Source organism: Antechinus flavipes, chromosome 4, assembly GCF_016432865.1.
Source record: "Antechinus flavipes isolate AdamAnt ecotype Samford, QLD, Australia chromosome 4, AdamAnt_v2, whole genome shotgun sequence".
In the NCBI taxonomy this organism is placed as follows: domain Eukaryota; kingdom Metazoa; phylum Chordata; class Mammalia; order Dasyuromorphia; family Dasyuridae; genus Antechinus; species Antechinus flavipes.
Window position 1 is genome coordinate 203,447,737 of NC_067401.1, and position 72,089 is coordinate 203,519,825.

Consider the following 72,089-nt stretch of genomic DNA (forward strand, 5'->3'; position numbering starts at 1 on the left):
CCAATTTATCTCATTTCCAGTCTGCAACACCTATGTCAGCAAAGGCTGCCTTGCAACTCCTCCAGATGTTATGATTCACAGCTGTGGAGGCTCTCAGAGAATTGACCTGTCCCTTAACATTTAATCATATATGTTTCTACTCTCCATGGATTTGAAAAGTAATTTCTTCCTGCAATTTGCTTATGATATGGCTTTTATGTCTAATATCCATTGGAGTGTAAGATATGAGGTGTTAATTTAAACTGAATTTCTGCCAGATGACTGTTCAGATTTCCAGCACTTTTTGAGTCCTTCCCTTAAATAACTGGAGTTTGAGGGTTAATAAAATATTGTGCTACTCTGTTTACTTGATTTTGTATAGTATATAACTAATTTGTTCCACTGATAAACTTATCTAGTTTTTAACAAGCACCAAATAATTTTGATGATTATTGATTTATAGTATAGTTTGAGATTTGGTACCATGAGACCCTTTTCCCTCTTTCTCCACTGTCCCCTTTATTACCATTGAAATTCTTGACATTTTCTTCCATCAGATGAATTTTGTAGGTTTTTTTTTCCTGGCTCTATAAAAGATTCCTTTGTCAGTAAGTCAACTAGTCAACAAAATTTAAAAAAAATTTTTTTTAGAAAAAATAATAGCTTTTTACTTTCAAAATACATGCAAAGATAATTTTCAACATTCATCTTTGCAACCATCTGTGTTCCAAATTTTTCTCCCTCCCTTCCCCTCAGCCTCCTCCCCTAGACAACAAACAATATAATGTACATTAAACATGTGTAATACTTCTACCCATATTTCCACATTTATCATGCTGCATGAGAAAAATCAGTTCAAAAAGGGAAAAAATGAAAAAGAAAGAAAAAAGGCAAGCAACAACAACCAAAAAGATTCAAATACTAAATGGTGTTTCACATACAATCCCCACGATTTTCTTTCTGGATGAAGATGGCTCTCTCCTTCACAAATCCATTGAAATTGGCCTGAAACACTTCATTGTTGAAATGATCCAAGTCCATCAGATCGACAAACATTTCTTAAGCACCTAATATGTGTCAGATCTGTATTAAGGACTGGGGATACAAAGAAAGATGGAAGATAGAATCTGATAACTTTTTTCTACTTTATTTTTAAGATTAATTTTAATAGCTTTTCTATCTCAAATACGTGCAAAACTAGTTTTCAACATTCATCTTTGCAAAATCTTGTGTTCCAAATTTTTCTCTCTCCTCCTAACCCCCTCCCACAGACATCAATTAGTCCAATACAGGCTAAACATGTGCAATTCCAAATATATTACCATATTTGTCATGCTACACAAGAAAAATCAGATCAAAAGGTGAAAGAAAGGGAAAAAAACACAAGGGAAAGAACCCCAAGCAACAAAAAACAACAGAAAAAGAGGTGAAAATATTATTCTTTGATCTACATTCCATTTCCATAGTTCTCTCTCTGGATGCAAATAGCTCTTTCTATCTCAAGTCTATTGTAATTGCCTTGAATCAGCATTTTTTTTTTTTTTTTTTTTTTGCTGAGGCAATTGAGATTAAGTTACTTGCCTAGGGTCACACAGCTAGAAAGTATTAAGTGTCTGAAGCCAGATTTGCACTCAGGGCTGGCACTATGCCATCTAGCTGCCCCCCAACCCCAATCATCTCATTGTTGAAAAGATCTAAGCCCATCACAATTGATTATCATATAATCTCTTTTTGTTACTGAGTACAATGTTCTCTTGGTTCTACTCACTTCACTTAGCATCAGCTCATGTAAATCTTTCCAGGCTTTTCTGAAATTAATCTGCTCATCATTTCTTATAGAACAATCCATTACATCCATATACCATAACTTATTCAGCCATTTTACAACTGATGGATATCCACTCAATTTCTAGTTCCTTGCCACTACAAAAAGGGCTGCTACAAACATTTTTGCAAATATAGGTCCTTTTCCCTTTTTTATGATCTCTTTGGGAAACAGACCCAATAGAAATACTGCTGAATCAAAGAGTATGGAGTTTGATAGCCCTTTGGGCATAGTTCCAAATTATTCTCCAGAATGGTTGGACCATTTCACAACTCCAACAATAACACATTAGTGTTAAAATTTTTTCATATCCTGTTGATCATTTATCATTATCTTTTCCTGTAAATCTGAGAGGTGTGAAATGATAGCTCAGAGTTGTCTTAATTTTCATTTCTCTAATCAATAGTGATTTAGAGCATTTTCCCATATGACTAGAAATGGCTTTAATTTCATCATCTGAAAATTGTCTTATATCCCTATATCCCTTGACCATTTATCAATTGGAAAATGTCTTGTCTTATAAATTTGACTCATTTCTCTATAAATTTTAGAAATGAGGCCTTTATCATAAATACGGATTGTAAAAATTGTTTCCCAGTTATTTGCTTTCCTTCTAATCTTGGCTGCCTTACTTTTGTTTGTACAAAACCTTTTTAATTCAGTATAATCAAAACTATCTATTCTGATTTTAATAATGTTTTCCAGTTCTTTTTTGGCCATAAAATTCCTCCCTTCTTTACAGATTTGAAAGGTAAACTACCCCTAGTTTTTTCTAATTTGCTTATTGTATCACCCTTTATGTCTAAATCATGAATCCATTTCAACCTTATCTTGGTATAAAGTGTTAGATGTTGGTCAATGCCTTGTTTCTGCCAGTTTTTCCTGGAATTTTTGTCAAATGAGGATTTCTCATCCCAGAAGCTGGATTCTTTGGATTTATCAAACATTAGATTACTGTAATCATTGATTATTGTTTCTTGTGAATCTAACCCATTCTGCTGATCTGCTACTCTATTTCTTAGCCAGTAATAAATGATTTTGATGACTGCTGTTTTATAACATAGTGCTAGGTCTGGTACAACTAGACCAGTTTTCTTTGTATTTTTTTTCATTAATTCCCTTAAAATTCTTGACCTTTTGTTTTTCCAGATGAATTTTTTTAACATTACTTTGTAAAATTTGATTTCTAGATTTTCTACCCTCTCTCATCCCCCCCACTCATGGAAAAGGTAAGTTGTGTGATATCAATTATACATTTGGAATCATGTAAAACATATTTCTGTATTAGCAATGTTGAAAAAAGACAAGAAAAATAAATTAAGAAAAATCATTACATTTCAATCTGCTTTCAGACTTCATCCATTTTTCTCTGTGGAGATAGATAGCATTTTTTATTTTGACTTTTTTTTAGATTTTCTTGGTCAGAGTAACTAAACTTTTCAGAGTTGATAATCATTACTGTATTACTATTACTGTGTACAATGTTCTCCTGCTTACTTCACCTTGCATCAATTCAGATAAGTCTTCCCAGATTTTTCTGAAACATCATGTTTACACAATAGTATTTATTCCATTACACGATTTGTTCAGTCATTCCTCAATGCTGGATATCTCCTCAATTTCCAATTCCTTGCAATCACAAAAATAATTGTTATAAATATTTTTGTATCCATGGTTCCTTTTGCTTTCAGTTTGAATTCTTTGGGATACAGGCCTAATAGTATTATTGTTGAATCAAATGGTAAGGTCGGTTTGATAGCCCTTTGAGATATAGTCTCAAATTTGTTTATCAGAATGATTGAACCAGTAAACAACTTCATCAACAATGCATTAGTATCCCAATTTTTCCACATTCCCTCCAACATTTGTCATTTTCCTTTTCTATCACTGTTTGCATTTCTCTAGTCAACAGTGATGTAGAGCATTTTTTCACATAATTACAGATAACTTTGATTTCTTTGAAAACTATCTGTTCATATTTTTAATCAACTGAAGAATGACTCTTATTTTGATAAATTTGAATCCGTTCCCTATGTATCTGAGAAATGAAACTTTTATCAGAGAAATTTACTGTAATATTTCCCCCTACTTTCCTTTTAATCTTGGCTGCATTGATTTTGTTTATGCAAAAACTTTTTAATTTAATGTAATTGAAACTATTCATTTTATTTCCCATGATCTTGTCCATCTCTTATTTGGTATACAGTGTGAAATGTTAAACTATATCTATTTTATTCCTATCTGTTTTCCAGTTTTCTTAGAAATTTTTGTCAAATAGTTTTTCTTGCCTCCCAAACCTGGGTCATTAGGTTTACCAAACACTATACTACTACTGTTATATATTATAACTATTCCACTAATATACCACTCAATTTCTTAACCAGTACCAGATAAAACCTGCTCTCAAAGAGCTTAGACTCTAAAGGGAAAACAGCATGCAAACAACTATGTATAAACAAACTATATACAAGATAAATTTGAAAAAATAGGGGAAGGCATTAGAAACAAAGGGACTTAGAAAAGTCTTCTTGTAGAAAGTGAAACCAGGAGGTAGAGATAAAGCAAGCAAGTAGCCTAGACATGGAGAACAGCCAATGAAAATTCCCAGAGGATGAAGATGGAATGTCTGGTTCAAGGAACAATAAGGAGGTAGTCATTAAATCAGAGTTTCACTGAATTGCAAAGTTTATAGGGAGGAACAATGTAAGGTATAAGAATAATGGAAAGATTGGAAGGGACCAGGTTATGAAAGGCAAATATAAGAGTTGATCCTGGAAGTGACAGGGAACCACTGAAGTTTATTGAAAAGTGGGAGTGAAATGATCAGAATTTAGAAAGAAAGATCACTTTTACAGTTGAGTAGAGGATGAATGGGAGTGGGAAGAGACTTGGACAGATTGACAAACCAACCTATTGCAATGAACCAAAATAAGGTGATCAGCGCCAGGATGGTGGCGATATCAGAGTTTAATTGACCCAGAACAGAATTAATAAATTAATTTAGGTACTGTTGTCATTTTTATTATGTTGGCTTGATTTGCTCATGAGTAATTGATATTTCTCCAATTATCTTGTTCTGTGTTCTCTCAGCCATGTCCAACTCTTCATAATCTTATTTTGGGATTATCTTGATAAAAAGTACTAGAGTGGTTTGCCATTTCTTTCTGCAGTTCATTTTATAGATGAGCAAACTGAGGCAAACAGAGTTAAGTGACTTAACTAGATGAGTCTTCCCGATTCCAAACTCAGTGCTCTATCCACTGTGCCACCTAGCTACCTGGGTAGATCTGTCTTTTATAGTTGGATTCATATAATTCCTTGATACATATTGGTGGATACACTCAAATATTTTATAACTTCTATAGTTATTTTGAAAGGAATTTCTCTTTCAATCTCTACCTGCTGGGGTTTGTTGGTGACACACAGGAATGCAGATGATTTATATTGACATTCTACATCCTGCCACTTTTCTGAATTCATTGGTTTTCTGTTTTCTATTGATTCTTTAACTGACACAATTCAATTCAATCCATGAAAATTTTCAAGTATATACTATATGCCAGGCTCTGTTCTAGGAATAGGATATACAAAATAAAAACAAAACTCTCCCTGACCCTCAGGGACTCTTCTTTATGTTGGGATCTAGAAACTAGGTGTGGACACCAAAGTGGACCCAATCAATGTGATTACAGGGTGTGGAGATTTGTCTGAAGGGAACCTCCCATAGAGGAAGGCATGTGCTCTGACATTTTGCAGAGTCAAATTATGAAAGGTGTTAAATGTAGGCTTTAAGAGTTTGCTTAGTGATGGCAACAAATATTTTACCCTGTAGTCAGTGAAGAACCATTGAAGATTTCTGAATAAGTAAGAAATATGGGGAAGATACATTTTGACCACATATGGGGAGGGAAGGAGAGAGAGAAAAGAAAGAAAAAGAGGAATATGATGATGATGAAAAAGAAAAGAGAAAAGAAGAAAAAACAAGTGGGGGAAGACAAAGGAAGGAAAGCAAAGGGAAGGGGAAGGCAGGAATGAAGAGATGACGAAGAATGAATGGGAGGAGAGGATGAGAGAATCTTTGAGGAAGCCAGAATTTGATGGCAGAATATGGATGATAAAGCAGCACAGTAAACTGAGGATGTGGTAGTGGGTCTAATGGTAGTGGAGAGGTGTGAGAATTGAGATGGGGAATCCTCTCTGGTCCCTCACAGGTACAATATGAAAGAATTCCCAGACCCCAAAAAGTCTGAATGACAGAATAGGAAAGTTTATTGTTCACTAAGAAGGGGCTCTCTTAGCAGGAAAATTCTTAATGAGGAATTTGGCAAGAGATGGATTGACAAGCCACAATTATATGGGATAAATATTGGCCAGGTGCTGGGAGCTATCTGGGCTAATCACTAAAGGACCATCAAACAGAGATCTTCAATTGAATAAAATCATTTTGAAGGCTTTTTCCCAGAGTTTGAGAATTTTCTTAAGGGGATCTGGCTACCTCCAAAAGATCTCAGTTTCAATGGGGTGGTGATTTGACCAAGATCTCCAACTGAATGAAGCCACTTAATTTGGGAAGGGCTTGTCTGGGAAGGTATGCTTTTCCTAAGTTTGGGAGTATCCATCCCCCCTCCCCAAAGGTTACATCATTTTTCCCAAAAAAGATCTCAGTTTATATCAGTAAGAAAGATAGAACTAGGAGAGAGCAGTGTAAAGAATAAAAAATAGCCAGGATGAAAGGGTAGTCCAAAATATCAGATACTCCAAAGAGGTCAAGGAGGATGGGGACTGAGAATAGTCAAGTACACAAATGAAATCAATAAGAATTTATTAACTTTTTACTAGGTGCAAGGCATTGTCTGTAGTAAGTTCTGGGATACAAGTCCCAACCAAAACAACAACAACAACAACAAAATCCCATGAATTTACATTTTAATAGGAGACATCCATTCAGTGATTAAGGCTAGGTAACAGTTGAGGCAAAGAATCTCTTTCATCAAGTCCCAAAACAAAAACAAACAAACCAAAACAAAAACAAAAAAAAAAACTCCAACAATCTAAATAAATAAGTTGTCTTGATATCTTGCCACTGGATCCAGATGATTTTGGAGAGGGAAATGAGGCAGGTGACTTTGCACAGTCCTCCCTCACTTAGAATCCAATTCATTTGCATGTTATGGAATCACCTCCCTGATGTCATGGCACTTTTCAAGAACGAAAGATTAACAACAACAACATATTTGTAGAGGTGTACTAGTAAATGTTTAACAACCAGGCTTTCCAGGAGGGAAAATATATGCACAGATGGTTGTGATTTTTTTAGTTTAATTTGCATTATTAACACTTAAGTCTAGGCAATCAACAAATAAATCAAACCATGATTTACAACTCTTGTGGATTTCTGATATGTAAATGCTCACACTGAAAATTAAACTAGGGTTCTGATAGAACTGGCTCCAGCACAGCCATAGTGGTAAGGAAGTAGAGGCAGCAGCGGGCTGTGATATGAATGACTTATAAGAGTTTGATAATAAAATGGAGGAGAAATATCAGATTGAGAAAAGGACAGGATCAAATTGATGAGGTTTGAATCCCCTCAATTCCCAGTGGTGATGAGGTTAGTGGCAATAAGAGAGTTGTTAAAAATCCCCTTTTAATTGGCTGCTGGTTTCAAGTGAAAGAATTTACTTATTTCTGAATTATTAATTGCAAAATGAAAGTTTATTGTTGGATAGAAACCAGTTTGCTAAGAGACTAATTTCTATAGTGGCAAAGTCCTATTGGGGAAATGGAATCTTATGCTGAGAAAATACTTTCTCAGGGACCAGAGTGTTAGCAGCTGAGCAAGCTACTTTAGGCCTTCTGCAAGGAGTTGAGCTGAAGGAAGCCTGATAAATGGGCATCTTGGTGGGGGGCTGGGACAGCCTGAGCTGATCAGACCAGGATTTCTCAATTGAATGAGAATTTAGAATTTCAAAAAGATCTATAGTGATTGATTTGCCCTTGAATAGTACTGCTTTTCTTATCCTGGGAAGAGGGGCCTTCTCTAAACTCCTTGGAGCCTGGGAGAGCCTGATCTCTGAAATCAGAAAGGGGACACAACACAGTTTAGTGATAATCTTAAAGGGAACACAGCTTCAGTAAAGGGAACAGTTTCCCTCCCTCTTAAAAATGAGATGGGTTTTTTGTGTGTTTATTTTTAAGAATAGACTATGCCTGAGCATATTTTTAAGTAGTAATAAAGAACTGATAGCACTTCACTGTTGTGGATTAAGGTAGAGACTTTAAATCTAAGTCCTGTATAAAATATGACAAGTCCCAACACTACATTTCCATGTTCTCCCTAGATAATTACAAGTAATGGTCTTGGAAACATGTTTTTCATTCATTTTGTTTTTCTAATGTGGATGTTAAAATCAATTTCCATTACTCTGAATTTTATTGAGGAGGCTTTGTATTTATCATAGTATCTCCTAGCATTTAAAGCTAGAAAGAAACTTAGAAACCATTTGGTCTAACTACTTCCTTTTACAGAAGAACAAGGGAGACCTTAAGGGGATGAATGATTTGTCCTAGATGACACTGTGACAGAGCTGAGAGTTGAATTTAGCTCTTCTTATACCAAAATGCCTCTGTCACATAACTGTTCAGGAGTTCCATGGAATTAGCATGTTATCTTTGAATAGGAACATTTTCTCATAAACAGATAGATATCCTTTTCAACTTAGTATCTTTTTTTAAAAAATGTGAATTTTCCAAGATTACTCAAAGAGAAGCAAAAGATTTTCGAAAACTCCTTTATTTAGAGCCCTATCTTTTAGAATAGTGGAAACATCCCCTTAGTTCAAAAGCTTAAGGGAAATTAACTTTTGAAATCCATCCAAAGAAAAACATAGATATAGCTTTTTGTGTTATCTTAATTCCTTTGATTTGCTTGTGGACTTATGACAGGAAGCCTCCAGTGTCCCAACAAGGCAATGAATTTAGCATCAGGAGGCCAGAATTCAAATCATAATGCTACCAAGAACTAATGGCATGCTCTTAAGCAAGGCACTTCCCCTCTCTTGACCTAAGTTTCCTCATCTTAAAAAATAAAGGGTTAGAATGATCTCTTTGGGTGCCTTTCTGCTCTAGTAATGGGATGTCCCAAAAGTCTCAGTGCAATTGTTATATTTTTAAAGACTTAAAACTGCATCAAGACTTTTGAAGCTACACTATAGTTCATGATTTATGAAATAGGTAAGTGCAAAAAATTTAAAATGAAAACATATTTTGAGTTTACTACTCTGCACTACTAAAGTTTGGTGCTCTATCATAGGAACACAACATTTTGAGCTTTATCTATCTTTACCATCATAGTATGTATTGGCTTAGCACATCCTTTTCAACACAGTTAAGAGCTATCATTGTTAAACCAGGAGGGTGGAATTTATCTAGGGAAAGAAAGGACTGCAAAAGGATGCCACAGTAGGTGGGGTTTAAATATTCAGGATTGAGGACACAGAGGCACTGATCACTGAGTGGGAGGGAATTAGATTTAGAAAAGGTGAGACACAGAGATGGGAATTATGATCAGGTAAAGGAATTTCATAGTTTTGGGTCATGGAGGTGGTACATGTGAGATCAAGGATATGACTAGCCCTGTGTTGGATCGGGGTGGAGTGATAGTGGACTAGGTACTAGATTTGGAGTCCAGAGACATGAGTTTAAATCTTGGTTCATGTATTGATTAATCTTATGTTCTTGGGCTCTGGATTTTAGTTTCCTTATTAGCAAGATGAAGATATTTTCATCATCTACCTCACAGGAGTTTTGAAGTATAAAACAAAAGAATATATATGAAGAGCTTTAGAAATGTGAGTTACTGTTATGTGACTGACTGGGAAGGGGATCTGGAGAAGCCTTGATAGCCCAAGCACTAAGGAAATAGGGCAAGAGTAGCTGTGTCTTCAATTCTAGAGACATTGTCCTTCCTGAGGTATTCAAGAGAATGAGGGGATAGAAGAGGAGGAAGGAAGGGTCCTCAATATATTAAAAAAATTCTATCTTAGAGGAGGGAGAGAAAGCAAAGGACTAGAATTATTCCCCTCCCTTCGGGTAAAAGCAGTAAGTCATATTTCTACTTCACCTACCATTTTTCATGAGCTATGTCAGGCAAATGCTATATTTGCCCTTTAAAAGAGGTTGAAAGAAACTGAGTGATTTTACTAAATGATGCACATTTAATGGGGGGGGGCAATTCAGAACTTAGGTCTTCTGGTTTGAGGTTCTTTGCCCCTTTCACAACACTACTCTGCCTCCTGTTTCTCCGTATTTAAGGTTCTGATCTGAGTTACCCTCCACCCATCTGCTCTCCCACTTGATAGCAGCTGGAGAGGCCAAAGCACTAAGCCTACAGAGGACCAGAGTTGCAGTCTAACTCTTAGTACCTGTATGACCTTACGCAAATCACCTGGAATAGCTAGCTATTAAGATACCCTTTTAGTTCTAACTTTAGGGTTCTTAATAATCAATATTTGTGTTGGGGATAGACTCAAGTTGAGAATTGCTGGAGGCTGAGCCCTCGGAAACTCTAAAAGCTGCCCTGGAGAAGAAGATGGATGGGGTGGACAGGAAGCTTGACTTTTGGCCTCCTCCTGGCCAGGACTGTGGTCCCCATCATTCCCTAGGGAGCCAGCAGCAGCAGCAGCTGGCATCCAGCTGTAGCAGCCCAGTCACCCGCCTGCCTAAGACAGGAAGCAAGAAAACGATCTACATGCAGGCCAGACACTAGGGTGGGGGTGGGGAAGCAGACTGCTGATGGAGGCTGAGGGCCAGGGCTTTTGGTCTGGAGTATAGCCAAGGCATGTGGGTAGTATGCCAGGATGGGGGCTACTACCACAACCACACTGCCGGGGTGGGAGGTGGGGAGAGGAGCCCAGAATTGGGAGCATTGATTTGAAGAGGGGCGGGGAGACCCTCTAGTTCTCTGGAGCTGTTTACTCCAGAGACAAGGCAGCTGCAGCCTGGCAGCCTTTCTAGGGGAACAAGGAACTCCTGGTTTTGTGGAAGAAGTCTGGACTGAGACTCAGGAGATTGACTTAAATCTTAACTCTGTCATTAAGTTTGTGTGACTTTGGTCAAGTTACTTAGTGTCTCTTTCCTCAATAAAATGTAGAGACCAGACTTAGGTTTCTTTTAGTTCTATGGGGCTTTGACTTTTGCTCTTAGGGTTCCCAGAAATATTTCCACTGCCAATCTGGTTCTCTGGAGTCATCTATAGCCTCAAACTAATTGTCTCAAGATAATTTTATCCTTAGTATTCTTATTTGGCTTCAGCCAAATTTTATTGATTTCTATTGTTGCTATATTGCCTTCATATCCAAAGTTATCACTTCCCCTTCCCTATTTGGAGAACCAACTATTGTGTGTGTATTAATACAAGCTAGGAAGTATTAAGTGGCTGAGTTCAAATTTGAATTCAGGTCCTCCTGATTTTAGGGCTGGTAATCTATCCACTGTGCCACTTAGCTGCCCCTAAATTGTTTTTTAAAAGAAATATTTTACTTAAAGATCAGAACTAAACAACACAGTGACTGACTTTTATGGATGTGGGCTCACCCATGGACTCACACTTCTCTATTTCTTTTTTGATATTAATTTGGTCATGATGACTAGAGAATGTTAAGTTAGTATTATTATTTGCAGAGGACAAATCTCACCTTATTAAAATCCACCTGTTACTTTTTATATTTAGTTCCTTTCTTTCTATGATAGTTTTTTAGAAACATGAAGAAGGCCTCGGAGAATCCACAGATGAAGTGGCAGGATTAAGAGAGAAGAGACTATATGACCAACTAGTTTGTAGCCTATGTTAAAACATGAAGAAAAAATATATTACTTTTAGGGGCATAAACCCCTCTTGTATGGAGGAGTAAAGGGAAACTGAGGCTCAGAATAAGGCAGTGATCTTTCCAGGGTTACCTGGTGAATGAATGACAGAGCTTAAGAGGATACCTTATGATATATTGTCTCTTAGTCCAGGATTCTGAAGAAAAATGATTCTCCTCCCTATCATAAGTTGACTTGTCAAAAGTCAACAGGACCTCTAAAGCTTTCCCAACTGTAGGATTTCATTCAACAAGAATTTATTGAACATCTACTATGCTCAGGGTGCCATTCCAAGAATAAAGAAGTATAAGATATAGTCCCTATCTATAATTAGGTGCTATTTAAGGTCATTTGCAGTCCTGACTTCTGTGATCTTACAGCCTAACTTCTTTCCATGTCTGGTGAATTTATACCCATTTGGTGTGTGTGGTGGGGATATTGGTCTGTTATTTGGACACCAGAGTGCCTCCTGCCTTGTCTGCTTCCACCAACTGTATCAGCTCTTCTTTCCTAGAATTGAAGTTAGGAAAAATACAAGAACAGAGTAAAGGGTCAGTGGGGAATGGGACCAAGGAGTCCAGGTATCTTCTGGCAGAATTGTTGATAATGTATGACTGACAGATTGGTAGTCTTGGCCATCCATCCCAATCGAACTAATCACATGGATCTGTAGGAAGTCAAAAGTTGGATAAAAGGAGAATAGGATGGTTAAAAAAAAGATCCTCCTTCCAGTGACTGTCCTCTGTCTTTCCTTAAATAATCTTGTACTTATACTGGGTTGTATGGGGTGTCCAGAGAAGACTAGCATCTCTGGTGTGAAAGCTTGCCAAGTCCTTTTCATCCATATTTGGTGTTCAACTTTCACCTCTGGCTCCAAGAAGTTATGGCATGAGCAGAGATCATATCCTAGTAAAGGCTAAACTAGGTTAAGGGTAACCAATCAAATTTCAATAGTGAGCGAGGAGATTGTCTAATCCAAGCATAGGAAAACTTGCCCTAATGGAACAGGCAGATGAGGACAATTTGTTCTAATGGCTGTGAATGTGGCTAAAGCAGGTGCTAGAGCTTGGTTAGGCATTGGAGATGCCAAGGTCATCCACTGCATCCTGGGCCACTATCAGTCATCTAGATTCTTGTCTTGCCACTGGACTTCAATGACTGGAAGAGAGAATGAGACTGACCACTTCTTGAATCTCTGCTTCACTTAAATCCAATTCATAAAAGAGTCAAAACATCTCATGATATCGCCTGTCTGTCCTCTTCAAAAACAAAGGAGAGGAGCAGCTAGTTGGCGCAGTGGATAGAGCACCATCCCTGAAGTTAGGTGGACCTGAGTTCAAATTTGACCTCAGACACTTAACACTTCCTAGCTGTGTGAACCTGAACAAGTCATTTAACTCCAATTGCCTCAGCAAAAAGAAAGAGAGAGAGAGGAGAGAAGAAAAAGAAGAAGAAGAAGAAGAAGAAGAAGAAGAAGAAGAAGAAGAAGAAGAAGAAGAAGAAGAAGAAGAAGAAGAAGAAAGAGAAAGAGAGAGAAACAATGACATATTATAATAAATTATTTCTGTGTTGGTTATATATATTCACTCCCACCCCACCCTCCACCCGAACACACACTAGAATATTCCTAGAATATAATATTTTGAAGACAAAGATATTTTCAACACAGTGCTCAGTAAATCTTTGTTGAACTGAATTGAATTAAAGACCTGAAGACTCTTGTCTAGTCAACAAGTAAAAAAGGCTGTGAGAAAAGACTAGGCAGCAACCCTAACTAATACACATTTTCACACACATCCTTGGGGCAGAATGATGCTTTGTAGTCAGCTTCACCTTTGGACTGAAAGAACACCAGGCTAGGAGGTAATAGGTCAATTCTCTTGGCTTGGGTCAGAATGTAACTTCCACAGGACACTTCCTCAGCCTGAATTTCAAGTTCTTCCCTTGTAAAAATAAGAGTAGGTAGGTGGGGCTGGATTAGATTTTGAGTTCTTAAACTTTTTCCTGTCATGGACCCCTTTGACAAGTTGGTTAAATCCATGAATTCCTTCTCAGAATAATGTTTTTACATCATTTATCAACACATTAAAAAAGAAGTTCCAGTTAAGAACCCCTGAACTAGATAATTTTTAACCTTCATTCCAAACCTGAAAGTCATATTTTAGCTAGATTTCATAGAGAGAATGATTGTTGGAAGGAAGAGAAGAGATAAAGCCAAACCTCATGGAACCTTACTCATAGCCCTGAAGTCAACAAAACTGGGAGGGTTCAAGTCCTGATGGAGTCGGGAGAGCAGAAAAATGTCAGTCCTGGGTTTATAAGAAAGAATTGTAGAATATTTTAATTGAAAAGGACCCCATAATCATTTATCCAAAGACTTTTATTTTACACATCCAAGAAGGCGAAGTTACTTGCCTAAGATTAAAAATCTATTAAGTGACTAGGAGAAAGGACATCCCTGCTAAGGGAAATGACAGGAGAAAGACACCCTTAAGGAAGAGGAGGGGTGTGTGTGTGTGTGTGTGTGTGTGATGGAGAGGAAACCAAGACTTTCTGAAGGATTCAGCCAGAGAGTTTTCTGGAGAGGGGAGGGGCAGAGGGCACAGCACATGTGTCCCAGGTAAGCCGGCAGGAATGCGCTAGCTGCAGAGCCCGGCGCGGCTGGGCCTCCCAGGTGACTCAGACACTGCCAGGAAGCCCAAGATCCGCCCCCTTTTCCCAGTTTCTCTCCAGTCAGAGCAGCCTTCTCTTGCCGGCCGGCCGGGTCCTAGGGCGCGGGGTCAGGGGCCACGCTTGCCCCGGGCCGCCCACAGCCCAGGCACTGCCTGGTCTCGGGGAGGACTCCCCTTCTTCCCTGTTCCCCGGATTCCTTCCCGCTTTGCCCTCAAGACACTGGAGCCATCCAGGCCATTTCGCTGGGGCCGCGTCCCTCCGGACAGACTGGGAAAGAGCCCCAGGCGGTGACACAGCTGCCAACGGAACGGCTGCAGAAGATTTTCAAGCGCCGTAAGTATCCAGGCTCCCCCAGTGATCCTGGGAGGGAGAAACTCAGCCGGACACGAGCATGAGTCAGGGGCAGTCCCAGGGAGAAACTCCAGAATTCTTGCGCCCAGCCCCGGCGGCCGAGTCTAACTAGAACTCTCCAGAGTTAGGTTAATGGTGAGGGATTCTAGGCGTCTACTCAGTAGTAATTAAGTACGCTCGGTAGTCTCGAAGTCTGGGGGAGTAGGCTACTGTAATTAAGTACATGAGGTGCTGGGCTGAAGGAAGACCTGATTCCACCCCTCCCCCAACCCCCTGTGGGTTGAATGCTCCAGACGGTCACCCCATAGCGACGGGACGCCTCCGTCTATCAACCAACCCAGCAGGAATAGCTTCCTCGGTCCCAGAATGGGGAGTGCCCCTGTCCTCCACACACACTCCTCCCAGGAGGTGCGAACTGTCACACTGACCCAGAGTCAGTTCTCTTCTCAAATTAACCCAGACTTACGGGGCACCGATGCTCCTCTTTGCCACCTCACCAAACACCCTTCTCCCCTCCTCCCCCTCCCCACCCAAGGCTCCCCCGGAGGGGATTGGTCGAGCTCACAATTCCAGATGTGCTCTACCACTGGCCCGTTTTTTGAGCTAATTCCCTTCATTCCAAAAAGATCCCTCTTACTCTTCTCCTATCCCTAATCTAGGATTCTGATCCCCTCCTCCCCACCTTCCCCATTCAAAGTCCCTCTCCCACTCCTCCTACAACCTGGTCTTCAGAAAAACTCTGCGACGTTTAACCAGACTAAACTACTGGGTCTCTCTCTACTTCTCCCTCATGCCCCCTCCCTTTTTAAGAAACATTTCGTTGCTGATTCCATTGGTGACTGACCCAAGTATCAATGTAGTATACATTCCCCCCCCCTCCAACTCCTCCAATCCGTGTGTATTGCGGGATCCCCATTTAGAAGCCTTGGAGGGAAAGGGGTGTGTGAGAGTATTTGAGTGTTAAGGATTGGTGAGAGAGGAGAGAGTGAGGGCCACATTGAAGAATTTCCCTCTGTTTTGATGAAGCTTTGCAGTCCAACTCCATTATTGCTACCGCCAGCCCCTTTCTCCTCTCCCCTTCCCCTCTACTCGCCCTCAATGCCAAGCCTCTGAGCATCCTTTCCAGGGTTGGAAGGGGATTCGAGTACGGTGTTTCAGGGAACAGATTTCAAACACTTAAACCTGCAATATCTTAAATTTCCCTTCCTGCCCCCCATTACATGGTCAAGATCGTCTAGCAGCCTGAATAACCTGGACAAATGCCAGAGAGAATCTTTAGGTCGTTTTCTCTCCCCCCCCCTTCATTATTCCTACCCCTCTCTCTTTTCATTTCTCTCTCCCAACTTTTTCTTTTGCAAACCTTTTGGGTGAGGAAAGGGGAAGCGACCAGCCCCCTCCTCCATCCGGGCTCAGCTCCCAGACTCGGTGGTGGACTGGTGTGTGTTGGAGTGGAGGGAGAGAAGGAAGGGGGGCGGAGGCCCCTCTCTCCGCAGCGCGGAGGAAACGGACCTAGTGGAGCTTCCTGTGGGAGCCCGGGGCACCGCCGGGCCGCGGCCGGCCCAGCGCACAGACGTGTCCGGTCCTAGTCCCGTGGAAGAGGGTGGAGGGAGGGGGGGCCGAACCGGGGCCCTGGAGGGAAATCGTCCCAGGAAAGCCAACAAGGCAAGTAGGGGAATGGACCCTAGAAAGAGATGTAAGGGGTAGGGGGAAGAGGAGAGAAGGGTAGAGAAGAGGGAGAAGGAAAGAGGAGAAGAAGGGAAGAGACAGACAGACGAGAGAGACAAGGGGAAGAGAGAGAGAAAGAGAGAGAAAGAGAGAGAGAGAGAGAGAGAGAGAGAGAGAGAGAGAGAGAGAGAGAGGAGAGAGAGAGAGAGAGAGAGAGAGAATAAAGTGGGATAAGACGAAGCGGGCAGAAAGGAGAGAGGAGAAAGCATTGAGAAAAGGAGGTGAAATTAGAAAGGTGAGAGAAAAGAAAGAAGTGAGAAGAGGAGAAGGGAGGAAGGGGAAGAGGGAAGAGGGGAAGGAGTGAAAGTGGACCAGAAAAAAGACTGCCCAAACGCCTGGGAGGGAAGTAGAGTTGGGGGGCCCATGGCCAGGACGCCCTCAGTCGACATTGGTCCTTTGAGATAACCACATAGAGCTTCATGAAGTCTAGTAAGTTTGCCACTGACTCAGGGGCCACAGGGAAAAGGGGGAGGAGGGGATGGCTGTCTGCGAACCGCGTCCCGCCCCTCGGGTATGTCGTGCTCCCCCCACCCAACCCTCGCCTCCTCCTCCTCTCCCGCCCCAAGTGGCTGGTTGGCTCTGTGGGGGTAGCGGGGGTAAAACGAGGGGAGAGCAGGGGTCGGACGGGACGCCCTCTTTCCCCCACCCCCTGCTCCAGCTCGGTCTTCTGCAGGTCCCGGGCAGATGTCCCAGGTGAACGGCTCGCTCTCTCGACACCACGACGCGCCCCATGGAGACCCCAGACTGGGTCGGCCCCCCAGTCCGATCTTGGACTCAGCCTCAGGTAGGTATGAGGAGAGAAGAAGCATGAGAAGAAAATGAAGCGGTGGGGGTGGGGCAGGAATTCAGGATGGGGGGGGGTAGCTCAGGAGGAATGGGTTAGGGTGCGGCTCCTTGGAGACCAGGGTCTGGAGGACCGCGATGGGGCTGAAAGCTCGAGGAGCTTGCGTTTCAGAGCGAGAGGGAAGTGTGGAAGGGGAAAATTAGAAACCTGGCTGGACGGCAAAGGCTCCCTACTGACTGTTCACTTTGCTGGGAAACCGTGAATTCTGCAAGAGGTGACTGGAATCCCGGGAGACTCCCAGGGAGGGCAGGGGTCCGGCAGCACCATGCTCTCTCCATCTCTCCCGCGCTCTCCCGCCCTTCCTCCTCCTCCTCCCAAATGCACACACTCGTCCAAAAGAGAGAGATAAAACCTCTCTTTGTGCCTGTTTCTGCCCGTCTGTCTGTTTGTCTGCCCTCCTGCGTCTCTCGGTTTGTCCCCAAGGTGCCTGTCCAGTGTAAACACCTTGGGGGGTGTGTATGTCTGGGTCTCTGGCTCTCCCTTCCCCTCCCCCGCCACGCTAGAGTCGAGCTATTCCCGAAAACTTTTGTCTGCTCTTGCTGCTTCGCCTCCCCGAAGCAGCCGCCGCCGCCGCCGCCGCGGCAGCAGTTTGCCGCTCCAGGACCCCGCCCCCTCGCCCTCACCCTCACTCTTGCTTCCCTGGCCGCCTGCTGTGTGTCTTCCCTCCCGCCTCCCCCAATCCGGCCCACAACCCACCATTCGCTCACCTCGCTTGCACCTCTCCTCGTCGGCAAACAACCCCTCCCTACCGGTCCTCACTCCTGGCTCTCCGTCTGAACGGATTCTTTGCAAAGTCAGGACATTCCTTGTCCCACAGCCCTTGTGACCTGCTGCCCCACTTCTAAGTGACCCAAGGCACAGGAGGGCAGAAACAAGGAGCAGTCCTCAGTGGGACTTTTTCAACCTGCTCGAAAAAGCACTTTTTGAGTGGAGGATGAAAAAGAGATACAGACCTATTTTTTTCCTACAAAACTTTTATTCCCACTTCCCCCCACCCCACTTTCTATGTAGGAATACTCCTCGTGCCCTTCCTTCCTCTGCACCACTTTAATAAGTCTCTCCTTTTCTTTCTCATCAATAAAATGTCACCTGGGGAACTTGTGATCTGGGATCTAGGCTTGGCAGTGACAGTATTCGGAGATGTGATCTTGGACATACATCTGTTGTCTGGGTTTTCTCATGTGTGAAATGAGGTGGTTTAGGAGAAAGCTTAGTATAGTGGAAAGAGACCTGGATTTATTATCATGAAATCTGAGCTCAAATCTTTTACCTGTGTGATTTTTTAAAAATTGGTTTCCGTTTTTCCATCTATAAAAATGAGGGGGATTGAACTGTCTGATCTTGAAAGTTTCTTCCAGCTGGAAGTGCTGTGATCTTGTGACTTGGTCGTTTCTAGAGTCACTGTTTTGTGATTTTTCTCTTGAGTCTTCAGATCTGAGCCTCTAATATCTGGAGTCAGGTAATCTGGAAGATAAACGTTTGAAGAACTGAACTTTATCAGTCTGAAGAAGAGAAAGAGGAAAAGTATTTTAGTTCTAGGTTCCTAGACTGAGAAGAATTACTACTCAGCAGACTGGCACCAACTGTCCTCTTTTCATCTCTTTTTCCCTTCCCCTCTCCCTTTGGTTCCCTTCTTTCCCCCTTTCCTAGTACCCTATCACTTTCCCTTTTTCCCTTCTTTTACTCTCATGCCCTCCTCCCTTTCCCTCCATCTCTCCATATTCCCCCACCACCCCTTCTTCTATCCCCATTTCTGATATGAACTTCATTCTCTACTTACTTGGTGGCAGGAAGAAGAGGGAGCTGGCTGGCTAGGGGCCAGGGGACCAGAGTTAACCATCCCCAGAGTTAGACCTCCAATTGCAACCTGAAGCACTCAGACCACAGTCCTCCTCTTCATCCCACCTTCTACTTCCCCCATAACCAAATATGCCCCCTCCCCAAGCCCCAGATGGACTCAGACAATGCTGCTTTCATAGCACAAGGGCTGGCTTTGCTGATGCCTGCCCAAGCCTTGGGAGAACGAGCAAGCTGCCCAGGAAGCCCAAACCGCAGGAGGTCCAGCCAAAACCCCACAGACGCCTGAATCCTGGACCAGAATCCCCACGCCCAAGAGGGCTGACAAAACACTGGTCCCAACACTTTGGCTCCCCAGGGTTCACCCCGACCTCACCCCTGAATCATCCAGAAAATCAAAATCCTAAGTCCTCTTTCTCTCCACGCCTTAGAGGCTTTTTTCTTACTTTGAAATCAACTTAGTGCTGTAAGAGCAGTGAGAAGGACTCAGGATCTCCACAACTTTTTTGGGGGGAAAGGTGGCAGGTTTCCATTTCTGGGGTGGGTAATCTCCCCCAATTTTCTCCCCTCTACGTACCCAGAATTCACTCTCTCAAAACTATAGGCCCAGCCCTTGTTAGTCACAATTTGAACTTCAGGCCCATGGACCATACTTTCAAACAATATGTTGACTTTCCTGAATCTGAGAAGCAGTATGGTACAGTAAGAAAAATACTAGTCTAAGACTTAGATTAAATTCAGACCCAGAGAGAACTGGGTACAAACTCCAAGTAGTCATAGGAGGGAGGAAGTAGAGAGGACAGAGAAACTAGAATCATGAGGAACTAACATCCCTTCTACTAGCTGTGACCCAGACCTCCAGATGCAACAGATGGGATGAAAAGGATTTGAGCCTTAAACCTGGGTGGTCCATTAAACAGAGATCATCTTAAGAATTGTCTTAAACCACTATAACTCCTCAGGAGCTGTATCCAAGCAGAAAAATAAGTTATGATGTCAAACTCCAATTATATTTCTCCTGACTCTTTTCAGGATATTAAATCCCTTTTAGGGTTAGCCCACCAGTCAATGGCATAATTCCCTCCCGACTCCTTTTTTGAGGTTAGTTCATTGCTAACACCAATTGGGATCCTAAAATCCTTTTACAATTAGCTTTATAATGCCCACTTGCTATACCTAATTGACATCTCCACTTGGGAACTTGTCTTTCCCTTGTTAATTATTAAAACCCCTTTTATTTGCTAAAAACTTTTATGGAGTTAGCCCACTGTTGGTAGTGTAATAAATCTTTGCCTCTTGATTTGGAGGGGAAAAAACTGTTCATATGGGATGTTTGGGCACCATTGGGGTTTCCCATAAGCTCAAGCTTTCTTGGGGTTATTCCAGATAACATCCAGATACCTCAGTAGGTATTTGTAATCTTCAACTTTAATCTGTTTCTTCACCATTGGAGCTCTTACACCAATTCTACCTTCATTTAATTCTTACAGTAATGCACAGTTCTAGGCACAAAGGTTATTAAAGTCATAGTATCTGCTTTCATGATACTTATAGACCATTGTAGAGCTAGGTCATGTGTATAAATATCTATAAGAAAAAAAAACATGATAAAGGTAATGTTGTGGGGAAAGAATGTAAGCATTTATATGGCAAATATTAAATAGACGGCTCAGAGGATAGAGTTCCCAATCTGAAGTCAGAAAGGTTCATCTTCCTGAGTTTAAATCTGGTCTCAGACAATTACAGGTTGTATGATCCTGAGCAAGTCACTTAACCCTGTTTGACTCAATTTCATCATCTGTAAAATGAAGTAGAAAAGGAATTGGCAAAACACTATAGTATTTTTGCCAAAAAAAAACCCAATTGGGGTTATAAAAAATAAGACATGACTGGAAATGATTGAACAAGAAAACTGAACATCAGGCACTGTGCTAAGCGCTTTACAAATATCACATTATTTGATTCTCATAGCAATCTTTCAAGGTAGGTACTGTTATTTCCATTTTATAATGGAGGAAACTGAAACAGAGAGTGATAAGGGTCTGAGGTTGGATTGGAGTTAGTTCTTCCCAATTCCAGATCCAGCACTCTATCCTAGCTACCTCTAAGTGTATATAGAATTTTTATTTAAAATTTGATATACAATTCAAGGTTCATATGTGGTACAATAGATTCTTACTGACTAGTGATTAGGAAAGAGGGAAGACTTCTGACTGAGGTTTGTGGTTTAGGGATGGGGATGGGGTGCAGGGATAGAACTTCAGACATGGAAAGAAATCTAATAAAAACACAGAGGAAAAAACTGTGGAGTTGTGGGACTAAGGCAGGGAATCATTCAATTCGTCTGGCTAATGTAGATGGAAGAAAGCAGAGGGAGAAAAGGTAAGAGAGCTTCAACTGTGGGCAACTAGATGGATAGAGTGCTAGCTCTGGAGTAAGGAGGAGCTGAGTTCAAATTTGACTACTTACTAGCTGTGTGAGTCTGGCCAAGTGACTTAACCTTTGCATCCATTTCCTCATCTGTAAAAATGAGCTGGAGAAGGAAATGGCAAACCACTCCTGACCTAGGAAGGGTATCAAGAAAGGAAGGAAGTCTTCCCTCCACCAGACTTCTGCTGTCTGATAGTCTTTGAGTACCTACTGTGTGAACAACACGAGGCTAGTGGAGGGGGAGAGGAGATTTAGGGAAACATAATTTCTGCCCGGTATAGTTAAGGATTTTAAGATATAGATATGTCATTGACAAACCAAAGCTATATGAGCGATGCCAAAAAGGTGAGAGAGAAGAATTGTAGATATTGTAAGGGATCATATATTTAGAGGTAGGAATCTTATAAAGGTCATCAAGTCCAACCCTCTTATTTTACAGATGAGGCAGCTGGGGCTCAAAGAGGGGAAATGACTTATCCAAACTCATAGCTACAGTAAGTGTCAGAACTGGACTTCAGAAACACAGGGGTCTGATTCCTAATCCAATTCTTCTTGCTACCAGCACCAAACAATAATAAGCACCAAAGGTGGGATTTGTACCCAAGTCCTCTGACTCTAAATCCAGTTCTCTTTCTACTCTAATACCTTGCCAATAACATCCTAACCTATGTCAGTGGACCACCTCAGCCCAATTAAATTGGTAAAGCTAAACACAATAATTATTGACATTAATAGCAGACATTTTTATATGATGTCCAAGCAGGTAAGTAACATAGTGCTAGACTTGGAATCAAGAAGACTCATCTTCTTGAGTCTCAAATCTGGCCTCAGACACTGACTAGCAGCATGACCCTAGGTAAGTCACTGAACTCTGTTTGCCTCAGTTTCCTCATATGTGAGATGAGTTAGAGTAAGATATAGCAAATCAATTCATTATCTCTGCTGAGAAAACCTTAAATGGGATCACAAAAAGTCAAATCTTACGGAAAGTGACTGAACAACAACCATACTATATAGCGCCCAGCTATTATCTCATATTATCATAACCTCATAAAGAAATCATAGTTGATAATCACAGTGCTTAAAGGTCTGCAGAGACTTCATATATATCATCTTATCTGATAGGCGTGGGTAGACATTATTATCCTTATTTTACAGATGAGGAAAGTGAGGGACAGAGAGAGTTGTGGCTCACAGCTAGTAATCACCTGAGGCAGAATTTTAAACATGACTCTTTCTGACTACAAGGGCTTCATTCTTTTCTTCCCATGATACTGTTTCTTATCATTAGATAAGAAACCTCCTCCCTTTACCCCATTCACCCAGAATGATTCATGTACAATCAGTTACTTTCTCAGAACTTTAGGTCCAAGGCTAAGTCAAGAGCTTCTACCAACACATTCTTATCAACCATCAAAAACTCTTCTAACTTCTTGGGTGGTTGTTTAGAGCTGTTTGAAAGGAACTGCTCTGTCATTGCTTCTTCTGTCATCCCTTCACCTAGCACTGAAAGATACATTTTTCTGTGATTTTCTTTTTGCCCGCTTAAAATTTTATTGATATCTTGTTTTTTCCCTCTGAGGCAAGTGGGGTTTAATGACTTGCCCAGGGTCACACAACTAGAAAGTGTTAATTGTCTGAGATCAGATTTGAACTCAGGTTCTCCTGATTTCAGGATTGGTGCTCTATCCAATGCACCACCTAGCTGCCCCAATATCTTGCATTTTATACCATTTTTATTCCCTTTTAAAATTTTTATTTATTTTTAATTTAAATAACAAAAAAACAAAAAAATTTCCATATACACAGCACAACATAAAAAAAGGATTCAATGTAAGATCATTAATACAATTTACTGTTTTTGAAAAACTATGTAATAAATAATAGATATCATTTTCAAAGCTAACCTGCTTTTCTGTGCTTCCTTCTAAGTTTTCTTTTGTTATCTGCAACGCACTTTTTGTTTTTTTTCTTCCCTTCTCACACTGCCCTACAAAAGGCTACCGATAGACTGTATGTATATATATATACATATATGACCATATTATACATATTTGTTTCTCAGTTTTTTCTCTGGAGGATAGTTTCTTCTTTCATAGGTCTTTGTAATTGATTTGAGTGTTTACAATATTCAGAATGACTTAGTCATTCTAAGTTGTTGTTAGAACAATATTGCTGTTACCGTGTACAATGTTCTCTTGGTTCTGCTCACCTTTGTTTCCAAATATAGCTCTTGTCTTTTCCTCTCTCCAGAGAGTTAACCCTTCAATAAAGAACATGAAAGAGAGGGAAGCAATTCAGTAAAACTAACCAATAACTCAACTTGATCTGTTGTACATGCAACATAAAATACCTATAGTCCTCTACGTTCACAAAGAAGGAAAGGTGCTATAGTTTTTCCTCATTTCTTTTAGTCCACATTATGGTCTCTGAATGACTGTCTGTTGTGACTTTTTCTCCCCTCTAATCACTGTGCTAGTTTATCCTTTTGAAAATAACACAGAAATAAAACTACCTTCCTCCCTTTCTCCTGACCCTGTTACTTGGTGAATTCACAAAATTATTGAGTCTCTGGACTAAAAGGAATTACAATGGTCACTAAAATTCAACCCATAACTAAACTAGAATTTCCTCTGTAGCTTAAATCAGAAGTGGTTATTCAGTTTCTTAGTAGTTAATTGAGACATGTAGGAATTGATAGTTGAAAGCAATTCTTCTGTCAAAATAAAAGCTTTAACAAGATAATAATAATAATAACCATACACAAATAGCATTTGCATAGCATTTTGAGGTTTGAAAAGTGTTTTATAAATACCTCATTTGGGGGCAGCTAGGTGGCTCAATGGATAGAGCACCAGCCCTGAAGTCAGGAGGACTTGGGTTCAAATCCACCCTCAGACACTTATCACTTCCTAACTGTGTGACTCTGGGCAAGTCACTTAACCTCAATTGCCTCAGAAAAAAATATAAATAAATGCAACAACTATATTATTATTCTCATTTTACAGATGAAGTAACCAAGGCTGAGAGAAATTAAGTGATTCATTCAAGATCACTTAGTAGTAGGAATCTGAAGCAGATATGAACTCAGGTCTTTAAATCCTGTGCTCTATCTACTGCACCACCTTGCTGCCTAGAATACCCAGGCCTGGAGTCAGGAAAGTTTATCTTCCTGAATTCAAATCTGATCACAGTGTTTCATCACTACTAGCTGTGTGACTCTGGGTAAATGACTCTGTTTGCCTCAGTTTCCTCATCTGTAAAATGAGCTGGAGAAGAGAATGGCATTATCTTTGCCAAGAAAACCTCAAATGGCATTACAAAGAGTGGAACATGTCTGAAATAACTAAACAATAACATAAAGCTGCCCCTGAATGCAAATAAAGTTTATTGCCAACAGGGCAGGGAACGGGATAGCCCCCAGCCTGGTCATGAAACTAGTCTTAGCTTCTGTGGAAACTTCTCAAGCTTAAAGTGGGGCTCTTTCAATTTAATCAACCAACAAGCACTTAATAGAGGCCAGCTACTGTGCTGAATGTTCAAAGTTCAACCATAAAAGTGAAACAGTCCGTGTTCACAGGGGGCTTTAGTTCTAAATAGAACACATGGGAGACAGTGTGGTGTGATGGCTAGAAACCTGGCTTTGGAGCTGGGAAAACTTGAGTTCAAATGCTGCCACTGAAATGTCTACTGGCTGAATAACTCTTGGCAAGTTCCTTAATTTCTGTTTTCTTCAGTTTTCTCATCTGTAAAATGAGAATGATAATAGCATATACCTCCCAGGATTGTTTTAATGATCAAATGAAATAATATTTGTAAAGCACTTAGCATAAGTCTTAGCACACAGTAAATACTATATAAATGTTATCTATGATTATGATTATTATCGATACAAAGTAATCTTGCTGAGGAGCAGAGCAGCTGGGGGTACTTGGAAAAGCTTCAGGTAGAAGGTAATACCTAAGCTGAGTCTTTTGGAAATCAGAGATTTCAGTGGGTAGAGATGAGAGGTGGAGTCCATTTCAAGCATGGGAAAGAATCAGAGCAAAGTTGTGGAGCTGGGAGATGGGGATTTGCTCAAACTCTTCCAGTGGGTCCCTGTTGAAGATGGTCATTCCTAATAACTCATATCTATATCTGTATCCTACAAATCCTCAAGACCTAGGAAGTCTTATTCCCAAAGCCCATCCCTATCATCCTGCTTTGATCTGGTAGATAGTAGCTATGGGTAACTGAAAAGCCACTCTCTTTTCAACTTTGCCTTGTGTACTCCTTTCTGCTTTAGACCAGCTTTGCTTTTCTCTTTCTCTCTTTGTGCGAGTCTCTGTCTTTCTTCCTCTGTCTCTCTCTCTCTCTCTCTGTTTTCTCTGTGTGTGTGTGTGTGTTTCTTTCTCTCTCTCTCTCTCTCTCTCTCTCTCTCTCTTTCTCTTTCTCTCTCTCTCTTTCCCCTTCCTTCCTCTTTCTCTTCTATCTTTTTCTGTCTTTCTCTTCCCTCTTTCTCTCCTCTTTCTCTCTGTTTCTGTTTTCTCTGTGTTCTCTCTTCCTCTGCCTCTGTTCTTCCTCCTCCTCCTTCTTCTTCTCCTCTATGTGTCTCTCTCCCTCCCTTCCCCCATCTCTTCTCTCTGTCTCTCTCTCTCTCTGTCTCTCTATATCTCTGTCTGTCTGTCTCTCTTTTCTAGACTCATAGACATCAGAATGCCAGCCCCAAAGAGGACTTTGCAGCTCATACAATTTTACTAATGGAGGGCACACCCAGTGAGTCAGTGACAGAGCCAAGACTGAAACCCAGATTTCTTGATTCCTATTCCAGAGCTTTTTCTACTTATATACTACTATCCTCTATTTTAAATCTCTATTAAATCTTCCCTTGTAAGACAGTTAAGTCTTTCCCAATACTTTGTCTGGGTATTAAGATGACCGTGGACTCTCCTAGAGTATGCTAAGAGGATATAGATTCTGGAGTATCCTGTCCTTCAAGGATGAAAAGACTTTGGTTATAGGTTCCATGATGGACTGTGTGTCTATTGTTTGAAGTTCAGTCTAGCCAAGTATGGAAAGACATCACCAGGGTTTTGCCTACTTGGTGATGAATTATTTTGGCCAGAACAACTCATAAAACTGTCCACCAAGCCACAGGGGGCTTTAGATCTTCAGTGGAAGAGAGAAATGAAATGAAACCCAGGATCTTAACAGAATTGCCAATTCTTAGAATTGGAAGGGACCCAAGAGACCACTGAGTTCAAACCATCCCTGGCCAAGAATCCTCTCTATAATGTTTCCCAACAAGTAGCTATTTAGTCTCTGCTTGAAGACTTTTAGTAAGGGGAGATCCTCCCAAAGTGGCCCATCTTACTTTGGGATGGTTTAAATGCTAGGTAGCTCTTCCTGATTAAACTTAAATTGACCCCCTTGCAATTTCTTATCATTGCTCCCAATTCCGTCCTCCAGGACCAAGCAAAACAAATCTAATCCCTTTTTGATGTGATAGTGCTATCTTGAGGCATCTGTGATCATTTTTCCAGTGCCTACTATGTGACCTTAAGCATCTTCTCATGTGAGTTGTACTACATGGTCTTGGCTCAGCTTTGAAAATTATAAATGTGCTACTTCTAAATCTTTTCTGGACTAAGGAAAACTTAACCCAGCTATCTTACTCTGTGATAGGTTTTACTGTTTATTCATTATTATGGTTTCCCTTCTCTGAACATTCTCTAGCTTTACCTATATCCTTCTTAAAATGAAGTCCTCAGCCTTATATAAACTAATGCTAAGTGAAGTGAGTAGAACCAGGAGATCATTGTACATGGTAAGAGTAAGATTACATGATGATCAATTCTGATGAAAGTGGCTCTTTTCTACAATGAGATGATTCAGGCCACTTCCAATGGTTTTGTGATGAAGAAAGCCATCTGAACCCAAAGAAAGGACTGTGGGGATTGAGTGTGGATCACAACATAGTATTTTCATTCTTTTTGTTGTTATTTGCTTGCATTTTGTTTTCTTTCTCTTTTTTCCCCTTTTTAATCTGACTTATCTTGTGCAGCATGATAATTGTAGAAATATGTATATAAGAATTACACATGTTTAACATATATTGGATTACTTGCCATCTAGGGAAGGGTGTGAAGGGAAGGAAGGGAAAAAAATGGAACCCAAGGTTTTGCAGGGGGTGAATATTGAAAATCATCTATGCATATGCTTTGAAAATAAAAAGCTTTAATATAAAAAATGAGGTCCTCAGAACTGAGGACACAATCTTTTAGATGGAGTCTAATTAGACTGGTTCTCTTGGCCACAGAGGCTAAGCTAAGAGCTGGAAGCAATGGCAAGAATTGTAGGGAGATTGATTTAGTCTTGATGTCAGGTATAGTCACCTAACATGTAGAACTATCCCAAAGTAGAATGGGCCTGTTTGGAAGGTAATGAGTCTTTTGCTGGAATTCTTCAAGCAGAGACTAAATAGCTACTTGTTGGGAAACATTATAGAGAGGATTCTTGACCAGGGATGGGTTGAGTTCGACAACCTATTGGGTCCCTTACAGTTTTGAACTTTGGCAATTCTGTCAAGATCCAAGATTTCATTCCCATAGGTACTCTCTCTCACACTGAAGATTTAAAATTCCCTGTGGCTTCATGGAAAGGGTGAAATGTTTTTTGAATCTTTTATTTTTCCCATTATTACATGTAAAAGAAAATTTTAACATTAATTTTTTAAAATGAATTCCAATTTTCTTCCTCCCCTGAAATTTTATATATATATATATATATTACATATATATAATCATATAAAACATTTCCATATTCCATTATGAAAGTCATGTTATGTTATAAAAGAAAACACAAACCAAGAAAAAAAAATCACAAAAAAATAAGGAAAGTGAAAAATAGCATGCTTCAATCTGCATTCAGACTTTATCAGTTCTTTCTCTGGATGTAATAGCATTTTTTATCATGAGTCCTTTGGAATTGTCTTGAATCATTGTATTGCTGAAAATAGCTAATTCATTCATAGTTGATCATTATACAATATATCTGTTATTGTGTACACCATTCTCCTGGTTCTATTCACTTCACTGTGCATTTTTTTTTAATGTTTCTATTATTATTTATCTATTTAGTTTGCTGAGGCAATTAGAGTTAAGTGACTTGCTCAGGGTCACACAGTCAGGAAATATTAAATGTCTGAGGTCAGATTTGAACTCATGTCCTCCTGACTTCAGGGCTAGTGGTCTATCTACTACACTAAAGTTTATATAATAATTTTTAGAGTTTTCTGAAAGTATCTTCCTTGTTTTTTTTATATCATAACAGTATTCTATTGTAATCATATACTACAGATTTTCTAGCTCTTCTCCAAATGATGGACATTCCCTTAATTTCCAATTCTTTCCTAACAGTAAATTTTTAAAATTAAATTTTATTTTATTTTCAGATCTCCATTCTTTTCTTCCCACCACTCCTTCCCATTTTTCCATTGAGAAAGCAAGAAAGTCAAAACTCTTGTTACACACATATATAGTGAAGTATCACTTCCATTCCATATACTTAGATAGAATTTCTAATTCCATTTGAGGTTGATCATGTGAAAGAAGGGCTGATTGGATTCCTACTCAAAGCAGATTATGTGGAGATTAGTAGAGTAAGGGTCTTCTCGATGCTTGGGAATTTATTTTAGGATCACACAGTCACAGATTTAGGACTGGAAGGATCTTGAGAGGTCTAGTTCAGATCCCTCATTTTATAGACGGGGAAGCTAAGGAGCATAGAGCTTAAGTGACTTGTCTAGCATCACAGAGCTAGGACGCATCAGAGGAAGAATTTGAATCCAGGCCTTCTAACTTCAAATCTAGAACTTTACCTATTACTTCTTAACTATATTAGTTATATAATAACTAATTATATAAATTCTTATATAATTTAATATAATAAGGTTATATTAAATAAACCACTTATTAAATCTTACTATGGGTCATTCATTGTGTTAAATATTGGTAGTAGAAATATAAGGAAAAGAAAGCCAGTTCCTTTCCTGAAGGAGCTTACATTCTTTAAAAATATATATATATTTAAATTTTTTTTTATTTTTAGATCTACATTTTCTCCCTCTTGCCTCCTGTCCTCCTCCTTGAGAAAACAAGAAAACCAAAACTCTTTTACAAATATGTATATTCAAGCAAAACAAACTCCCACACTGGCTATGTCCCAAAAATATAAACCTTAGTCTGCACTCTGAGTTCATAACCTGTCAGTCAGGAGATAGGCAGCGTGTTTCATCATGAATCCTCAAGAATTGTGGTTGATCTTGTGTTGATCAGAGTTCCTAAGTCTTTCAAAGTTGTTAGTTTTTATAACGTTGAAGGAACTTATCCTTTCATGGAGAAAGACAGCACATAGAAAGAAGTAGGAAGGGAACGGAGAGCTTCCTACATGGGGTGGGAGGGTCACATGGAAAAATAATCAATCATGTGGTCCCCAAATAGGTGGTCTAAAGAAGAGAGCAAAAGGCTACAGAAGTGGAGGTGAAAGAGTAGTAGACGGCAGGACCAGGTTAGAAGGAGGCAAAACCCTGAGGTATAGAGTACTGGATTTAGGATCATGGGACCTGGGTTTGAATTCTGGCTTTGTTACTTACTACCTGCAAAATCTTGGGCAAGCTGAACCTCAGTTTCCCCATCTAAGGTAGAAGTATATGATCCTGAAGTTCTGGCCTTTTCCTGGGACATAATCTCCTGGGACAGGGAGTGTAGTCCTTCATGTTTCTGTGCTCCCTGGCACCTTGTTTCCCTTCCACCCCTCCCTCTAGACAGCCACTCAAACATCAAAGCATAAAGGTAGTTTTTGTGTTGAATTTGTTTTCTCTACCTTAGCCAGGACTCTTGAAAAACTTGAAATGTGTGGAGCATCATGTGGTGTTTCTCTCTTCTCTACTTGAATAGATCTCTCTTGGACAGAGAGGAAAAAAATATAAACATTTGAAAATGTCTCTCTTTTCTGGCTGTTTTTGTTTTTTAATTTTTTAAAAAAATTCTGTTCCTTCCCAGGCAGACTGACCTTTGACTATCTGGAATCAGGGTAGCAAGGTCCTCTCCCCATTTCTGGCAGCACTCTTGTTTGCTCATCAGTTCTTCCTGGAGGCTTCCCCTTCTACTTCCTATGTCTCAGAGGTGTTAGGGACAGTGTCCCTTTCTGCTCATTGTATCGCTTCCTCAAGCATCAGCCAGCCATCCTTTGCCATTTCTTCTGGAGACCTTCCTCCCCTGGGCATTTCCAAAGTCTGTTTCCATTGTTTTCTCTCCTAAGGCTTCCCTTGGTAGCCTTCAACTCCTTGGCTGACGCCTTCCTGTGAGCAGGAAAAGAATCCAGATTGGGTTTTGGGATATAAACTCAAGATTAGATATTGGGGAAAGAGCGATGGCTTAGCACAGTATCTAGAATATAAAAGTCATTTAATAAATGCTTGTTGATTGACTGAATGACTCTGAAGTCAGAAATCTTGGATATGCCACATATGTGATTTAAAGGAAGTCACTTTAATTCCTTGGGCTTTGGCTTCCTGCTCTGTAAAATGAGAAGACTTGGACGGTTTATTAAAGTCCCTTCCTCTGAATTCCCCATTCTGTGATTCTCAGATCTCATGCCCAAGCCTCTGAATCCAATGATTTTCAGACTGAGGAGATTGTGGGTGAAGAATCATAGAATCACTAGTTTTGATTTGCAAAGTACATTAGAAGCTTGACAGTTCTAATCCTTTTTTAGAGAATACTGAGGGTTCCAGAGAGGTCAAGTAATTTGTTCAAAATCCCCCAGAGCTGGGCTTTAAACATACCCATTCTAACCCAGAACCAATCTTTTGCCCCTACACTGCAGCTCTTTCTCTCTCCAGTCTTGCCTTTCTTCAGACTTTCATTCTTGCCTCATCTCCTTTTGCCATAACAACAAAGGCCATAGTTTCACCCAGATTTGGCAGGTAAGCAGACAACAAGCATTTATTAAGTACTTACTGTTTACCAGACACCATGTCAAGAGTTGGGATACCAATATAAGCAAATAGGACAGTGTCTGTGCTCGGGGAGCTTACATTCTAATGGAGAAAGATGACACAAGCAGGACAGCTGAGTCAGGAGTTACAGATCCATGCCCCACTCTGAAGGGGATTCTAGAATCAGGGAGATCCCATCCTTTTAGAAAGTCTAACACTCCAGTTAGGACTCGGGAGTTCCCTCCCACTCCTGTTCTGCCAGTTTGGTCTTTGCAATTAAAAGAACTTTATTGGCTTGATACCGGTCTCAGCTCAGCTGGAAAAGTCTCTGTCCACCAGACTGTCATTACTCCTCTTTCCCACAATCTCAGATCTTTAATGCTTTCTCAAATTTGGGACTTTTGACAGTAACTACATGGCTGTAAAAAAAAAGCCATTTAATTCTCTGGGACTATTTCTCTTTGCTCCCTCTCTGTGTGTATGAGGAGGGTGGAGAGGAGAGGGAGCAGATGCAGGCTTTGTCTTACTCAGTAGGGTTCCTTTTACTTGCTCTGCTCCACTCTTCAGCTCTGGTGCCCTTCTTGTTCCTTTCCTTGCTAAGGGATGAGCTCTACAGAGACCTGGGAGGGTCCTAGTGGTCATCACACCCAACAGCTAATCCATAGTATGTGCATCTAATGACAAGGCTGTTACCATCTCTGGAGATCTGATCTTCCCGAATCTTTATGAGTCATCTGCAAAACTATAGCCTTTGAGGTGGGATCTAGTCATTCCTCTTCTTGCTTCCTTTCAGACTTAGTCAAAAGGCCTTAAATTCCCTGAATCTTTTTTGCCTCATCTGTAAAATGGGAGTGATCATTTTTGCACTTCTTACCTCTCAGCATTGCTTGTAAAGGATGTGTTTTGCAAAATGTAAAAACATAAATGGAAGCTATTATTTCTAAAGATCCCTTGAAGTTCTATTATTCAATAATTATTTTTCCCTCTTTTATTCTTCCTTACACTCTGACTTCTTTCCTTTTCTTGCTTCCCATCATGGCCTTCTTTTTTCATTCTTTCTTAATACATCTTTATCTTTTTTTTCTCTCTTCCTTCCTTCTCACTACTTGACTGCCTCTTTCTGTTTCTCCCCATTCGTTCTCCCTTTCCCTTTTCTCTTTACCTCTCACCCTTTACTTTCCCTTTCCCCTTTCTCTTTTTTCCTTCCTTTGCCTCTCTCACTTCACTCCCCTTTCCTTCTTTTTCTCCCCTTTTTCTCCCCTTCTCCTTTGCCTTTCTCCTTATTTCCTTTCTCCCTTGTTCTCCCTTTTCTCCCACTCTCTCTGTATCCCTCCCTCTCTTGTTCCCTCCTTTATTCTCCTCCTGCTTCCTCTTTCAGTCTCTCCAGCTCATCTTCTCTGACCCTGTAGTTCTCATGCATTAATTTCAGACTAAATGTAAATAAATCCATTGGATGGCATCCAGTCTAGTCTGCTTTCCAACTCTAGCTGCCCTCCCTCTGCCCTGTGGCAAGGTCTTAGCCCAAGCTTGGCTTTACCACTGCTTCGGCTTTGAGGAAAACCATGGCTTAGAGGACAGAATCATAAGCATATAGGCTAGAAGAATTCACTTTATAGAATAGAAAAAAGGCATCTCCCCTGCTTGATCACAAACACTGTTTTTGGTGGTGACCCTGATACACCTCTCAGACTTTTCTTTCCTTCCTATCTGGCATTCATAAGATCATCAATCTAGAAGAAATCTTTAAGACCATTTAGTTCAATCCCATCATTTTACAGATGAGGAAACTGAGGCTTCGAAAGTTAATCAGTTGTCCATAATTATACAGATAGTAGGTTTGAGAGATGGGATTTGAACCCAGAACCTATGCCTTTTCCACTGTTTCATGATGAATCTCTTGTCCCCTTCCTTCTGGATTTTCTTACCTGTTACTATTTCTTGAACCCCGCCCCCTCAATTCTGTCCAATTATCCTCTTTTCTCTTTCTATTACAAGAAAGGCTTAGATAACTTTTTGGTGACAATAAATAACTGACAAAATTCTCCTCCTCTTCTAGAGAACAGCCTTCATACTTTAGAGATAATCCATCCAAAGATGAAAGGAATGAAAATTCTGTTTCTTTTACCCACCCATACTCCCCCATTCTACAGGCAAGGAGAAGGAAATGAAGCTCCAGGAACAAGGCCCAGAACTAGTGGGCTCCCTCTCAGCCCACAGGGGCCTGTCCAGCTCAGAGGTCCCACCCTTCCTTTCTTTCTTTTTCTCCCCTTCCCTTCCTTTCCTCTTTGTCTTTCTCTCTGCTTCCCTCTTTCTTTCTCCCTTCTCTTCCACTTTCTCTTCCCTCTCTCCTTCTCCTGTGTTCTCTTTTAATGTCTTCCTTCTTCCTCATCCCAACTCTCAAATCTCAGGCTGTCATTGTATTAGTCTGGTGGGTGCACATCAAGCCTGTATCTGCCGTACTCTGAGCTTGAGCACCCTTTACTGGATACTGGAGCCTTCATTCAGGCTAGGGTTACCCCAGGGATCACTGAAAGTCAGGGCCCCCCCTCAGGAGCTCTCCCGGCCCACATAGAAACTACTCTCAGGCAAGGAGCACTATGGCTCAGGAGAATTTGTTCTTTGTTGCTGGGGCAGAGTTTTATTGCCAGGGGCTGGTGGCCTGATCCTGTTTCTCCTCAGTTTCTCCAATTGCCTATTTTACTCTACATTTGGAGGCTAATCAGAGGCGGGTCAGCATAGTGTATAAATCCCATGGCCTGCTGTGTTTTAGTTTTTTATCCCTGACTCAACGTCTGCCTGTCTTGGGCTGTCTTTTAATCCCAGAGTCTTTCTGTCTCACTCCTATGAGTTGTTGGGTCTGTCTGAACTTGTGCTTCAGTGTGTTTTTCCCTTCTCCCATCATAGAAATGGTGAGGGGAGCTCCAGAACTCCCTTTGGGAGTCCTTGTCATTCAGAGGCTTCATGGTGATTTGCTGTGGGGGCTTCAGATTACCCCATTCTATCCTTGCTGTTTGTAGTGACCCTTTGTCCCACTGACTTTACTGGCTTAACATCCCCTGTTCTTCTGGTCTCCTCTCAGAGACCTTTCTCATGCTTAGGGAAGGCGGATATGGAGAATCAGTCCTCTTTCCTCTCTTGCCTTCCAGGCTGGTTCCACTCCAAGAATCTCTACCCCAGCCACTATAATTGTGGGATTGGGGGTGGCTCTGTTTCTCCCACTTCCGCCCACTGTGCAGAGGGTCATTCTCTATAATTATAGGTGGCAGCTCAAGTTCTGCAAGTCCTCTCGTTCTTTGTCTCTCTCTTTTGTCTCACTCCCTTCCTCTTCTAACTCTTGCCATCCCTCTGTCTCTTTTCCCTTTTTTTCTCGTTATGTCTCTTATTCTTTTTTTTTCTTTCTGCACTCTGTGATTTTAACTCTTTCATTCTTGAAGAGGATCAAATACATCAGGAGGATGATTTCTTGACTTGAAAGTGAATTGGATTAAAGTGAGGCAGAACTGTGCAAGGTCATCAACCTCAGTCTTTCCTCCAACATCATAAGAGTCCAGAGGCAGGACATCAGTCAGGACAACTGGCAATGGCTCTGGGTGCCTTGGAAGATCTTGGTCTTTTTAACTTAAGATCTCCCCCAGATCTCACTGTGTCTAAGGCAATACCCATTCAATGATCTGTCTTAGTGTCCATCTGAAAGAATGGGCCACAGGGTCATAGACCTAATGTTGGAACAGACCTAGAATCCCTGAATACTTGCTCCTCCTTCTCCTTTTTTTTTTTCTTTTTTGTTTAATGAGGAGACTGATACCCAGGAAATTAAGTGACTTAAGTGAAAGTTACAACATAGTCTCTGTTTTTCATCTTCTCTCTAACATTCTCAAATGAGATAATATTTGTCAATCACCAAGCACATACCAGATACAACAAATGCTTAATAAATGCTTGTTCCCTTCCTATTCCCTGCCCTTCTCTCTGTTACTTTGTCATTGTATCTCTGTTATTCTCTATCTTTGTCTACTTATGGCCTTTGTTCTTTTCTGTCTCTCTCTTCCTCCTTTCTCTTTCCGTAATGTTGCTATCTCAGACATAGATCAGAATGGGAAGGAATTCTAGGTATCCTCTCAATCAGAGGTACTAAATTCCTTACTTGTGTCCTGGACCTGTTTGGCAGGCTGGTATATAGGTTTACAAAAGAAAATAATCATGATGAGAAATTCATCAAAAATATATATTTTTTTAAAAGTTAAGTTCATGGAACTCAGGTTTAGAAATGCTGTGTGTTTGTACGTCTGTCTTAGAGTCTCTCTGTGTCTCACTGCTTCTTCTGAATTGGTGGGTCTGTCCGATCCTTTATTTCATTTTACAGATGACTAAACAGGGGCTTGGGAGGTCATTTTGTCCTAGCTCACATCCCTAATAAGCAACAGCACTGAATTAGAACCTGGTCTTCCTCACAATCTGGCCAGGGCTCATGCTGTCTCTCTTCCCATTGGCACTCTCCCTTTCGATCTCTGTTTTTTCCTCCTCTTCACTTTGGAACTATCTTTCCTCTTTCTGCTGTATAACTTCAGCCCTTCTCTGGGCCACAGCCCCCACCCCCTCCACATAACACATACAGTGTGGTTTGGGAACATTCTATTTTGAGACTGGCGGGCAGGGAAGGGTTGGCTGCAGAGCCATGGGAAGGATGGGAGCGTGAGGACCCTAAGGCAACCATGGGCAAGGGGGCCTCAAGGGAGACACAAAAATGACCTCCTCTAGGGGCCTCCTGGAAAATATTCCTGAGTGATCTGTTTTCTCCTCAGCCCAAGACGAATCCTCCTCTGCATCTCTCCTGCCTGAACTGGAGGTAGCACCGTCCCCACGCTTTTCAGAGGCAGCCCTGGGAGAGGCCCTCCTAAAGGAAGAAGCTCCCCCTATGCCCCAGGGTAACGGACCAGGGTCTCTCCAGGCCTTGGAAAGCACTGAACCTGCCATCTCTCCAGAAGCTGTGACATGTGAGTCTAGAGGAGGGAGGGATGCAAATGAATTCAGCAAACTTTTATGGGGTAGCTCTGATGAGCATCACAGTGCCAGTCACACTAGAAAAGCTTCAAAGAACTTGAAGATTAGCTGGGGAGATACGTCTCTCCCAACACACATGTAAACAAGTAGTATGCAAAAATATGGACATTTCTGTATGTATGCACACGGTATACAGTGAGCACACATAGTCATACACACGTGCATACATAGTTGGAGCTTCTGAGTGACCCAGACACCTTCTGAGGCACAAATTTCTAAGACTATAAATCGAAGAGCAGATGATAATATTTCTGGTATAGAGAAGCATTCTCTAAATGAATGAAACCACAGGTCCATTCTAAAATATATATTTACAACTCTAGATATCACATAAGATCTTTCCCTTAGTGATTAAACCAGGGGATAAAAGAGCAATGAAACGTGCTTTCCTGTTCAGAGAGAACTAGGGAGAAGGAGAGGGGAAGAGAAGAAATGTTCCTCTCCCTGCAAGATTCTGACCCTCGCTCATGCACCTGAGCAAGGTTGGACACAACCTCTACCTGGGCTGGTGGGTGGAATGCTTGGTTAGCACGCCCAGGGCTGTGTTTGGCATTCTGGAAACAAGGGGAATTTATCACCCTCTCTCTGCTCCTTCTCAGACATGAGCCACGGGCATAAGGGGGAGAGAGGTCAGCTTTCTGGGCACAGGGGCGGGTAGCATGGGGTCCGAGTTAGACAGACGCCCCTTGTGTCCAGTGGGCTGTGCTGTTTGCTCTGTGACTCAGCTCCCTGTCCCCCATCCCCACCTCCACAAGCATAGGCAGCCTCTGTGTCTCCCTCCCACGCCTCACCTCCTCCCACCTCTGGCCACATACACATTTGGTTCCAAGAAAGAGATCTGTGGTGTGGGAGGCCAGGCAGGGGGTATGGGGGAACCCTCAAAGGCCCTGGGTAGTAGCTGCTGCCCCCAGAGTGGATAGGACAGGGGCCTTGAACAGAGCTGAGAACTCCTGATGGTTTGAGTGCTCCTCAGTTTATCTGAGCCAGCCCCCAAAAGAGCAACGGCATGAAGCCTTGTTTCTAGTGGCATTTTCCTCCAGGGTCTCCCAGCCCTTTGTCTTCTAGCTTCCTCTCTCCCAGTTTCTGTTCTGTTCTCCTCTTCTCTGTCATTCTGTTTTTCAGGCTCCTTGCTTCAGGACTTCTCCTCCAAAGAACTCAAGTCTCTTCTCTAGTCCCATGTTATTCCCCCATCCCTTCAGAGTTTCCTCTGTGATTCTGTTTCTGTCCCATGGAATCTGCTCTGTAGCCCCCACGTCAGTATTCCTTAGTCCCCTTTCCCTAATTTTCTGCTTCTCTCTTAATCTCTCGGCCCACCACCCCCTGCCTCTCAGTCCCCTTTGGAATACCCCCGTGCCTCCCCTCAGACCCCACCTGTCCTTAGCCCCATCTCTAAGTTACAAGGAACACAGGCTCCAAAAAAGAGCGCTAGAACAGGGGCGTTAAGCCCCTCGCTTCCATCTGTTCTCTATCTTCAGGCAGGACAGGTTTCCAGGTTGCCAAGTTCCTAAGTGACTGGAGGGAGGGGAGCTGTCTGCTCCCGTACTAAAGAAGCCTTTGCAAGCAGAGATCTGGGAGTTCTGAAGGGCCCCCCATCACAATGCCATTATTTCCTTAACTGTGGGTACCATGGGGGTGGGGTGGGATGCTGGAGGGAGGAGGAGCAGCTTGGGGGCTGAGACAGAGCATCTCCAGAGCCTAACCAGACCCTGCCTCATTGACCCTGAATCTAGTCCCTCCACCTGAAAGCAACCAAATGGTTTCTACCTTCAATGGGCTCCTTGCTTCTATTTTCCCCTGAGCTCCCTTGCATCAGAAGGGCTGCTGTCTAAGGACTCTGGTCTTGGGCCAGGGCAGAGAGAGGAGGTGATGAGAGTGTGAGCGTGAGTGTGTCTGTGTCTGTGTATGTGTGAGAGTGTGTGTGAATGTGAATGTGTATGTGTTCATGTATGGGGGCTAGATCCTAGGGACAGGCTGGAGAAGAGGAGGTGGGAAGGGCATTCCTCTCCAAACATATGTTTCCAATAACTCCCCATCACGTGAAGGGCAGAAGTAGCTGGGGTTTGGGGGGGCAGGGAGGAGCTGCTGGTTAACTGCTTCCATTCCTGTTCCTTCCCACTGCCTTCTGAGAACCCAGTCCTTTTTGCTCTCCTTCTATGAGGAGAAAATAGTTCTCAGAGCAGGAGAGGACAGCTGTGGTTCTGAGAAATGACAGTCAGTCTTGGGCATGCAGTCTAAGAAGATCATTGTGTTTTCCAAAGATACAATGCTTAAAACTATAGGGGTGAAGTACCCCCAGAAAACCAGTTATCCTGGGGAATGAGGCAGCTTAATATAGTGCAATGAATATTAGCCCAAAGTCCAGAAACCTGGGTCCAAACACTGTGGCAAATCTACCTTGTGATTTGGAGCCCGTCACTTTCCCTCTGTGGATTTCATGTTTTTCTTCTATAAAACGAGCAGCTTAGACTAAAGAGTCTCTTAGGTCCTTCCCATTCTATGTTCTATGTTTAAACATTCTTTATGTTTAAGGGTCCCTCCAAGCTCATTCTGTATTTTGTGTTTTAAGATCTTTTTCCACTCGAATATTGTATTCTAATATTCTTTCCAGTTCTGAATATTCTGTGTTTGAACATTCTACATCCTAAAGTCCATCCAAACTCCAACAAATTGTGTTTTGTGTTCGAACATTCTGCATTTAAACATTCTATGTTATATTGTATTACTTGATATCTAGGGGAGGGGATGAGGGGAAAGGAGGGAGAAAAAAGTCGGGAACACAAAGTTTTGTGAGGGTGAATGTTGAAAACTATCTTTGCATATAACTTGAAAACCAAAAAGCTATTATTTTAAAAAATTATATATTCTAAGGTCTGTTCTACTTCTACTAATCTGCATGTGAACATTCTATATTCTAAACTCTGTCCAAACTTTGACAACTTTTGTTTTGTATTCTAACATTCTATATTCTAATGTCCTTTCCCACTCTAAGATTCTGTGTTTAAACATTCTATGTTCAAGGTGCTTTACAAGTGTGACATTCTGTAAACATTCTATATCCTAAGTTCTATTCTAATGTTCTAGGTTCTAACATTCTAGAACATGTGTTCTAAGATCCTTTATGTGAACTAAGGTTCTTTTCTGCTCTGACAGTCTGCATATAAACATTCCATGTTCTAAAGTCCTTTCTAATTCTACTGTTCTGCATGTGCACATCCTGCATTCTAGGGTCTGTCTAAACCCTCACATCCTGTTTTGTACTCTAATATTTTGTGTTCTAAGATCCTTTCCCACTATAACATTCTGTGTTTAAACATTCTATGTTCTAAGGCCCTTTCTCACTTTAACATTCTGCATTTGAACGTTTTATATCCTAAGAATTTTCCAAGTTTTGAAATCCTGTGCTTGAGGTTCTAACATTCTTTGTTCCAAGATCCCTTCCAACACTGACATCATATCCTGTTTAAATATTCTGTGTTCTAAGGTTCTGTGTTTGAACATACTATATTATAAGCTCCATCTAAGCTTTGGTGTTCTAGATATTTATGATTTTATGAACCTATGACTTCAAAGTAAGATTTTCCTAGGGACTAATCTGGCATCCTGGGCCCATGGGGGCTCCTGGAGGCTCCCTAGCCCCTTCCCTTTTTCCTTCTCTTCCCAGGCCAGCCTCAGGGGCTTCCCTGCCCAAAGGGACTTCCTGGACCCTCCAGCTTTACCCCGCTCTTGCCCAATGGTGCTGGCCATTCCCCGGAGGCGGGTGGCAGCAGGAGGTCAGGGAACGGCACACTGGGTGGCCCCAGAACCCACCGGAAGCTGCAGCCACACTCATCATTCGCCAGCCAGGGCAGCAAAAAGAGCAAAGGAAGCACAAAGTCATCGGCTTCCCAGATCCCCATTGAGGCTCAGGAAGGTAAAAAAAAAATCCTACTCCAAAACTCTGGTACTCTGTGTACCCAATAGCTTGAAACTGAGTGCTAGGGAATGTGTCCTTCACCTTCAATTATCTGATGGTTATTTCATTAAAATTAAAGTCACCAGAAATAGGTTCTCTGATCCAGTAAAAGTATAAGGAAAAGAGCCCTGGATTTGTAGAACTGGTTTGAATCTAGTCTTTTCTGTGTGATCCTAGATAAATCACATGCCCTTTCTGAATTTTAGAAGGGAGGGAGGGGTTTTACTCAACCCCTTTTCAGCTTTAAATACTATACACTATAATGAGAATTGGAATTTGGAATCATAGTTGTTCGGTTGTTTGTATTCATATCCCACTCTTACTGACCCCATTTGGGGTTTTCTTGGCATAGATGTGGAGTGGTTTGCCATTTCCTTCTCCAGCTCATTTTACAGATGAGGAAACTGAGGCAAACTGTCGAGAGTCATACAGCTAGGAAATGTCTGAGGCCAGATTTGAACTCAGGAAGATGAGTTTTCCTAATTACAGACCTGGTGCTCTGTCTCTGCCCCTTATGCTGAGTTCAAATAGAAAACCTACATGTTTTGGGGAAAGTGTTTTATGCTTTTTTGGGTCTTTTTCCTTATCTTAAGTTTTCTTTAATGAAGGAGTTGGACCATAATATCTAAGTTCCTTCTGGCTTAAGATTTCTGACCCTATGTTTCTGTCATCCTTTTCTTATCAGTGGACAACTGGAAATATGGAACCAGTGAACCAACATTTTACTGTGTGACCAGTCCTGTGGGGGTTCTGGGGAAAGTAGATTTGGTTCCTTGCCCTTGAGGTAGCTGGTATCTCAGTGGATTGGACACTAGCCCCTTAGTCAGGAGGACCTGAATTCAAATCCAGCCTCAGGCACTTAACACTTATTAGTTGTATGATCCTGAATAAGTCATTTAATTATAATTGCCTTACTAAATTTAAAAAATGAATGAATGAGTAATAATAATAACACCTCTAACTTCCCAGGATTGTTATGAGGATCAAATGAGATTATCATTATAAAGTACTTAGCACAGTGCCTGATACATACTAAGTGTTATATAAATATTACTTCTTATTATTACTACTAGCTATGTGATTCTAGTTGCTTCAAATGTAAAGTAGGAAAAATGATAGCACTTGCCTTGAAGGGTGGTTAATAGGATCATATGAGATAATATTTGTAAAAGTATTTAACACAGTGACTGGCACATAATAGATGCTATATAAATGCTTCTCCTTAATTAAGTCACACAAATTGGGAAATAAAATTAGCAGAAGAAAAATCATCAAAGAACAATGCAAAGCAGTATGGCATCAAGTGCTGAGTGTGTAACCCAGAAGCAGAATATAAATGCCGTTAGAATTCAGAGAAATCAGAAAAAATCAGTCATTCACTTTATAGGAGTATTCTTTGTAGGACTCCTTTGAACAATCAGCTCTCTCAATGCAGAAGTTTATTGCTATATTGATAAAGATTTAGGCTAAGGTAGTAGAAAGAGTACTGAGCCAGGAGTCAGGAACCGAGCTGGAACTAGGGTGAGGTAAGCAGGGCTTTTTCCCAGAACACCAAAATTTAGAGGGCTCTGATAGCATTTTGAACTGATAGCAGACTCATATAAGTGTATTCCCAAATTATTAAGAACAATAAATTAAAATGGAAAGCCATTATATGATAATCTCTCCTCTGGTGTTCTGCTTAAAACCAAAGTAAACTCTGAACCACTCCCAACCTGCCTCCCCTCTCTCTTCACTCCCAAAGAAGCCTCCTCAACAGAGTTTGTAGAGTTTCTCCCTTTCCAATCAAATAACTTAGCTTTTAAAAGTTGATTTGAGGACAAATTTTGTGCTGTTTACTCCAACTGTGTTGTTTGAAGCTTGCTCTGCTTACCAAAATTACTAGCTATTGCTCTGGCAGGGAAGCCTCCAGATTTCACTACTGGGTGGCTTTAGGCAAACCACCTCCGCTTTCTGGGCATCAGTTTCCTATAAAATGAAGGGGTTAGACTAGCTGACTTCTGAGGGCCCTTGAAGCTCTCGTGATCTCTGAATCTAGAATTGGGAAGGAGAATGCTACAGGAAGAAAGAGAATTGGATTTTGAGTCAGAGTTTATTGTTGTTCTGTCATGTCCGATTCTGGGTGACTCCACTTGGGATTTTGGATATTGATATTGGAGTGGTTTGCCTTTTTTTTTTTCCTCTAGCTCATTTTACAGATAAGTAAACTGAGGCAGAGGTAAGTGACTTGCCTAGAGTCACACAGCTAATAAGTATCTAAGGCTGGATTTGAACTCAGGAAGATGAGCCTTGCTGACTTCCGAAGGTGCTCTACCCACCTAGCTGTACCTTGAGGCAGAGAACCTGCTGGCTTTCCATCCAGCTCTGCTGTGTGCTACCTGTGTGACTTCAGACAAGTCACTTTGTTTCTCCAAGTCTCAGTTTCCTCATCTGTAGAATGGGGGTTAGATTAGATGAGTTAGGAGATCCCTTCAGCTATGGCCCTGATGTCTCAGGCTCCAGCATTTCCCTTTCCATCACCTTCTCACTCCTTTGTTCCTGCCCTCCCTAGACTGCTGTGTACACTGCATCCTCTCCTGCCTGTTCTGCGAGTTCTTAACGTTGTGCAACATTGTCTTGGACTGCGCCACCTGCGGCTCTTGCTCTGAGGACTCCTGCATCTGCTGCTGCTGCTGCGGAGGGTCGGGGGAATGTGCCGACTGTGACCTGCCCTGTGACATGGACTGCGGTATCATTGACGCCTGCTGCGAGTCGGCCGACTGCCTGGAGATCTGCATGGAGTGTTGTGGGCTTTGCTTCTCCTCTTAGCCCCTGGCCCTAGGCGGTGGTCTGGGGGAGAGGGAATAATGGGGGAAGAGACCTCCCAACCCAAACTGCCTCCCTCCCACTCTCTATTACAAATCAACTTGCCTCCTTGCCAAGGATTCATTTGGGGCGGACTTGAGCTCCAGATCGGCAAGATGGGCAGAAACAACTGCAGTTTAAAGCCAGTGGAGGAAAGAGACACAGGGGGCATCATAGCCTTCCCCTTCCCCCCCATCCTTTTTTCCTCAATCCCCAGCACCTTGGACCTTAATTATGGAGCCCTGATATGGGAGAATCCCAGTGGTAGTAGATTTAGAAACCCAGGGGTTCCAGACAATTAGTCAATCAATCAATAAGTATTTATTAGTCTAAGGTCTTAGGGGCCTGTCCTCTGCCCCTGCACCAACCTAACTGAGAACTCCTAGAAGGGACCATACCTGGGGGTAGGCTAAGACCTGGCTCCCTGTGTCAGAGCCCTCAGGACCAGGCTTCAGTACACTGTGAAAGTCAAGGGAGAAGAGCCCTGGGGAGAAAGGGACCCTGCCAGCCACCAGTAATTTTGGCTTTGGGGAACTGGAGAGTTGGGTGGGGCTCCCTAGAATGTAAACTGGACAGACCTGGATTGAAGGTGGTGAAGAAGAAAGCAGGGACAAAGAAAATCCTGAATTTTTCTACCTCTCACCACCCCTAGCCCCAGACTCTCTCTGACTCTATCCCAGCCTCTGGGGCAGCTAAATGTGAAGAAAAAAAGGACACTTCAATTGGGGTACTCATCCCCATCCCCTCTTCCCCTCTTTGCTCTTTCCCTTCTCCTGGGTTTCCCTAAGATGCTAACCTGAAGAATGACCTAGGAGAGGAAAGCAAAGCCTAAAGACTGGATGTGTGAAGAGAGAATAAACACAGTAGAAAGGCGAGGGGGTGGGGAATTATATGGAAGAGACTGGAATGGGTGGTGGGAGGGAAATGGTGGGGAGGGTCAGGCCTGTTAGTTGCTGTAAATAAATATCTTTGCCGTTTCTCACTTTTCCAGTGTGTCATTGTAGAGCGGGATCTATAGCATTAGAAAAGGCATGAGAACTCATTAAACCCAGCTCCCTTATTTTCCAGATTAATGTCACAGAGCTAGAAAGTTGTAAAGCTAGAATTCAGCCGAAGTTTTCTCACTCCAAGATCAGGACTCTTTTTATTTGCAGAACAGATAGGATGTTCCATTGTTGTTGTTGTTGTTTTTAATTAATATTATTTGTTTTGATTTTTAATAGCATTTTATTTTTCCAAATACATGCAAAGATAGTTTTCAACATTCTCTCTGACAAAACCTTGTGTTCCAAGTTTTTCTCCCTCTCTTTCCCTCTCTCCCCCTTCTCAAGACAGCAAGCAATTCAATATAGGTTAAACATGTTCAGTTCTTCTAGACATATTTCCACATGTGTTATGTTGCACAAGAAAAATCAGATCAAAAGGGGAAAAAAACACAAGAAGAAAAAACACTAAGAAAACAAATAACAACAATAAAAAGGTGAAAATACTGTGCTTTGATCCACATTCAGTCTCCCTAGTTTTCTTTCTGGATGTAGATGACACTTTCCATCATAAATCTATTGGAAATGGATGACCTATTTCTTAGAGTACCCAATACTCCAATCCCAATTCTGTCTCACTCTCTTAGGGATGAGTATGAGAGCCTGGAGGGCTGAATTCCCATGCTCCCTTTCCCTTCTCCCATAAAAAGAAATAGTTCTGAGTGAGCCTGGCTGCAGGAGGCACTTGGGGGTCTGGAAGGAAGGAGTTAACCCCTGGCATGGAAATTAATTAACAACAGATGTGTTCGGTTTCAATTAATTAATCTCCTGCTGACTCCAACTTTTCAGAGCCTGTTCCCTAGGATGCCTTCTTCCAAGTCAAGAAGCAATTTCCATGCCAGCAGGGGAATGGTGCCCAGGGACGTGGCTGACCCCTTGCTTCGGCACCCTCTCTAAAGCTCTAGGCTGCAATCTAATCGGGAGGAAGAGGGCTGGGTATAATGGCATGAATGAGAGTGGAAATATTGGAAAAATCTCCCCCTTTTGTCCCATATAGAAAATACCCTCAAAGTACCAGGGAGATGATCTTTTTAATGATGGAGAGAGATCCACCCAGGATAAAAGTCTTTCACCTGAACCCAGAAGGAACTGGTAGGTAAGTCAGTGCTGAAAAAAAAGTTTAAAAAGTAGGAACTATTCAACCTGGAAAAGAGAAAGCTGAGGAAGGATGAGCAATTTACCAAAGACCGTCATCACCTGCTATTTGTTCAATCCTGAACCAGACCTGTGTAGGGAGCAAGGAAGCAGAAGGTAAGAAGGGAGATCCAAAAAAGCAGAAATATGAACATCTTCAAATACTTACATCTAACTCAAGAGACAGGACCAACATATGGAAATAATTAGAGATAACATAAACTTTAAACTGATTTTGGCAGTAGGAAAGTTCAGGTAAGGTAGGAATTAGTGTGAACAAGGATAAACAGAGAAGTCTTCATATAAGAGGTGGAGCTGAACCAAGCCTTACTCTTCCAATTTTTCTCAACTTCCACTACTCACTTTAGTCCAGACCCCTTTTCAATTAAATTAAAATAAAAAAGCATTTATTAAGTGGCAACCATGTACAAAACACTAAGGCAGACTCTGGGGGTACAAATCAAACCAAACCTCAGAGAGTTTACAATCATTTCTTCTCATCTAGGCCAATGTGGCTTAGAGGTAACTGGTGGTACAGTGGATAGAGCACTGAGTTCAAATTTAGCCACAGATACTTCCTAGCTGGGTGACCTTGAAGAAGTCCCTTAATCCCTATTAAAATAAAGATAATAACAGTACCTACTTTTCAGGGTTATTATGAGGATAAAATGTGATGGTATTTGTAAAAAAAGGATTTAGCATGGTGCCTGGAACAACATAGATGTTATATCAATGTATGTTTCCTGCCCTTCTTCCCTAACCAGTTAAAGTTTCCAAACTGGTCTACCCTTCCAAATTCATCCTCTCGTGTTGCTGTCTCCACAACAAGCATTGAAAAATGCCATGGTTCTGATCATATCATTCCTTTACTGAAAGCCTGTCAGTGGCTCCCTATGCCTACTGAATAAAGTAACAATTCTTATTCTTGTCATTCAAGGCTCTCTCTAACCTTTTTTAAAATAGTATTTTATTTTCCCCCTCAAATATATGCAAAGATAATTTTCAACATTCACCTTTTTGCAAAACCTTGTGTTCCAAATTTTTCTTCCTCTTCTTTCCCCCTTCCCAAGACAGCAAGCAATCTAATATAAGTTAAACATGTACAATTCTTCTAAATGTATTTCTATATTTATCATGTTGTGAAAAAAAAATCAGATTAAAAAGGAAAAAACATGAGAAAGAAAAACAAACAAACAACAACAAAAAGGTGAAAATACTATGCTTTGATCTACATTCAGTCTTCATAGTTCTCTCTCTCTGGATGTGGATGGCACCTTCCATCCCAAATCGATTGGAATTATGGCCCTTCATAATTCCTGCATATGCTCCATGCTTTGGTCAAATTGAAACATTCTCCTTTTTCTCATTCTGCCGTCTCCGATCCAGATTTGCTGGATACGAGCCATTCCTCGTATGGGATTAGATTCCTTATCTCGAACAGCTCTCTGTTATGAAGCCTTTCCTGATTACTCTGCACATCTTCCCCAAATAATCTTTCCCTCCTTCTATTTGTCACAGCACTTTGCCTGGATGTTTCCTTCAAAAATAAAAGATCATGGTCAGTCAATGAGTAAACATTAAAGCACTTATTATGTGGGAATTACTGGGCTAAAAAGACAGAGCCTCTCCTCAAAGACCTTCCAATCTCGTGGAGCCTCCATTGAGAGCTGAAAGGGATCTCAGGGGCTAACGAGTTCAACCACCTCATTTTATGGATCAGGAAACCAAGCTTAAGTGATTTGCCCAGAGTCACACAAGTAGTATCAGACATGGGATTTAAATCAAGGACTTCTGACAGATCCTGAGTCTGATTCTCTTCCCCCCTCCCACTATATAATCTTGTCTCCCTTTATCTAATTCTACCTTGCATCCTTTCCCTCCTTAATGGGCCGTATGTCTCTTCAGACCCTGCTTCCCCATACTCATTGATAGGACTGTGTGCTTAACAGCGTGCTTCACACAATGAAGACTCCACACTTGTTTATTGACTGAGTGAGTGAATGGATGAATAGGATTTGGATACATGGGATGTATTTAATCTCTAAAGAGACATCCTGCAATAGAATGAAACAGGAGGTTTGAGAACGAAGATGAGAAAGGATACAATGTTAAAGAAAAGCATTCCCCAGCCTCCTCCAGTTTCACAGGAAAATCTTTCAGCCTCCAGTCCCAAACACAGAATCTTAGAATGAGCCTCTAAGCCAGGGGTTCTTAACCCTTTTTTGTGTCCTCAGACAACCTGGTAAAGTCTAAAGAATAATTCTCAGAATGCTTTTCAATGCAGAAAGTAAAATACACATGAAACCAATTATATAGTTATCAAAATATTTTACAAATCAAGAGCTGTGTTGGAGTCCCTGATCTAGTTTAGTGTCCTGGTTGTGCAAATGAGAAGGACAGCTAGCTGGTATGATGGATAGAGCTGTTGTAAGGATTGAATGTGATAATATTTGTTAAAAAAAAAAAAAAAGGCAAGACAAATCCTATTATTATCTTCATTTTACTGTTGAAGAAACTGAGGTAGACAAAGTGACTTGCCCAGTCTCACAGCTACTAAGGATCTGTATTTAGACTTGAATTCAGGTCTTCCCTTTCATTCTATCCTTACCATCACCTAGCTGTCTGAGGGACTGTGGAACTCCTCTCCCCCTCCCACTTTTTTAATTGACCTCACAGCTCCTCCATCTTTGGGAGCCTACTGGACATAGGGACTGAAAGTCTGTTCTTCATGGTGATATGTTACCTTTAGGTCCACTTGGGGGTCAGGGAGGAGGTCACTGGGGCCCTACCCCCAGGCCGGAGGCTCAGGGAGGAATTGTGAGGTGGGGGCTGGCCTTTGCTCAGAGCTCAGCCTCAGGAAGAGGCACCTCTGCAGCCCAAATAGTGATTTCCTGCTGCAGACTCAGAGATGTTTTCTTTAGGATGGTGGCTGAAACCAGAGAGGCCCGGAGGGGGAGGGAAGAGAGGCTGGCTGGAACTGGGAGGATTCACTGGGGGATAGGACCCAGTCAGCACACACACACACACACACACACACACACACACACACACACACATACACACACAAAGAAAAACTTTTAGAAACACAGAACTGGGTAACAGAAGACTTTTGGAAAAATAGAAAAAAAACTGAGAAATCCCAAAGGGGTTCACTCATCTACACAAACACTGGGAGACACTCACGCACAAAGATGCTCCGTGGAGCCATAGAATGTCTGAGTTGGAAGGAGCCTTAGAACACAGGGCACAGAATGTGAGAGCTGGAAGGGATCTTAGAATACATTACACTGGGAACACAAAGCAGAGATTGTCAGGGCTGGAAGGAACTTAAGAGAGCATCTAATGCAACTACATCATTTCACAGATGACGAAGCTGAGAATCAGAGAAATTAAATGATTTCCTGAAAGCTCATCGCAGCAGTAAGTTAGACAAACTAGGATTCAGACTCAGGCTCTCTGACCACAAACCCACAAGCTCATATAGACCCTGCCATTCATATAAATATACTCCAACACACAGACATTCATACTAAAATCATCTGCATCAACACAGTTCACATTTTCTCACAACAAATTTATGAACTATGTGGTCAGAATATGACTGCTCCCATTATTCAGATAAGATAGTTGAGGTTCAAAGAAGTTGACTTTCTCAGGGTCATAGAACTATCTGTTGTTGTTGAATCATTTTTTTAGCCCTGTCTATCCTTTGTGACTCCATTTGGGGTTTTCTTGGCAAAGATATTAGAGTGGTTTGCCATTTCCTTCTCCAGCTCATTTTACAGACGAAGAAACTGAGGCAAATTAAGAATTAAGTGGCTTTGCCCAGAATCACAGGGCTAGGAGGCGTCTGAAGTTGGATTTGATTAAGTTGAGTCTTCCTGATTCCATCCCCTGCCCTCTATCTACTGTGCCATAACTAGCTGGGATTTGGCAAATGTTCATATGGGCATTCGAAGGCACACAGGTATGTGAGTGAGCATTCGTATAATTCAAGAGCTCACAGACAGTCATACCCAAATACTAATTACACTTCAGAAACACAAGATGCATGCACACAGCCTCACCCTCATTAGGGACCACCCACTGGGCCTTACAGTAAGCATTAAAACAATCCCAGCATCAATGTGCAACACACATTTTTAATAACTCTTGAAGCTCTGGTCAGGACTGGGCAATTGAATCCAGAGGAGCTGACAGGGAAAACATTACACACGCACACACACACACACACACACACACTCACTTACACACTCACACAACCCAAGTCAAATGCAGTGATAATTGCCCAACTTATTACTGGATATTTTGAGGAGATTCAGAGGCAGGTTTTAGATCTTCTCCTGGGAAAGCCTTCTGTTTAATTCAGGAGGCATAATATCTGTTCTTAGGGTGTATCATGTCTGATGGGAAGATGCAGCCCTTAGGGAACTCCCAGTCCAATGGAAGAGAAATTTATTAAGACTATAAAAGAAATAAGGAAGGATCTCATCAAAGAAGCTTCTTGAAAGAGGAAAATTTAGAGCCAGTTTGGGGAGTGAGGATGGGAATTTGGTCCGCTAGGTAACACAGTGAGTTGGGTCTAGAGTCAGGAAAACTCTTCTTCCTGAGTTCAAATCCAGATTCATTCAATTCCTAGCTGTGTGACCCTGGGCAAGTCACTTAACCCTCTTTGCCTCAGTTTCCTCATCTGTAAAATGAACTAGAGGAGGAAATGGCAAACCACTCCATTATTTTTGCCAAGAAAACCCCAAATGGGGTCACAAAGAGTCATATTAAAAACAATACAACAGTAACAAAAGAAAGTTATGGCTGAACCACAGAAGTGATCTGAGGATACCTAAGAATTTCTCATCACCCACCCTCAACACTGAATGATCAAGTTTTGCCTGCTCAGCTGTTTTTTCCTTTGAGGTTATATGATGGGTGTGGTAAGGTGAAGCAAGTTACATCTAGGAGAGGGGAGGGTGAGGAATTAATGCTAGGTGATGGTGGAGGAGGGAGGTAATGGCATCTTTCACATGCAAAATGATGTTACTTAAGGTCCTTGTTTGTGTGGGGTTGAGGTTGGAAAGACTGATGTACCATCCCCTCCCCTCAGTGTTTGCATTCAAAGTGACCTTTGGGAGATGTAACCCATCCCTTCCCCTCCCATCCACAGAGTCTGCCTTGGGCAAACTGGTGAACAGGGAATCTTGTCTTTGGCCCCTCATATTTCATAGACATCTTTTCCCTCCAGGTTCCCAGTGGTCAAATGCTGTCTCCCTTTCCAGAGCTCCCGAGTAGCCTCTCCTTCCATCTAGGAAGCCATCTGTGTTCTAGACCAGAAATACCTAATCTTTTTGTGTCATGGACTTATTTTGCTAGTGTAGTGGACTCCTTCTCAAAATAATGTTTTTAAATGCATAAATTAAATTACATGGTATTATAAAAGAAATAATTGTTTTGAAATGGAATTTTCAAAGTACATCAAAAAAAGAAAAAAAAAAAAAAACCAAGTCTATGAATCCCTAGTAAAAATCCCCTGTTCTGGACCTTCCCTTCTCCTCCCATCCCCCTACCTCCTCATAAGACCTTGTCTTTTTAAAATTAATTAATTTTTTAAAAATTGTATTTTATTTTTCCAAATACATGCAAAGATAGTTTTTAACATTTACCTTTGTAAAACCTTTCAGTTGTTTCTTCCTCTCTTCCCCTCTCCCTGTTCTCCAAGAAAATAAGTAATCCAATCTAGGTAAAACATGTACAATTCTTCTAAATATTTTCCCATATTTGTCATGCTGTACAAAAAAAAAAATCAGATCAAAAAGGGAAAAAAAATAGGAAAAAAACCAAGCAAGCAAACAACAACAACAAAAAGGTGAAAATATTATGCTTTGATCCACATTTAATCCCCATGGCCCTCTTTCTGGATGCAGATGACTCTTACCACCACAAGTCTATTGGAAATGCTTTTAATCACCTCATTGTTGAATAGAGCCAAGTCCATCACAGTTGATGCTCACATAATCTTATTGTTATTGTGTACAGTGTTCTCTTGGTTCTGCTCATTTCACTCAGCATCAATTCCTATAATTCTTTTCAGGGTGTTCTAAAATCAGCTTGTTTATCATTTATTAGAGAACAATAATGTTCCATTATATTCATATACCATAATTTATTCCCCCATTCCCCAATTGGTGGACATGTATTCAATTTCCAGTTCAAGTTCCAGTTCCAGTCTTTTACTTTATGAGGTAACAACCAGCACATCTCTCACACCTGGGCTGTATGATTTTGGGTGGGTTACTTCCACTTTCCTTACCTGTAATAAGAGATTACATTTAGCTCCCTTCCTGCTCTGTGCTTTGTGATTCTACAATGTGATTCACAGTCCATCTTTGAAACTGCTTTCTCCTCTGCACCAGAGGCAAATGCACAAGATAATATCCAAATCTCCTTTTGAGTCCTAACATTTGATGATTCTATCACCTTTGTAGTATCAATCCCTGTAATCCTTCTTCCCCACCTGCCTCCTTTTTGGTAAAGAAGGCAATGTGGTATAGTGATGAGAATAGTGGCCATAAAATCAGGAGACTTGGATTTTAATCCTGGCTCTATCATTAACTCCACTAGGGCAAATTAATTCTCCTCTTTCTACCTCAGCTTCTTCATCTGTAAAATGGGGAGAGTCAGTGGATCTATGGTCTTTCTCAACTATAACATTTTATGATTTCTCATCCATTTAACCTAATCTTTGTCAATGTGTTCATGAGAGAGAAATAACTTCCCTGGGTCCCTTTTACCTCATTGGCCATTTTTACTGGGATCTTCAGTAGATATTCTTCCCATTGCTGTTGCTGAATATCAAAGAGTGGCTGGAACAGTAGGAATTTGATCTTAGGTAGATAATGTCAGACTCACCTTCGTGGATTCAAAGCTGATCTTAGATACTTATTAATTGTCACCTAACCCTGTTTGCCTCAGTTTCTTCATCTGTAAAATGAGCAGGAGAAGGAAATGTTAAGCCACTATAATATCTTTGCCAAAAACAACCCTAATGGGGTCAAGAGGAGTCAGAAATGGTTGAATAACAGGAGTGTAGAATAATATTGAGAGACACAAGTTGAAGAGATGCTTTTGGGCAACTGAGGGTAAAATTTGCCCATAGTAAAGTCATTTCTGTATCTCAGCCAAGGGAGGCCAGGGGAGAGAACAGTTTCTAGGTTTAGGCAGCAAAGTAATTGAAAAAAAAAAAAAAAAAAGAACCCTGGGCTGCCCAGAAGAAACAGAGAAAAATGACTGCCTTTATTTTTAAATACCCCAGAAATATGGAGACTTAATAAACTGAGGGCTGCTGTTCACCCCCCATCTCCAAATATCTCCCACACATATCCGAAGGTCAGGAAGGAGAAACTCAGAGTGCTTGCTGAAGTTCCCACAAATCAGAGGCTTATGGTAGTCACCTTAGAGGTCATCTGATTTACAGTGAGGAGACTGAGGTTCACAGGGGCCAGTATCTTCCCCAAGAATACTCAGCTGGCAGAGGGTAGAACCTAAATCTGATGTTTTCAAGACCAGAGGTCTTGGCACTCTGTCATGCTTCTGTCTATCCTCAGTGGAGGGTGGGGTGTAGGGTATAAAGCAGTTGAGCCCTCCCTGCTACATACTTCTCCAAGAATGCTCGCCAGGGGCTGGCTGTGTGCCTGCCTTTGCTGTTGAGAAGAAAGGAGCTGACACTCACTCTTGGCTGGTGCCTCGAAGTTAAGAACATAAGCCCATCAAAACTCCAGCCTAGTCTACTCCTAGTTTCTACAGTCCAAAGTCCCACCTCTCCCCAAGGGCAAGAGATGAGAAGGTGCAGGTGTCCTCCCTGACACAAGCTTCGTGGATGAGGGATGGGCCCTAAATACCACTAGCTTCTTTAGTAAAACAACATAGATCTGTCATCTAGGAATCTGTCTAAATTTTGGTGTTAGTAATTGAGATTTTTCAGATTACACTATGTCATAAGATGACACGTTCATAAATTACTTCTAGGTCATAAATTTACTTCATGTTGAATGTAGAGTATTTCAAAGATGGATTGTAGTCTGAGCTGGAAGGATAAGGAGAGTCCTTTGGGGACCCAGAGAAATAAAGTTGTTTGTAGTAAATCCTACATATAGTGTGGTAAAACCGGTCTCCTGATAGTTAGTCAATGAATCAATCAATAAACATTTATTAAGCACCTATTTACTACAGGCACTGTGCTAGGTACTGGGGATAGAAAAAAGAGGCAAAAAATAGTCCCTCCTCTCAAGGATCTCACAATCTAATGATGGAATACCACGTGCAAATATATAAATATATGTGTGTGTATGTATATCTACATAAAAGGCAAGCTATGTACAAGATAAATTTAACAGATGTTGAACAGGGGAAGGAACTGGAAGTAAGAGAGGGAAAGCTTTCTATAGATGATAGGATTTTAGTTGGAACTTAAAGAACCTAGGGAGGTCAGTAGTTGTAGTGGAGGAGGGAGAGTGTTTCAGACATGAGAGTCAGAGAAATGCCTAAAAGCAAGAAATGAATAATTTTGTTCATGGAACAGCAGGCCATGACATTGGATCAGTGAGTACATGTTGGAGAGTAAGGTGTAAGAAGATTGGAAAAGTCGGAGGGGACTTCGAATGCCAAACAGAGCACTTTGGAGAAAATAGGGAGCCACTGGATCTTATTAAGTAGGGTGAATGACATGATCAGATCTCTACTTTAGGAAAATCACTTTAATGACTGAATGGAGAATGGAGTGGAGTGGGACTAGAGTCAGGCAGAACCATTAGCAGGCATTGTAATAATCATGGTATAAGGGGAGGAAGGTCTGCAGTAACTAGTCTAATCCTCTGACCATCAGACCACAGATGTCTTTTATTTGTCCTAAATTCATCCTTTTCATGGTTAAAGAGTGTCTTCTGCCTTTTCCCATACTAGTTTTAGTATTAAAGGTTTTAGTGACCAAATCCACTTCACTAAGTCTTGTCAACTCTTCCTTTAAAAGAATTGACTTATCTCATTCCTACTGTTATCACTTTCATCTCACTCCTAGATTGTTGTAAATGCCTTTTTACTGGTCTACATAACTCAAGGCAGTTTCTTTCCCAATTCTTACCTCTCACCTTAATTTATCCTGAGCAACAAGGTATAACTACTATAAGAAATTTTGTTGGCTGAATGTCAGAGTTTGGATGTAACATCTGAGGATAACCATAGTCATCCAATATCAGAGCTAGAAGACTTTTTAGAACATAGAAGATCAGAGATAGAAAAAACTTTAAAATTTAGAATGTTAGAATATAAAAGAATATAAAACAACATTAAATGTCACAATTTAGACAATTAGAGACTTTAGAACCTAGTGTGAGGACATAGAACATAAAATGTAAGAGGTAGGAGAACTCTGTTAGTAAGAATACAGAATATGAGAATTTAGAGCATAGACTGTCAGAAGAGCTTTAGAACATAGAATTTGAACATCTAGAACACAGAATGTCAAAGCTGGAAGGAATCTTAGAACATAAAATGTCAGAACTAAAAGGGATTTTAAAATATCATTTCTATCTTGCATTCACTGAGACCTGGCTCCCCTTGTAAAATATAGCAACCTTGTTCTTCCTGTTCAGTTCTAATTGTCTTCTCTCATACTTCTTGACTCACAGGTTTTAGAGGTAGAACTGGAGTACTTCTTGGATCCCACTGTCACTTGCATATACTCTTAGTAAAGGGTATATATGGGTGTGTGTGTGTGTGTGTGTGTGCCATCACTCAGCATTTTTTCTTCCTTTGAAGTTCAGTCTAGCCACATTTGCCCCCTAATCCTGGTAGCTGATATCTGCTGACTTCCCATACTCCTGAGTTCAGTTCCTAACTTAAAATCTCCTTTTAAAATCCAACTCCTGTCCTCATCTATATGAAACAACTTAAAAAACTCTGACCTCCCAGTCCTTCAATCGGTACAACCTACTTTTCCACTCCAAATCAGCTACATACAGGGATGGTCATCAAACCCTTGATCAAAATCATCCACAAAAGTTCCATTTCCATCATGAAAACCTCTGAAATTCTCTTATCTGTTAAAAAACTCCTTTCATCCATTGTTCCTTGGGCCAATTCTTTGTCCTCATTATGACCTCCAATCTTTTTATCCCTCAGTATTTTGACAAGTATTTTGCCTTATCCTGTTCTGGCAATACTTTCCTCCTTTAGTGAACCAATTCAACTTTACTCTCAACTCCCTTGTTTCTTTGTCCTTTACCTAACCATTCTTGCATTGTCAAACCATAACTCTAGATCAGTTCCACCATCTGACTTGAAGGGCTCTGCTGAACTGAGCTGAACTTCCAAATGGATCTACTACAAATTTATTTTAGCTAGTCTCAGTTAGATCTTCCTTTTACACATCCCTAATTCTTTATTCTACTCTGCACAATGCTGTTCCAAACCTTTTCTTCTATTCTCAAGTCTTCCATGGCCTTCTCAGATGAAACCCTCACAGTTTATTGAAAGAATCAAGGCCACTTTCTATGAGCCTTTCTCTTCCCTCCTCCCTTTCATCTCATGACCCCTTAAAATGGATTCTGTAATAACCATACACTATGTTAGAACTTCCCCTCTTCACAAGGGAAAAAGACAATGAAATTACAATTACACAACAACCAGCCAGTTAGAAGACTTTCTGAGGTTTAGAATTACTTGACCTATCAGTGATCCTTTGCAAGTGAACTCTAACTGAATTTGGAGATGGCTAAGATTGCCAGAAACCACAGAATCAACTTTGATCAGCTCAAGAACAATCTTGAGCAGAAGCTGCAGACTCAAGACTTTTCTCAAGAGTTTCTAAACATCCTGCTGTCTGGTTTATTGTGTCTACAAATTTCCTCTCCCTTAACCCCTGATCCCCACCCAAAAGTCTTTAGAAACTATAACATTTTACCTCTTTTCCACTCCCTTTTGAGCAAATGAGAACTCTTCCCTATTCCCTTGTAGAATTTTCTCTCCTCTATACAACTTTTTCTCAGACAATAAATGCTTTTAATTGCTATTTGGAATTTGTTTCAAGTCCCTTTATGGACCTGGCCATATTTTGTTAACACTCTTATATCATTGTTTTCTTCTTTATTCCAGTTTTTGATGAAGTATCCCTTCTCTTTTCTAAGACCAATTCTTTTTACATATGCCCTTTATCTCATTTTTCCTCATCGTTACTCTCTCCTTGATTGCCCACAAATGCAACCAAATCTCTCTCATACTTAAAAAATTCCCTCAATAGATGATGGGATCCATAGATGGACAATAATCCATAGAGCAGGGGTCCTCAAGCTTTTTAAATAGGGGGCCAGTTCACTGTCTCTCAGATTGTTGGAGGGCCGGACTATAGTAAAAAACTTTGTTTTGTGGACCTTTAAATAAAGAAACTTCCCAGCCCTGGATGAAGGGAATAAATGTCCTCAGCTGCCGCATCTGGCCCGCAGGCCGTAGTTTGAGGACCCCTGCCTTAGAGCATGATCAGAGTCATTTTCTCTTATAAGCATCCCCCTGTCTCAGCCAAACTCCTTTAAAAACTCATCTGTATTTGCTGCCTCCACTTTCTCTTCTTTCATTCTCTTCCAAATCTTCTGTAATATGGATTCTAACCTCATCACTCCTGAAACTCTTCTCTCCAAAATTATCAATGATATTTTTATTACTAAGCACAGTGGCCTTTTCTCAATTCTTATACAATGCACATATATACGTATGTATGTATGTATCTATACAGAGAGAGAGGTATGTGTGTATATGTATATACAGATATATGTGCATATATACATACATAATGTTTGGGGCAGCTAAGTGGTACAGTGGATAGAGCACTGGCTTCAGACACTTGACACTTGGATATAGGACCCTGGACAAGACATTTAACCTTGATTGCCTCATGACAACAAAATTATAATATTACATGTAATATATATTATATATTTGGATGAGAATTGAGAAAAGGCCACCAGATTATATGTGTGTATGTACACATACACACACATTCCAGTCTGATGTTGTTGTTCAGTTGTGTCTGACTCTTCATGACCTCATGGATCACAGCATACCAGGTCCTTCTGTCCTCCATTTATCTCCCAAAGTCTACCCAAGCTTGTGTTTGTTGTTACCGACACTATCTATTTATCTCTCTCATCCTCTGCTGTCCCCTTCTATCTACTTTTACCTTCAATCTTTTCCAACATCATGATCTTTCCCAAAGACAGGTCTTTCCTGTCTTTTCATTACGTGCCCAAAGTATTTAAGCTTCCGCTTCAGTATTTCGCCGTCCAATGAGCAGCCAGAGTTAATTTCTCTAAGTATTGACTGATTTAATTTCTTTGCTGTCCAAAGATCTCTCAAAAGAATGATATTATATACTACCTATTGACCATTTCAAATTGGATGTTCTATAGGTATCTGGAATTCAATATATCCAAAATAAAAATCATTATCTTTTCCCTGTGGATTGTGACCTCAATGTCATCTTTATCTCCTCACATTTCCTCCATCCTATATATCCAATAAGTTGCCATTTTTTCATTTTTGTCTCCATATCTTTTGCCTGTACTTTCTTGTCTCTGCTCACACAGCCCCCATGCTGCTTCAAGCCCTTACCCGATCTCTAGCCTGGATAATTGCAATAGTCTCTTCTCCATAGGCGCCGTTTTCCAGAATGATTGCTAGAGGACTGGGCTGGGACTAGGACCGGTAATCTGGGAGAAGCGGCGGCTCCCAGGGCTCCCGTGCCCATCTGCCTCTTTGTGACACTTGGGAAGTGACCGTAGAGACTGTAATCAGTTCCTCATTTTACAGAGAAAGAAGCTGAGTGGACAAGAGCTGTCCAAGGAGATAGATACAGTAATTAGCGGAGACACTATTTAAATGCAGTTTCTGTGACGCCAGAGTATTGATACCAGTTGACTTTTAAAGTTCCTTCTGGCTCAAATAATTTTTGAATTCACAGTTAGGAGAAGCGGGTAGTTCATAATCAGAAAAAGAATCACGCAGCCTTTCTCTTCCTGAGGGAGACCAACTCAGGTGTTTTACACACAGAATGCAAAGAAAAATGAATTTTAGTCCTTTTAAAATACCCTGATTTCTATATTTACATGTGCTTTGATTTCTTCTTCTAAAAAAGGGGGAGACTAATTTGGCAGGAAAGCATGCTTAATTTTATACAAAAATCCAATCTACCCTTACTAGCCACTCCTTAATCTGGGAATCCTGGGACGAGCAGCGCCGTCCACCTAGTGGCGAATGTTTGCATTGCAAGTTGCATCTCCAGATGATGAATGACTAGAGCTAAAAGGGGAACTGTTTTTCACTGCAAATAAAGGTCCTTGTCTTTCTCATGAGTTCTCAGATAGAGTCATAGAACTACAGAGATGAAAGTTCTTTTACAGAGGTGGACACCTGGGTCCTCACGAGACAGCGGCAGAGTATTGATTCAAATCCAGGCAACTTTCCTGACTCATAATTCACTGCACTGTCCACTCTATCAAAGTACCAAGCAGGGGCTCTGGTGCTGACCTTTACAAATCTAAATCTAGAGCCATCAGGCTGAAAGTCTCAGGGCGAGTGGGGGAGAGGAAAAGGGTAGTCTCTAGAGAAGAAGAAACTGAGGTTCAGAGAAGGAAATTAGTCTGTCCAGAGTCATTCTATGAAGTGCTGACAAATGGAATCTCAGCTTGCAGGTTTCTTGGTAAGGCAACCATGCATATATTAACTGCAGAGAGACTGCATGGTAGGGTTCATGGTGGTCTTAAACTTTTTTGGAATCATGGATCTCAGGTAAAATCTAACAATCAGAATGATGTTGCAAAAAAAAAATGGAAGGAAATGCTCATTTTAAATTGAGATTATTAGTGAAAATAAAAGAATAAATTATTTCTTATCCAAATCATGAATCCCCTGAAATTTGACCTTGTCCCGGGTTTACCCTCGGTTAGAGGCTCTCTAAGACTTCTCCTGGCTCTAACATACTATCATTCTAAGTATGTACTGAATGTCAATTATGTGCTAAAACATATGACATCTAAAAGGGCGTGTGGTCCTCAAACTTTTGTTCTCGATATCTTTATCCTATTAAAAATGATTGAGGATCTGTCTAAAGAGTCTTTGTTTATGTGGTTTATAGTTACAGATATTGATCACATTAAAAATAAAAACTAATTATGAATTTGTAGACTCTCTGAAAGGATTTCAGAGATTCCCAGGATGCTCTGGACCAGACTTTGAGAACCACTGAACTACACTGTAGTTTGTTGAAGGCAAAGAGTAGTTTCTATTACTGCTCCATAGTCCCTGCCATTCATAGACCAGTGACTTACACATAATAGGTATACAATAAATTCTAATTGGTTTGATTTCATAAGATTGAGCTCTTATCTTCATGGAGCTTACAATTTAGTAGGAGTGGCAGGAAAAGGTAACTAATGTTAGGCAATATTTTATTCTAAGCACCCCATGAGTGGAGCAAGGAGCTCAGAGTAGAGAAGGCTTGAGCCCCCTGAGAAATGAGGTTCCATATGAAAAAGCATATAAATGAATACCCTACCTAAAATATCTTTATTATCAAGTCGGGGGTGAGGCGTAAAGAAAATAAGCCCATGGAGCCAGGTCTGGACAACTCCCTGGTATACTTTTAAACATCTTGTTGAATGAGTCAGTTCTAATGGCACTCGGGTATTCACCAGTTTGGTTTACCTTTAAATTCCCATGCTCCCCAGAAATTGTTGCTTTCTAGCACCAGCTACTTTTCCCACCCCACACACAATATCCCTTTTCTCCCTCTCCCCCTCATCCCTAGCTCTTTCTCTGTTTTTCAGGTGTGGTTGGTTTAATAGTACTGAATGGTAACAAGGTGTTTCCAATATGATAAGTATCCTGCATAATAAGTCAGGGAAAAGGGGTGTGTCTTCCACAGGTAGCTCATCAATCACATCACTGAATTTTCTCTTTGTACTCTGTTTGAGATTACTTATTAATCATTGGTTCTGTCTTTACCTTACTTTGAAGTCTTCCTACTGGATCCAACTGTTGTTCTCAGTAAAGTAGAACTGAGTGTCATAGCTGAGCAAAATAGTTTAATCAAACTGGGGAAAATGGAAAATAAGATTTAAAAAATCAGCAGAGATATGAATAGTATAGTCTCACATACATGTATATGTGTATATGTTTATAGATGTGTATGTATATGTTTGTGTGTGTGGGTGTATGCTTTTTTCAAATTTAATTAAAGCCTTCTCTAGGATTAGGGTGAGGATAGGGAAGAAGAAAAAAAATGTACACAGCAGAGAACAAAAGAAAACCCAGGAGGAAGCATAGAAAAGCTGAATAGTTTTGAAAACAAAATGATTTATTATACAGGTTTTCTTGAAATGGAGATTTATTGTTTTGTATTGAATTCTTTCATGTTATGCTATATAGACATATAAATGTTCTTTTTTCCTCTTCTTATTTTGTATTTAAGTTTAAAATAAACAAAAAAAATTTAAGAAAAAAAATTAAAACCAAAAAATCAGCAGGGGTTGATTTTTCTTTTTTTTAATTATTATTATTTTTAATAACTTTTTATTGATAGAACCCATACCAGGGTAATTTTTTACAGCATTATCCCTTGCATTCACTTCTGTTCCGATTTTTCTCCTCCCTCCCTCCACTCCCTCCCCCAGATGGCAAGCAGTCCTTTACATGTTGAATAGGTTACAGTATATCCTAGATACAATATATGTGTGCAGAACCGAACAATTTTCTTGTTGCACAGAGAGAATTGGATTCAGAAGGTATAAATAACTCAGGAAGAAAAATAAAAATGCAAGCAGTTTATATTCATTTCCCAGTGTTCTTTCTTTGGGTGTAGCTGCTTCTGTCCATCTTTGATCTATTGAAACTGAATTGGCTCACATCCTCAAACAGTATCGTTGTTGAGGTATATAATGATCTCCTGGTTCTGCTCATTTCATTTAGCATCAGTTCATGTAAGTCTCGCCAGTCCTCTTTGTATTCATTCCTTACAGAACAATAATATTCCATAACGTTCATATATCACAATTTACTCAACCATTCTCCAATTGGTGGGCACAGGGGTTGATTTTTCCAATGACCTATTCAAACTTTAATCTTTTAAACAAAAATCTCTGCTTCCATTGGAGCTCTGTTTGACTCCCTCAGATCTGCCTCAGTGAACAAATGCAGAGATCAAAACTTTCCATAAATTATCAAATAGCTCCATGATCTCCTTGATTTGGGAGTTCCCTGCATTGCGGCATCCATCGTTGTTCTTTCTGAATAATTTTTGTCCATGTTTTCTCCTAAGTTCAACACAGCAGATCAACCCAATAGACTAGAAGCCATTGTTTTCTCCTGACATTGTGAGGATATCCACCAGTGGGACCTTTTGGCTGTCTACCTGTCATCTCTTGATCTTGGCATTTGACCGGTTCATCTTCTCTTTCTAGCATACATTTTCTTGATCCCATTTTTAATTGTCTTCTTTGAAGTTCCTCATCGGTTCTATGTTGAAACCTTCTTATATCCAACATGCATCTCCCTCTAGCCTTGGTAATAATACTAATTTTTAATTTTTCAGAGGCTGCTGTATTCCATGTCTCACTGTCATATATCTATATTGGCAAGAGATTCATATTAAAAAAAGAGAGAGAGACCTTTGTTTTTGTGGGAAGTTTAGGGTCATCAATAGAACTTTGTAATTTCCTAAAGACCTACTGCTTAATTCCAGGCTACTCTCATTGTCCATCTGAACAGTTCAGATGTACATAGTGGTATATTTTAGTGAAGGGAATTCATCTCAGACATGGGTTGTTAATGCCGATTGCTTGAAAAACAGCTAAAAAAGATAACAGAAATCTTGACTGCTATAGCCATTTTAAAATGCTATTTTCTTCAAATTCAGAGAATATATCTGTATTGAGATCCTATCCATGTATATATACAAATAATATTTGCCCATATTACATGGCTACATCAATTATCAAAGCTTTTTTTTTTTGGACAGGATATCATCATTCCCCCCTCTCTCTTTTCCTTCAAAATTCCTCAAGCACAACAACAACAATAACAACTAGCATTTTTATAGAGAATACTTTTAAGGTTTGCAAAATGTTTGACAAATATTATCTCATTTTAGTATTATAAAACCCTGAGAGACAGTAAAATGACTTGCCTAGGATCACAGAACATCTGGGGCCAGATTTGAACAGAAGACTTCTTGATTACAGGTCTAGCACTATGACACTTCCACTGTATTGACATCCTCCATCACAGCCACTCTGAAAGTCAGGCAAACTGATCTGAGTCTACTTGAAGGCAGTGTCATTAATTGGATTATCCCAAAATGGGTATGATCTTTATTCAAGGCATAGTTGTCACTTATCACCTTAGTCTACATGTGGATAGAACCCTCCTACAAATATAATTTTTATTCCTAAGTTGAAAACTTATTACTTATTGACCACATTGATGGTGTCCTTTCCTAGCAACTTTCAAAAAGGCTTCAAAACTTCATCAATAACATGTAGAACCTGGGTTCAAATTCTGCCTCTGCCTCTTAATATCTATATGACTTTGGAAAAGTTTCATAATTACCCTAGGGAGTTGGACTAAATGACATCTAAGATCCCTGCCAAGTCTAAACCTAACATCACATGACTTCAATGAAAAAGGCAACTCAAGAAGTTTGGTTTTTTAATTGTTATTTGTTCATTTGTTTTCATTCAATAGTATTTTTTCCCAAGAAGCTTTCTTGAAAGCAGTAAATCCCATCTATAGTATATGGCTTCTTAGCTCTATTCCCAGAAATTAGTCCATTCCTGAACATGTCCTTTCCATCAGTGGAACCCCTCCTAAATCTGTGACTCTCAGCTGGACTCCAGAACAAGGAAGATGAAGGTTCTGCTGTACGAGATCTCTGCCTTAGTTAAACACACTTGTAGTATTCTGTTAGGAGGGCAATATTGACATACTGAAGTACAATCAAAGGAAAAAACCCAGATGGTGAAAGGAATAGAGAAAAAGCCATGTGATGATGAGTTGAAGAAAAGGAAAAACCGAACCTGGAGAAGAAAGATGTGAGGGGCACATGATATCTGAATTCAAGTACTTGAAGTGTATGGAAAGGGTAGATTTTTTTCTGCTTAATCCCACAGGGCAGAATTAGAAGCAATGGTGGGGAGGGGGGAAAAGGTGACCAGGGGGAGTGTGAAGGGGATTCTGGGAGAATCAAAGATGTACTTTTAGGCTTGATGAAGAAAAACCTACCAAAGGAAGAATGAACTGCTGTGTAAAGCAATGACCATCACTGGAGTTCTTCAACTAGAGATAGGAAGATCTTTTACTGGAAATGGAGATGGGATTCTTGCTTAGGTACAAGTTAGGCTGGATGATCTTTGAGTTCCCTCCTAATCCTGAGATTGTGATTCTGTGACATTCACTGTGACAATTCATCAATTGACAAATGTTTAAGTATTTAATATATTTGCACTTAAGTTCAGGAGCTCCAAAGACAAAAATGAAAGTCCTTGCCTTCAAGGAGCTCACACATGAACAAAGGAGCCAACATGTACGTTATACATACACACATATGTAATGGTATGTGTTGTGCTGGGCCCATGAAGGTTAGGTATCCACAAGGGTTTGTTTAGGCATGACTTGAAAGGAAGCAAAAATAGATAATGCTTGAATCTTTTCTTCCCACTATTCTCCGAAAAATATTTTTATTTTTGTCAGGAAAGAAAGCAGAATATTGTGTAATGCCAGAGAAACTGAGGCAAGACAGAAATTGGTTTTTAATATTTTAATTGTGAAGAGCTATAGACTAGCTGAGGCTAGTTGGCTGTATGGGACTCTTGTCCAAAGATTCAGCAGTGAGCAATTAAGGCAGGGAACTTAGAAAGCTACAGTCTTATAGGGGAACCAAAGACAGATTGGGGGGGTGGGGGACGAGGACACTGGGTGAGCAGACAAGCCATAATTCCAGGAAACTTAGTCCTAACAGGATGATGATCAAGCTAAGAAGTGAAAGGCAGGAGACATCCAGGCGAGGGCAGGACTCAAACAGAAGGGAATTATCCTGGCAAGGATAATTCTTGATTGCTATGGGGACTCATTAATCCCTCTCTTCTACTTCAGGATCTACTCAGGAATGGAAGGGATAGCAGTCAAGAATTCAGCTTGAACTTAAAAACTATTCCTCCTATGCCAACAGTAAGTAGATAGATAGATAGATAGATAGATAGATAGATAGATAGATAGATAGATAGATAGATGATAGATACCTCAAAGACTTAATTTCTTTCCTTTTCAATGTCAGTTCCACAAAGAGTACCCATAATGAATCGTAAATAAATAATTATCCAAGTCAATAGCAAAATAGAAATCAGAGAAGGTATCATACGACAATATGTCAGCCAACACAGAGTGAATGAGCTTTCCCATGAAAAAAGATATAATTCAGCCCACCCAAAAAAGAGAACCTCAGATCTCACCCAAGTGGAAATTTTCTGAAATCTCTAGTAGTTCAAGCTGGGAATAGGGACATGATTGAAGTGCTGGCTTTTCTATACGTTGGCTTCTTCTCAGAGTCTTTCTCCCTCTTGAGGGACCTGAAGTGAATGTAGAACTGCATGTATTCTCTCTCAAATATGAAAACCAGAAGAACTCTCGTCACAAACTCTCACCAACTCCATCCCTCTCTTATATAAGTAAGCAATCTCTACTAATGAGAGGAGTCTTATACAAATGCGCTTTTGAGGCACAAATTACATATAAATATAAATAATATTGATATAAAGTAATTTGAGGAAGAACAATACCAGTATCTGAGGAGATTAGAAATATAGAAAACCCTTCTAGAGGCAAGTGTGAAAGGAGATCAGAGACTCCAAGGGACAGAGATGGCATTCCTGGCATGAAGGAGAGCTAATGCAAAGACAGGGGGACAAAAATGGAATATCTTCTGTGGGGGACAGGAAGTAGATCAACAAGGCTGACTCTCAGAAGTTTCTGACAGCATTAATAGAAAAGTCAAGATTGTAAAGAGACTTAAATGCGAAATAACACCAGCTAATCATTTCCTTGTTGCTACCATTAGAGATATTCAAAAATAGATTTACTATTCCCCAGTCCCACCTAGGAAACCAGAAAGCAGTACTGTACTGCTCTCTGTGGTTCTCATTTCCCCATTGTTTCTTTCTTTCTTTTTTAATAAGATAACTTTATTTATTTAATTTTGTTTGTTTTTTGGTGAGGTAATTGGGGTTAAATGACTTGCCCAGGGTCACGTAATAATAAATATTAAGTGTCTAAGGCCTTATTTGAACTCAGGTTCTCCTGAATACAGGGACAGTGGTCTATTCACTGCACCATCTAGCTGCCCCTCGCCATTGTTTCTTAAATAAGCACATAGATATTTAGGGTTTTCTAAGTATTTTTGCTGCTAAGGTAGCAAAGTGGCACAATAGCTAGAGTTCAGGGCCTGAATTTAGAAAACTTCACCTTCCTAAGTTCAAATTTACCTTCATACACTTATTAACTGTGTGACCATGGACAAGTCACTGAAACTTATAAAATGAACTGGAGAATGAAGTTGCAAGTAACCTGAGTATCTCTGCCCAGAACACCCCAAATGGAGTCATGATTAGTTGGGCACAATTGAAAAACAACAACTACAAGGAAATAGGTTGAAAAAAAAAAATGTGTCATAGATCTAGAACTGAAAAGGACTTACAGATTATCTAATTTGACCATAATTTAGTGACACAGTATTGATGTAATATAGCATTTGAGGTCCCCTGATTTTGGGGGGACTTCTGTTCTAATGATAAGTCAGTAGTCCTAAATCTTCTGTCTTTGGAATCTGCTTCAGGAAACTCCCACTCCCAAATCTGTCTGATTCTAAATAGACCACTCCTCAGTCAGACAACTTCTGGTCTCAGGATAGTCCCACAGATCAAACTTATGAGACAATAGTGAATAGACTATTTCTCAGTTCATTGCTGACTGTTACATAAATAAACTGTTAGTCAGTGATAAACAAATTCCAGAGACCACTCCTCTGGGCCATAGAATTAGCATGTTGATGATAGAAAACTGGATAAAGGGGTCTTCCTCTCTCTTAGGGTTTTGCTAATTTCTTTTGAAATTCAGTCTGTTTGTAATGGAGTTGCAATTACAATAAACTTTGCTCCTTGACTAGGAAATGGGTTCAAGCTAACAAATTCTTTTGACACTTGTCTGTGATCCCAAATTTTGGGGGTCCCCTTTCCTAACTTCAACAGTATCAAAGAAGGAATTTGAATTTAGCTCCTCTAACTTAATAACCAAAGCTTTTTATACTGTGTAACATAAAAATCTTTTGAGTTTGCTACATCTTGAAGATGACAAAGTTCATTTGCTAACTAGTTTTCTCTGAGGTTTTATCTTACCCTCTTGTGATGACCAATGTGATCCTGTGCCTTTTTCACTCCTTAGTAAGAATTGTCTCTCAGTCCCTGTAACAAGAACTCTTTGCTCTAAAAGTACCATAGTTCATTAAGAAAAGGGATGTGCACTGGATTAGGAATTAAGGGATCTGAGAGAGGGCAGAAAAGCTCAGATATGGACAAAAAGTGAAGAAGTCATTATCAAGCTGTGGTCCTTCTCAGAGATACCAGGCTGTGTGAGGAGATAGAATAGGTCTCTGGAAACAGATCTGAAGTCTGGGCTTAGCAGAAATAGGCTACCGGCAGGATGCACTGAAATATGCCTTGTAGCTTGGCCATGATGTGATATTTCTGGGGCTTCTGTGATTGCCAAGCCTGTAAGCTTGTCCAACTGAGCCTGAAGAGAAAGAAACTCAAGAGGTAGATGGCACAGATGCTGTGATTTTACACTACATTCATTCTTCTTCCCCTGTGATGGGAAAGTAGAAAGATTAAAAGAGAAAGTATCAGCTCCCCTAGATTCAGGGGAGATGGCAATTATTTTGTTTATAGGGGCAAGGAGTATTTCTTCTTTAAATCAGTTCCTTATTATTCGCCTTCTCATACTGCCTTAGTTAAATGTCTTCTATCTTATGATCCATTTTGTTTATAGTTTTTTTAAAAATTCAACTCATAATAAAAATTAAAAAAAAAAATCTCCTGTACATTCTTTTTGCAAGGTTGTGTGGACTCCATTAGCACTTAGTAAAAGGTGAGCTTTCAGATTTGAGTGGATTACTTTGCACCTTGCTTTTAATAGCTTATTTGCATATGAAAAAACCAGGAAAACATCTGAAATCCAACAGAGACAATAAATTTGCCCCAGGCCATTGACTACTTCAGCTTTCTCTCATCCACTCATTTGAGTGGACCAATAAAAGAAACTAAGAATTTCAAAAAAGCTCCTAACTCTGAACTTCAGAGATGTTTGATAATTACTGGGCAAATAACCTTAGCCTGGTTATGGCCTAGCCTGCAGATCTGGAAGCTTTGGGAATATACTGGATGATTGCATAAGTAGGATGAGTTCAAGTCAATAACAAGTTTTTTATATAATATCTACTGTGTGTCACTCACTGGCTAAGTGGTGGGGATACAAAAAAAAAAAACATTCCTGCTTTCCCAGTCTAAATAGGAACACAACATGAAAATAGGTATATACAAACAAAATGTAGACAAGGCAAACTGAAGACTATTCAACATAGGGAAAGCAGCAATTACTTGCAGAAGCTGGCTTTTTATCTGGGGCTTGAAGGAAGTTAGAAGGTTGAGAAGGGAAGGAGGAAAGTCTTCAAGAGTCTGGGGAGGAGGAAGCTGCAATTCTATGCAAATGCATGAAATCCAGAGATGGAGTGTCATATGAGGAACTGAACCACAGAATAAAGGGTAAGGTATAAAAAGACTACAAAGATAGGAATAGGGCAGCCTCATTGATCCTGGAGGTTATGGGGAGACACTGGTATTAATGAGTAAGGAGAAACTTAGCCAGAGCCATGTTTTTTTGTTTGTTTGTTTTGTTTTGTTTTTTTGCTGAGGCAATTAGAGTTAATTGAGTTGCCCACGGTCACACAGCAAGGAAGTGTTAAGTATCTGAGGTTGGATTTGAACTCAGGTCCTCCTGACTTCAGGGCTGGTGCTCTATCCACTGCACCAACTAGCTTCCCTCAGATCCGTGTTTTAGGAAACTAAGGAAATTAGTGTAATAATACAAGCATGAGGTGAAGGGAACTTGAAACAGTGAAAACTGTCATATGGCTTAAGGATCCATATATAAAAGATACAGAGAAAGTAGAATTGATAGGACTTGCAACATATTGAATGTATGGAGTAAGTGCCAGTAAGAACACAGAGAAACTGAGTGCCGGGACGAATAGTGGTGTTGAGATTGGGAAGAAAAGGTTGGGGTCACAGACCAGTGTCGTGAGGTGTCTCAAAAAGAATTTGCAGACTTGAATCCGTATCCAAGTCAAGGAGCAAAGTTTCTTGTAATTGTAATGCCAGTTGAAGCTGTCAGAATTTAGCAAAGAAATTAGAAGCAAGGTGACATATTTATCCAGTTGTTCTTGTCAGTGATATGCTAGTTTTATGGCATAGGGGTAGAACCAAGGAGTGGTCTTAAGAATTTGGTTATTATTTTTACAATCAAAGGTTCTGATAAAGGCCTCATTTCCAAAATATATAGAGAATTGACTCTAATTTATAAGAAATCAAACCATTCTCCAATTGATAAATGGTCAAAGGATATGAACAGACAATTCTCAGATGAAGAAATTGAAACTATTTATAGACATATGAAAATATGCTCCAAATCATTATTAATCAGAGAAATGCAAATTAAGACAACCCTGAGATACCACTACACACCTGTCAGATTGGCTAGAATGACAGGGAAAGATAATGTGGAATGTTGGAGGGGATGTAGGAAAACAGGGACACTGATACATTGTTGGTGGAATTGTGAACACATCCAGCCATTCTGGAGAGCAATTTGGAACTATGCTCAAAAAGTTATCAAACTGTGCATACCCTTTGATCCAGCAGTGTTTCTACTGGGCTTATACCCCAAAGAGATACTAAAGAAGGCAAAGGGACCTATATGTGCCAAAATGTTTGTGGCAGCCCTGTTTGTAGTGGCTAGAAGCTGGAAAATGAAAGGATGTCCATCAATTGGAGAATGTCTGGGTAAATTGTGGTATATGAATGTTATGGAATATTATTGTTCTGTAAGGAATGATCAGCAGGATGAATGCAGAGAGGACTGGCGAGACTTACATGAACTGATGCTAAGTGAAATGAGCAGAACCAGGAGATCATTATATACCTCAACAACGATACTGTATGAGGATGTATTCTGATGAAAGTGGATCTCTTCGATAAAGAGATCTAACTCAGTTTCAATAGATCAAAGATGGACAGAAGTAGCTACACCCGGAGAAAGAACACCGGGAAATGAATATAAACTACTTGCATTTTTGTTTTTTTTCCCGGGTTATTTATACCTTCTGAATCCAATTCTCCCTGTGCAATAAGAGAACTGTTCAGTTCTGCAAACATCTATTGTATCTAGGATATACTGTAACCTATTCAACATGTAAAGGACTGCTTGCCATCTGAAGAAGGGGTGGAGGGAGGGAGGGGAAAAATCGGAATAGAAGTGAGTGCAAGGGATAATGCTGTAAAAAATTACCCTGGCATGGGTTCTGTCAATAAAAAGTTATTTAAAAAAAAAAAGAATTTGGTTATTAGGACTATCCTAAAGCCAGAAGATTTTAGAATGATTGACAGACAAGATTGTTAAAAACAATAGCATTCTTAGATCAGAGGGCCTCAGGATCAGATTCCAAAGTCAGAAGATTTAAAATCTTCTGACAGATTGTTAAGAAGACCTCTAAGGTCAGGGGACCTTAAAATTATTGCTGTCTCACCTAGAAATTATATTACATCGATAGTATCTTCAATAGAAAAAGAGCAGCTAAGTGACACTATAATGCATAGAGCTCTGGGGCTGAAATCAAGAGGACTCATCTTCTTGAGTTCAAATCTGGCCTCAGATACTTGCTAGCTGTGTGACCATGGACAAGTCACTTAACCCAGTTTGCCTCAGTTTCCTCATCAGTAAAATGAGCAGAAAAAGGAAATGGCAAACCACTCCAATATCTGCCAAAAACAAACAAACAAACAAACAAACAACCCAACAACCCCCAAAGAAAAAAACCACACACAACTGCAATAGCAACAACTCCAAAACAAAGAGTTGGACATGACTGAAATGACAGAACAACAATTATCTGGGGCAGCTGGGTAGCTAGAATTCCAGCCCTAGAATCTGAATTCAAATTTAACCTCAATTACTTACTAACTGTGGTCTAAGGTTCTTTCTAACTGTAGATCTTCTTAGGGTTTCACAAATCCAGGGGAAGAAAGGAAATCACAACCTCATGAAGGACAAGATCAAAAAGAATGCATATTTGTCTATCCTTTCATCAGTTATTCAGCATTTAACAGATAGAAGCTCAGTCTTTGATGTATTCAATATTTAAGCTCATTATCCTTCTAAGAGTTTCCCAGATCTTTGGCCACCTCAGCTTTATGATACTCTCTCACTCTACCTTAACTATAGAATGGCTTACAAGATACTAGTTATCTTGGGAAATGAGGACAGGAAGGAAAATTGTAGAAGAGAAAAACTACTCTTCTTTTTCTCTAGGACCAGGACAGAGGCTAAGAGCAAGGAGTTCAAAGAACTCTGACTCCTCACCAGGATGCTAAGGGCTCTCTCCCCCTCATTCACAGAAAGTGTATTCTTCCCAAGGACTCCTCTTCTACAATTATTCCATCTCAAGAGCCCAGGACCAGTAGCTGTTTCTGGAATGGGTGTAAAGTTATAACTAGGATTTCTTTTTTTAACTTAGGTCAAAAACAAGACAAATGAACAAAAAACTGGAGTTGCATTCTACTCTGTAGTGGTTCAGAAGATAATAATGATTCATGTATACCAAGAAAGATGAGATATTCCTTCATTTCTTAGCCCTGCACCAAGAGAGATGCGATATACTTCCATTTCTTAGCCTTTCAGAGACCTGAGAAGGAAGTAGGCTCTAGGAGAAAGGTTCCATGGTGACTCTTGGGAAGGTAGACCTGGGGGCTATTTTGCTACATAGTGCCTCGACTGAAGTACAAAAACAATGACAACCATAGAGAAGATGAATAGTGCTCTAGATATGGGTACTCTGAGGATAAATATCTATTCATCCTTTACTAATTTATAGTCCTGGCTGGGACTACTAAGGCCACAGACACACAGGAATAAGAAGTATCTTCAGAAAGTCTGGGGAAAGGAGATAGAGAATACTTTAAACATTGTTGGGGTTCTCAGAACTCACTGGTTCTTATTTTTAAAAATCAGGTCAGTTAATAGAATGCTGGGCAAGTCACTTAAGTGCCATTTGTCTTAATCCACTAAAAAAGGAAATGGCAAACCACTCCAGTGTCTTTACCAAGAAAACTCCATGGACTATATTGACAAGGTTAAGTAGCTGATGTTTCATCATCACTTTTTCATCACTGTAGTAA

The 72,089-nt window shown here is 40.5% G+C and overlaps 1 protein-coding gene across 2 annotated transcripts; it reads left to right on the forward strand.

Annotated features, from left to right (window-relative positions):
• Positions 1–14,138: 14,138 nt before the first annotated feature.
• MDFI (MyoD family inhibitor) lies at positions 14,139–44,818 on the forward strand. Of its 2 annotated transcripts, XM_051996957.1 has the most exons (5): positions 14,139–14,674; positions 17,091–17,201; positions 36,270–36,461; positions 40,190–40,438; positions 43,032–44,818. In XM_051996957.1, exons 2-5 carry the CDS (start codon positions 17,102–17,104, stop codon positions 43,286–43,288), a joined length of 798 nt encoding a protein of 265 aa, XP_051852917.1. In that variant the 5' UTR covers positions 14,139–14,674; positions 17,091–17,101; the 3' UTR covers positions 43,289–44,818. The 2 variants fall into 2 exon arrangements, with proteins under 2 accessions (XP_051852917.1, XP_051852918.1); XM_051996958.1 differs by lacking the exon at positions 14,139–14,674 and having other exon boundaries at positions 16,583–17,201.
• Positions 44,819–72,089: the final 27,271 nt, after the last annotated feature.

What these genes read in the sequence shown, in the direction of transcription:
- MDFI (XM_051996957.1), top strand. Translation starts at nt 17,102, where the DNA reads ATGTCCCAGGTGAACGGCTCGCTCTCTCGACACCACGACGCGCCCCAT. An exon ending in CTCTCCAGAAGCTGTGACAT is followed by an intron (nt 36,462 to 40,189) that starts GTGAGTCTAGAG and finishes TTCTCTTCCCAG; the next exon opens with GCCAGCCTCAGGGGCTTCCC. An exon ending in CCCCATTGAGGCTCAGGAAG is followed by an intron (nt 40,439 to 43,031) that starts GTAAAAAAAAAA and finishes TGCCCTCCCTAG; the next exon opens with ACTGCTGTGTACACTGCATC.